General features: G+C 33.6%; 1 protein-coding gene across 7 annotated transcripts; it reads right to left on the reverse strand.

Moving 5' to 3' along the window:
* Positions 1-7161: 7161 nt before the first annotated feature.
* On the reverse strand, positions 7162-56694 carry LOC117341922 (serine/threonine-protein kinase 25-like). Of its 7 annotated transcripts, XM_033903782.1 has the most exons (18): positions 56402-56694; positions 44318-44557; positions 43461-43626; positions 42740-42897; positions 41125-41310; positions 39936-40081; positions 39316-39424; positions 38107-38232; positions 35026-35118; positions 31917-31997; positions 31429-31488; positions 28476-28571; positions 27638-27712; positions 23205-23372; positions 21274-21396; positions 15836-15934; positions 14629-14843; positions 7162-14210 (listed from the first exon to the last, which is right to left on the reverse strand). In XM_033903782.1, exons 1-17 carry the CDS (start codon positions 56408-56410, stop codon positions 14631-14633), a joined length of 2148 nt encoding a protein of 715 aa, XP_033759673.1. In that variant the 5' UTR covers positions 56411-56694; the 3' UTR covers positions 7162-14210; positions 14629-14630. The 7 variants fall into 7 exon arrangements, with proteins under 7 accessions (XP_033759673.1, XP_033759674.1, XP_033759676.1 ...); XM_033903783.1 differs by lacking the exons at positions 31429-31488; positions 31917-31997; positions 56402-56694 and adding an exon at positions 47365-47546; XM_033903785.1 differs by lacking the exons at positions 31429-31488; positions 31917-31997; positions 35026-35118; positions 56402-56694 and adding an exon at positions 47365-47545.
* Positions 56695-61691: the final 4997 nt, after the last annotated feature.

A 61691-nucleotide genomic window follows, 5' to 3' on the forward strand; every position in this document is an offset into this window, starting at 1 on the left:
CGGAAAACAGTCTAGTGTACGGGTTTCTTGCCACCATTGTAGTCAGAAGTGGCGGTGCGTCCTGCTTCCTCATCCGACCTGCAATCAATGCTGCGCCATATTCGTATGTCCCATAATGCAATTCTATCCTGCTCAACTGAAAAATGGCGTCAACATCCAATGGAGATTCAAGAGCCGTAAAAATAGCACCCCAAAGTGTGGAGCCCGTTTTTGGTGCTTTACAACATGCAAATCGAAGCTTTTTCGAATAGAAGAACGTTTTTGTGTGCGTATTATACTTTGCTATGTAGTGTTTTCCTATCTTGGACTTACACACTGCACGTATCCTTGACAACCGTTGCGGCATTGCTTTCTCCACTGCGACATCTGCTTCCGGTTGATGCACTTGTATATTTTTACCACCATACATCTTATATACGTTGTTAGAATCATATAGCTTCCGGGAATCACTGGAAATTTTTAGATCTGAAATAATTCGAAATAAATACACATATAGGAAATGCTATAATGAATTTCATCATACATATGGCATTACGTTTTTGTAGGAGAGCTCAAACTTAATCCAAAATAAACTATTTTCATCATTAGGCCAGTGAGCATTAATATTTAACAAATTATGTGCCTTTCAATATAACATAATATTAAACAAATCCGATATTAGATCAATGTGTTTTTCAACTTGATTAACTATATTTTACCAATCCATTTCATTAAACCAAATAAGTTTACAAACATATCCGAAAATAGCGACAAGAATGCATGAAAATGAATGCAGAAATAACAGAAGGAAACTTTATAAATCAGAAGATAAATAGATTATGGCACAACATTAACAGCCTATTGTTTACCACCATTTACTGAAAGAGGACGTGACTTGTAGTATAAGGTACTAAAGGGGGGACTAGTCATGGCGTGTAATAGTGATAACTTATAGGAAAATGAAAATAGACGTATTTATACACCTCATGTCTATGTCTACATTGTAAAGCGGTGGCTCTAGCTCGTATCCAAACAACAGGAAGTCGAGTTTATACAGCATCTTTATCCGCCCGATCGTGTACTCGTTCACCTGTCTGAAAGCGTTTACAAAAGGCATCTTCCCTTTGGAAGTTTCTCTGTCGTAAACTGACTGGCTTATTTTCAATTTCGCTGGTGATAATTGAAGTGATTTCGTTTTCAACGCTTTTAGATTTGCTTATGTCACGGAATTTTTGTATGGGATACTCCGACTCGTAATGAATGACGCCCTTGGAATTGCAGTGCTGTCCAGACTTTCTGCATCAATGATGATATCAGTGGACATTCGACCACGAACTTCTTTCGGTCTTTCAGTATTGCCTTTACCAGCTGTCGAAGTTCTAGTCGAGGATCCATGTGATGAATCAACGTCTTTATATCGTCAGTGCGACTGGCGTTTCTCTCCTTCTTTACTCGGTCCATTATGAATTCAGCATCTGAAGACATTGTCTCTTGCTTGATGACGTAATCAACATTCAGATTACATGGGTCACATAATCGTGTTACTGGAGCGTAATGGTCGTCAAAATGACCTTCGGAATAAGCTGCATTTAAGGAAAAATCAAGAAAGTCCTGAAATGTTACTGCAAATCCACATTTACCATCATCGACATTCTCAAGGCCTTTCTTCAACCGCCTACCAAACTTCTTGTTCAAGTCACTCAGAAGATATATTTTATCAATGTATGCTGAAAATAGTCTTGAATACGGGTTTCTGGATACGATGCCTATTTTAGATCCACGTTTTTTCGCTTCTTTTGAAAATACAAATCCAATTTCGTATTTCCCATCATGCACCTCATATCGATCCAGTAAAAATGCCTTATGAGGTGATATTTCTCCTTCCAATGCAATGAAGACTCGGGCCCAGAACGTACTCCCGACCTTCGGCACCTTACACACTACAAGTTTAGCCTCCGAGGAATAAAAGAAAGCCTTTGTTACAGGCCGATTCGCCGTCAAGTGGGATGATACTTGTGGGCTGTTACACTTCTCGTTCAACATTTTTTTCCTAGCTTTGAATAATTTCTCTTTGTTTCTGTCGGCGTCAAAATCGAACGACTTTGTCTTCAATCCAAGTGGATCCAGCACTGTAGCGTTACTAGAGGACACAATAGTTAATTCCTGGGGTGTCTTTATATCTGTCAATACAACAAAGAGAAATCCAGAAAAAGTCCCCATAATTCTCTAAACTCCTTTGCCCTGTAAAAGCTGTACGGTCCATATACTACCAAAACAAGCGTAATTCGACCTTCACCTTAGACTCTCAAGACATCTTTGCAACACAAATAAACATTTCGCCAAAAACGGGGCTCTTTAACTTCTTAAGTACTCTTATTAACTAATTTTAGTAAAAACAATCAAAAGGCTATTATGTAGTTAAAAAAAATAACCATTAGCCCATAGGGACTTGGCATAAGTTCCTACTCCACGGCCAAAAAATATAGATGGCCAATGTAACAGGAATTCGTGCCCAGTCCCCGTGCAGAACACTGTTATACATATTGATAACACACATTCAAACAGTTGTATGAAATGAAGTCAATCTCATGACAGCTACAGTGCTAGATAACATCAAAATGACATGTAATTAGTAAACGTTGTTGATTGTTAATCGATGATAGAGATCTAATATTTCCATATACAGTAAATGCAAGGTTAGAACATCATAGAATTTAAACAAAAGGGCAAAAAAATGATTCCACCACCAAATAAGACAAGCACAAGTAAGTTGTTTTTGTTTGTTTGTTTGTTGTTTTTTATTATTATTATTTTTTTTTTTTTATTATTTTCTTTTTTCTTTTTAATAATTCCAATTATTTTGATGTTGCCGGCCTTCACATGACAAGACTCCGGCTAAAACGACCAAACAAACATTACAAGTACAAAATTAATAAAATCTTGTGTGATGAAAAACTTTCCATAAAATGTGAATATCCTGAGGAAAATATGGAACCTACATAAGTTACGGTCGTGTTTCATTAATCATAAAGAACGGTCTTCTTTCATATCTGTGATTCTCATTTTGAAATCCATTACATATGTAGAATGTGACATCGTGATATATTATATATAAATGGTTTCCTTGTGAGTGCAACTCAATCAATATGTGACCAACTTGTACATTGTACATTCAAAGCATTACTGGAAATGTTGACAACAGAATATAGGCAGTGTTTACTGTCAAACAGAATATTTACAATTATAAGTATAACTTACCGTATGCTGTAGTGATATACCACATAAACACGATGGTTGTACAGGACAGGGAAATTAACAAACACGTCACAGTAACTCTAAACATTCTGACAGTTTTTCCTTGTCAGTCCGTCGGTGTATCTCCAGACATTAGAACAGGTACATGCTCTCACAGAACATAATATAATGCCAACTCGTCATTGTATGGCAAATCAGTAGGTCCAACGGTACATGTGTTTGTTTCTGTACTGTTGTAATTGATATCTCAAATCCATAGTGTTTTACACAATGATCACAATTAAAATCACAATTATTCTTTTTATTCTACTTGATTAAAAAAATCAACATTTTGAATGTGGATTAAGTTCTTTGAAATGCTTACAAAATACCTTGATTTTAAAATATAGCATAATTAAGCTGACGATGATATACGGTAATATATATAAAAAAAACTTGTTAAAGATCTGAATTTGCAAAAGTCTAGTTAGTTTTGCTGCCAAACATTATATAAATGAGATACACAATCATTGTAAGACCAGTCGCCCTAAAGCATCTAATATCGCTACGATAACAATGAGATACTTCATTGATAATACATTGATTATAAATGCATCAAAATTTGAGTAAAATTACAACTAGTGAAAGAACCGATACAGAACGTTCTCGGGTCTCAGAGTTCCGGAATTAGCTATCCCTGTAATTCAAGCTAAGGCTAAGCTTTTGTTCTCCCTAGGTTTAGCATATTGTGTTAGGACAATATCAACCGATACCAATCGAGGTCTTATAGAACAGCGCTGGTGCATTCGACTCCACCGCGACACAAAACAAAGACAGTCGATCGCCTTAAGCTTGTGCATAAATATTGTCCATCGAGTCCTCTGTAAGCCGCAAGTACTGCTGTGTAGGGGAAATGTGCATGATTGTACAAACTGTAATTGGTTCAATTAATTATATTTAACTTGCATTTCTTATTGTGTTCTTTTAACTTTCCAAGTAACATCACCTATTAATCTAAATGATAGCACTTAGTCAGCTTTTGAATAGGTGATACAATGTACTTTCACTTGGTCATTTAATTAGCATCACTTGTAGGCCATAAAGCGACATCACTAGATGGGAATAGATAGTAAAACGACGCAGCACAACCGGGGATGAGAATTGAGACATTGAAACTTGCTCCAAAAATACTTTTTGAATCCGAATATGTAGGTTAGCACATAGACTGTGCTTCTCTTCCTGTCGCTCAAGGATGTTGTTTAAGGAATTCAGGATTTACTTATCAACATGATTTAAGAATTGTACACTGGAATTAGAATGTTAAACAATCAAAACTTGGTATCAGCACCAAAATTCAGCGTCGATTTAGAAAAATCCAGGGGAGGACGTACAAGGATTCTATTAAATCAATTAACAGACGGCGTCCATCCTAACCCGGTTCTGTGTAGATACTGGGCGAGGATTTTAAGTTCAGCAGCCATGTAGCAGTCAATGTTAAACAAGTGCAATCAATGATTGCGAAAGCTCACCGGCGGCAGCAATCACACTATGCATTCATTTTTTATGTATGTATAAGCATGTCATTTTGAAATTGTACGTCACATAATATTGCTCCTAGACCTCTAATGGATGTATAAATCAAATAAGAAGGGTGTGGACTTACAAACTTTCCAAATCTTACCCCCAAAATCTTTAAAGAGGGTTTTTGTGCCACTAAATGGTAAAATGCCAAAAAAAAAATCACAATTTTTTTTTTCTGCATGATTTTGCCATAACATCACTCCTGGACCTCTAATGAATGCATAAACCAAATAAGAAGGGTGTGGGGTGCACACTTTTGGACTTGACCCCAAAACTTTAAAGTGAGTTTTGGTGCCAAAAATGTTAAGTCCACAAAATGGTAAAATGCGAAAAAATCACAATTTCTGTCTGCATGATTTTGCCATAACATTAGTCCTAGACCTCTAATGAATGTATAAACCAAATTAGAAGGCTGTGAGGTGTATACTTTTGAACTTAGAAGCATTCCAAAAACTGATCCCAAAATCTTTTAAGTGAGTTTTGGTGCTTAAAAAGGTTAAGTCCACAAAATGGTACAATGCGAAAAAATCACAAATTATGTCTGCATGATTTTGCCATAACATCACTACTAGACCTCTAATGAATGTATAAACCAAATTAGAAGGCTGTGAGGTGTATACTTTTGAACTTAGAAGCTTTCCAAAAACAGATCCCAAAAACTTTAGCTCACGGTTACTCGTAACCGGTGAGCTAAAAAGGGAACAGAATATTAGGTCTAATAAAGAGGTCATTTCTCCATATGGATGCACCTATGTTTACCACACTATACAAAGCCCTCGATAGACCACATTTGGAATGTACAAGAAATATGTTCGGGCTATCGAAAATGTACAAAGAAGAGCAACCAAACTTGTTGTAAATGTGAAAGATTTATCCCATACAGAAAGATTGATCACCCTTGGAATTCCATCATTACAATACAGCAGAAAGCGATACGATGTCATCCAAGTCTACAGGAAAAGAATCAGGAAAAGATATGTTTGAAGTCGTTGAAAACAACCGAACAAGGGGAAATAATTCAAAAATCAGGCAACAACACTCAGGCTGGACTGTAGGAGGCATTCATTTGGATTAGGAGTTATTAGAGACTGGAATGGCTTACCAAACGATGTTATCAGTGCACAAACTGTGAACACTTTCAGATCTAGGTTGAATTCTTATTGGAAGGGATTACAACTAAGGTCCAATACTAAAAAAGATGCGAATAGATGAATAGTGTGGACATGCTCAGAGGCGATGTAAATATAACGTACCAACGTCAACGTCATGCTCTTTAAACTATGAATGTGTTTTAAAAGAACTGTATTAAGTGAACTATGGATATTGTGGATATTCATGCGCAACCCACAACATAATCAAGTTTGAAGAATAAAGGTGGTCTAGAAGCAAATACTTATACAGACCGAAGATCAGGTAAAAAAGAATTCAAGAGAATAATACTGGAGCTTTTCTGTTTTTCGATTTGAACATTTTATTGTTATTTCTGTTCTCTGATTACAGTTCTTAATATGCTTTTTTTGCCAGTGAAATATAGAAATTTATCAAACTAACAAAACTTATATTTTCACTGTAGCGATGAGCAGTTAAAATATAAAATTTTGCAGTGAAAATAGAAGTTTTTCGTTTTTGACCAATCAGAGCGAATCTTTGTATTCACCTCATTCATAATTGGAAACGGATCCTATAAGGGCATAACGATGTGCCGATCCAGATGATTACGTTTAAAATGGTAGAGCATATTAATAGAAATGTTAAAGTTATAAAAATTTTCAATAAAGTGTTGCTAAATAACTATAAAGTAAAACCAACAAGTCGACGAAAATGGAACGAGATATTGCAAGTTAATATCACTGATGAAAAATGGCAAATTTACTACTCTTCAAGACTTCTTACTGATGATAATAAACTTCAGATTTTCCAGTTTAAAATATTCCATAATATTATATACACTAACTGAAACAGAAAGGTGTACGTTTTGTGAAGATGAATGAGACGATGCTACATTTACTTTGGGGACTGTCGTTATGTAAAGGTTTTTTGGTTTTCATTTTTAACCTTATACAAATAAAACATGGTACTGAACTAACATTTAACTCTCTTCTTTTGGGGGTTAATGATGTTAGATCAGAATATGATTTTATTATTATTATTATTTTTTTTGCTACTCTTAATTAAGGTTTTTCATTTCTATTGTAAGTAAAGGGAGACTATTCCTTCAATTTCCAAAGATGAAGTCTGGCACTTTCTGAGCTTGACCGTTCACTTTTACAACAAGGGATCTTGTTCACGCAATGATGCTTATGACAAAATATTACCCTTTTGAACAAATATTATTGTGATTGCAAAATAACAACACATGACAAAATATATTTTTCTTATATATGTTTTATAATTTCATATATCATAGTATATCACAAGTTAAACAAGTTGCTATGAAATTAATTCACACCTAGATTCCTGTATAAAAATAGTGAATTTGGAGCAACTGAATTTATCTTACATTCAAGTTTGCAATAATAACAACATATTCAGTGAAACTATACATAAAAAGTTTATCATAAGGTCATCCATCACTGTTAGTCATTCATACTAATATTGGTTTTCAAAGAAAAGAGTTCCATGTTAAGAAATCATGGCAAAGTAAACTATTTCCATGGTGATTCTAAGAAAATTTTAACAATTTTATAAACAGAATGAAGATCAATTTTTCAAATAAAAAAAATGTGCTAAAAGAGCACTGACTTCACCTTGAAAGACAATTCACACATTGGCCATTTATCTTAATTTGAAATTAAAGGGCAGTAACTCTTTTCTGAGAAGACCAGTGTTATGTATATAAATACATAGGAAATCCTGATATGCAGTATGCTCTGTATTGAGTCTTAGTGCAGAAAATGTCATACAGAAAAAAAAGACAATCTTCATTCCTCAGCTCACTAAACCTACAACAACGTTATCCACGGTATGGATTCTATAACTCACACCCTCTCACTACTTCTTCTCAAGATTTAACAGAAAATAAGCCTAGATCTGGACACACAATTACTCTGTACAAAATCAAGGTATATACATATATATAGATAAATGTAATGTATTATACATCTTGTACATCTCACACATCCATATATCTGTATATGGACAAATGAAATTGCATAATACCCCTGCTGTTATCTGAACACTTGTTGAAATCTAGTATATACATCTTAAACAAAGTAGTACAGTAAACAAAACAGAACTTAAAGTAGTTTTTCTTTTACTTCGGATAAGTTTTATAAGTTTATAAACCAGAGTTAGTTTAACCTTTACATTTTGTGCAATTCTAAGTTGTCTTATCAAAAATATTTGAACATCCACCCTTGTAATTTGGTGAGTGACTCCTCAGGGGAAATTGGAAAACATGCACAGACCACCCTAAATCCTAAATGCATCTACACATGCTACAGAGTCTGAACATCTTCAATACTTGTAGTAACTCGGTCAAGAAAAGACACCGAGTCTTCGTTTATTCCTCCAGCATGTTCTCAGCCAATGGCTATAATTTATTAAACATCTGCTTTCAAACAGCAGACTTTGTATGAAAAAATATCATGAACCAAATAAAATATTTACCTACCTGATTATTCCAAAATAATAATCGGAAATTCATTAAACACCAGGTAACATTTTGTGGCCAAGAGTTACCTCCCTTAAAATTGTTACAGATTTATCATAACTTTTTTTTCTCCATATGACAAGGGGTAAATGTAAACGAGGATATACAATTAAGATATGACATGTTAATTTTCATGATCTATAAATTAAAGCGGTCATCAAAATGATGCATTGTCAGGTCAACTCTTTGGATATTTTTATTGCAAATCATAGGTTTTTTTTAAAAAGGTGTTGTCATTATCAATACCAAATAAGGTTTTGTCATGATTTAACATGTTTAAAACAAATCAATCTTGAATGTTTTCACATCAGAAAGATTTGGTACTTTGGATTTAATACTGAGATTAATCAATGATTCTGATAAAAGAAAGAAAAAACTTACTGAATCAACATGAAATGAAGTGAAATAGTGATGTGGAAACCTTATCTTTTGTCAGAATCCGAATTTGTAGGAAGGCAATATTACAAAGACGTCTACAAATTATATCTCATCAATATAATTGACCAGACTTTAACCCTAATACTTCTCTACCACAAATGTTCCTGGTGTTTCGTCCACTCTCTAGGCTCTTTCTAACATTTTCTCTCCTTCAACATTTTTCACACTTGACATCATCACTTCTTACATTTTCAATCTTACCCTAATTTCATGTTTTCTTCTTTCATTTTGCCACCATATTTCACAATGGCCATCCTTCCTCAGATCATGCTATCATTTCATTCTTTTCCTTTCAATCTCTCTCTCCATCAATTATCTTACATTTCATAATTCCTTAAAACATTCCCACATTCTCTCAATCTTTTCTTATCTAACTTTCAATTTCAAACTTAACTCCACTCTCTCTTTCTCAAAGTTTCTCTATTAGTTGAACTTAAAGCACACAATCTTTTCTAATTCCCTCAATCAAGGTAATATATTTTGGGACAAAGGAATGCCAACTGTACATTGTACATATAGTAAACTCAACTGACAGTTGCTCGAGGTACTAGGACATGTAATCATTAACATGTAAGCCCTTTTGGTCTAGCTTCAATACACCGAGAATATGATCTGGCTAACAAGATGAGGAAGAAAAGATGCATTTCTAATCGAGGCCCAATATCTATCTGAATTGTATTGCGTGCTGGAGAGGATGATATTGTCCCCATTGAGACAAAGCCAAGAGGCCATCACTTGTTTTTATATACCAAGTTAGATAGAAGGCACATCTGCCACTAAAGAGATTTACTGGACATATAAGTGAGTGAAGTGTGACGTAGATGTCTAAGCATTAGGTAAGAGGGGTTACAAGTACTAATAATGATAGTAGTATACTCTTCCCTGCAATTCAAGACTGTACAAGTGCTGAAAGACATCAAATCTTGCGCCCATATGGAATGATTGTGTGAGTTTCGCTATGTACATAGTATTGAGGATTATTATATATACATCAACAGGTTTGTTGTAAATTCATTTAACATTTCTCTTTTACACAACAGGTAATGCCAAACACGGACAATTTCTCAAGATGAATGTAACACGGATTCTCATGATCGCCAGCAGTTCACAGTACAGAGACTAACCTCAATCGAACAGAGACTAACCTCAATCGTTCAGAGACTAACCTCAATCATACAACAAAGTCAGTAAGTATGCATATCTGAGGTCAGGAGTACCCAAGGCCATAGAAATGATCCTTTGACTAGGGGAATTATCCTTTGGTAAAAAGCATAATCCTAAGCAGGGGGTGATGATCTTAAAACCAAACCCATGATCATACACCTGGGAAAATAATCCAAAGACCTGGGTTATACAGATCACAGGCATGGGATAACTATCCTAGATCTTAGGCCAGGGATAAATACCCTAGATCTTAGGCCAGGGATAAATACCCTAGATCTTAGGCCAGGGATAAATACCCTAGATCTTAGGCCAGGATAAATACCCTAGATCTTAGGCCAGGGATAAATACCCTAGATCTTAGGCCAGGGATAAAGATCATTGATCTTAGGCCAGGGATAAATACCCTAGATCTTAGGCCAGGGATAAATACCCTAGATCTTAGGCCAGGGATAAAGATCATTGATCTTAGGACAGGGATAACTATCCTAGATCATAGGTCTGGGATAAAGATCCTAAATCTTGGGCCAGGGATAAATACCCTAGATCTTAGGCCAGGGATAAATACCCTAGATCTTAGGCCAGGTATAAATAAAGATCCTTGATCTTAGGCCAGGGATAAATACCCTAGATCTTAGGCCAGGGGTAAAGATCCTAGATCTTAGGCCAGGTATAAATAAAGATCCTAAATCTTGGGCCAGGGATAAATACCCTAGATCTTAGGCCAGGGATAACATTGTCAGATCATAGGTCTGGGATAACGATCATATAACTAAATGAAAGATATTTCAGTCAGGAAAATGACCTAGAAATCAAGAGAATGACCACAAGTCATGAATATTAACTTCAAGCCGAAAAAATGATACAAAGGGCAGGAGATTTTTCCTTAATGATAAGGAAACGATCTGAAGACCTGATTCCAAAAACAAACTTAAGTCTAAGTGAATGATCCTAAGCCAAAAAAATCTTTAAATAATGAAATTGGTAAATAATGTCTGTGGTACATACTTTTTCTATTCCTGTGGTCAAAGGGAGGTAAGTGGAGTGTTGTAAGGTAAGAAGAAGAAGAAAAAAAAGAAGATTTTCTGATGTATATTTATATAGAAACCGAGACTGATTCTCTAACTAAATTTATCTAGGTGAATAAGTTATGATAACCCCATGACCTCACTCATTCTACTAAAACTGCAGCAATATAATCCCATCAACACTCATTCTCAAAAAAACTATCAGGAAACTTTTGGCAATTATTGAACCTTTTGTGAAGTAAATATTTCAAATTCTGATTATAAATATAACACTAGAGACAGGGAATGTGAAATGATACAAGAACTATATATATATATATATATATATATGTATATAATATATATAACTGGGAGTCTGTATTGGTTTACTTTCTTATTTGAAAGTATTCATACTCAACCTGTGGTATGCAGAGTAACAAGGAACACAAAGACTACAAAAAATTAAGTATAGTCTGTTTCAGGAGATTAAATACGTAGCACTTGTATAATAGCATTAAAACTGATTCTGTTGGTATAATACAATTTAAAAACAATTCAAACCAATCTATTTTAAGTATAATATCACACATCAAATATTCATTCGTAACTCTTAATGAAGAAGAATAATCAAAAATGGTAAAATAGTTGATGCTCTGACACTGATCCATCATCTGAAACAGACTATACCCAACATCAGTTACAAATCTGAAACAGACTATAACAGAATTCATATAAATATTAAGAATTCTTGAACCTTGATGAAAATAAATACATGTTAAATATTGTACATCTATTCCTATAATGAAAACTGATAGAGGTTCACAGAAACCAGACATGGTGAAGGTTTGAAGGTACAGATACATGCATAACTGTTTTAATTAAACAACAATATTCACTGGAACATGAGAAATCAGAAACAACAATATTAAATGACCTCCTAATGTAAGTTCCATTGTGCATCACACCAAGTTTTATAACTTTGAAATTTCAGCCATATCATCACATGCCTTTATTTCACAGTGTAAGACTCACACTGGAAGAAAAAAAACTTTCATCTTTCCTAATTAATATACCAATTTACATGCTAATTATCAATTTTATTGTGTAAATATAATTCTATTGGTAATCTTTTCTTTTGTTTTTGTTTTTGTCACATCACATATTTCACGATGACAGTGCTAATTACAGTATCATTACAGAAAATCCCGCTCCAGATCACATGGTGATGTCAGAGTAAGGAACGGTAAACTCCGGTTTTCAAGAAGTCAGTCGGACAATGAAAACAACTTCGTAGAAACCGGACTTCGTGAAACACGACCAGTCCTCCCTGTCTAAAATTAGTCTCGATATATATACCGTTCACCAGCTGGCTAGCTAGGCCTAGCGTAAATGTGTAAACACTAACTGTATGATCAGTATTTAAAAACAACAATCACTGGACATTTTGTTAAACTTGTGTTACATTTTAATTATTATTTACCTCCGTTATGTTTTTTTTTTATTATTGAATTCCTTTGTCGACATCAATCAAAATTTGGTGTTTCGTTTGAAGATCCAATATATTTCTCTTTTTCAGAGTAGCCATTTTGACACCTTCCTTCGTGTATAAAGTGACAAACAAATGAACAGTGACTTGTTTTTACAGCGATTTATATCGGGTAGGGTTAATGAGTTGTTTTCACAGTTCATACATACAGGTAAATTATCCCGTGGGGACCCCCACACCATATCGCACAAAGCGATAGTTCGTACATAGCGACTTCGTGAATACAGGATTAATTTACAAAGGTTTATATAGAGGCTCAGTAGGGGATTTTTAAAGACTTCGTGAAATGCGGTATATCGTTAAATCAGACTTCGTGAAATGTGGAGTTTACTGTACATGTATTGTGGGTGTCCCTATTCATTAATGTGCCCACCTCCTAAAATTTAATGTTACACTACACAACTCTGATACAACAAATGGTATACATCCACAGTAATTAATGGAGTTTGGCCTTTTAGAACAACAAGAGAAAACTCTCCATATGGACAGATCTTATTGTTCATGACCTACTCTTCCACAGAGAAGCACACCATCTTACAATAGAACTATTCCATGAATCTCTTTAATTTTCTGATCTTCTCTTTTCATGCATGTAAAGATATTTCAAAGTTTGAAAAAATAATCTTTATGTTCGGATTTCAAATTAGAAAGGAAAGTATGAAAAACACATATATAGTGCCCTAAAACATATCTTGCCTGAGATAAAAAAAAAATACAAATTGAAAATCAGCAGCAAAATGTCTACTAGGAAAGTTTTGCAAAGTAAAACATTCGCCTTTCATCAACACCATTCTCAGTTCTTTTCAACCTGTACAACATGTATGTAGTATCTGCTGCATCATGCACTTGTCATTGCAGAATCAATCATTCTCCCTTGCAGGTCGAAAGCCTGAAAGTAAAATCAAAGCAAACACTTCCCCATACATAGTATTTTACTTAAGTTAAATGGTATTTAATTTTTTTTTATCCAAGACCTCGGATTCTTGAATTGATCTGATCCTTGAGATAAACATCCAACATTCAACATCAACATTATGCAACAGATCTGAAAACTGGGAAATTCATTTAAATGGCTGCCATTGATTGGCTAAATACAGGATGAGACACATGTAACAGCATCACTGATTGGTCGGGACACAGTACTGTTCCATAATCGAATGTCATAAAACTGTGATGCACTATGTATCCATCAGTAGGTCTCTAAAAGCACCCGGTCATCCTATCTTCAATATCCATTCATCCCTCATCCATACATCTATATTTAAGTATCACATAGAAATTTTGCACTTTGCTTGTCTGTCCATGGCTTATAAACCAACAACACATTTATTTATTTTTGGTAAAAAAAGTTTCCCATTCAAATGAAAAATGTCTCTATGTTTTTAGTATGTTTATACCACAAGTCTGATGACCTGTGCCACATGGCAGACAAAATGATAAGTCACATGGCCTATTGAGGCTGGGAGGCAGATGCGAGGTCACATGTTGCCGAACAGCAGATAACCTGGGAATGATCTCTAATGGCTGAACCAAGCGTTGTTGTACTACACTGGAAGCCACGCACAAGTTTGCAAAGATAGTTCAAGAAAAGCACTTCACTGGCATGGACGGTCTGCAAGATAAAAAGATCAGTGTTCAAAAGTGACTTAAATAAAGAGACATGGCAACTATCTATGGTCGTAAATAAGGATTAACATTTGCATGTTACCAGGGCTTTCACTTGACTTCTGTTTTGAGGGTCAAATGAAATCGCTACAGCAAAATTTTGCGTTTGGATAACTTGACAGTTTTCATATATACAATCAGCATTTTAGCATATCATTGATTTTCTCTTGCTCTGTTTTACAGCCAAACACAGGCTCCTTTCCCTAGTGAAAAAGTAGGTCTTTTCCCAAAATGAAGAAGAATATAAGAAAAATCTTCCCAATTTTCATAGAAAAACTTTGGAAGATATGCAAGCATAGGCTGCTGACTGGAGAATTAGGTAGAAAACCCTGTATGGGAGGTCGGAGAAAACCATCTATACTCACCCTTATCTTTTGACCTTATCAACTGCCCTTCTGATATCTTGTTCAGACATGTGTGACATGGCTAACCTTCCCATCAGTCCTGCCACTAAATCATCCGTGATGCCCGGACAAGATTTTTCCGCCAGCTCAAAGGCATTCCTGAGTTCATCCACTGCTTCGGTTCTCTGAATAGGCCGACCATTACGACGATATTCCTCCTTATAATCTTCCTTTAACTAAACAAAGACAGAATACTCTAAATTTAGCAATGAATTGTACGTGGAACGCCACAGGATAATGAAAATTTAGTAATGAATGGTGCGATATCGATGTTACACCAAAGGATAATGAAAACTCAGCAACAGGACAAATTTCTGTAACACAAGGAGAGAATATTGTAAACTCAACAGTGTCCACAATATCAAGAGTATGCTAGAGCAATAGACATATATGGCAGTAATTTTTTAAACTAATAACGCATTTTACAGTGTAGCGTATGTATCCATCCACTTTAGTCATTGTTGACTAAGATTCCCCACAATGCATGACAGTAACATTTTCAAACATTTATTAGGATAGGTTACTTAGCCAATTAGCAGCATGAAATCCCCCCTCATCCAAGTATCCCTTAGGCTATGATGGATGAGGGGCATTCTTTGAGCTTTAGCCTGAGACTAAGAGGGTATCATTAGATATTAGATATTAGAAGGCTTAGCGAAAAAGAATTTGGTAATTCATTTATCATACACCTTGCCTAGCTGAAATATAACGTACATTATCATAAGAATGTTTAATGCCATGTCTGTTAAAATCCTCACCAAAGACTCAAAGATCAAAATATAGGTTACTGTGACCTAATTCTGGTGCATGACAAAAATGTGCCCACACACAAATCTTGGCTGTTACTACATATATGCAAAATATTTTAGTGATGCTGCTTGAGAACAAAATCAGGGATGGAAGGAAACACAATATACAGAGGAATATCATCAAAACTAAACGCACTATTTGTTTAAACCTTGGGCATTACAAAACATATGGTGATTGATATTTTGCCTCATCACAAATACCAGTGCATTCTGTTTTGACTGTCTGTACTAACATGGCACGATATGAGACATGAGACCCAACAATGTTAAGGCAGATCAGGAAAGTGAAAATGAAGATTGACATTTCTCAAAATAAACTAAAGATATTGATCCACTGGACAGAACTTTGTCTTACATACCTTTGAAAGTAACGGAACAACTGTTGATGTGAGACTGGGTGACAGACGAGGGATATCGGGCATCGACACGGGCCGTGGAGGCTGAGGGGCCTGGGGTCTCTGAAACAAAGGGGAGGTCACTCTTGTTACTACATTTCATCTTACCCAGACGAAACACTGAACAAAACATCACATCTGTGCAGTAGCCCAGTCAAATTGTGATCTTGATCCGTAACTTGGAATCACCCTTATTGAAAATAGCATTCATTTTCTTTTTTTTAAGTATTTAAATTTGTACCAAAATGTCTGTTGTAATGCAACGTTATAATACATAATATGTTCCACATCACTTCAAAGACAGCATTATATAGTTGATATTGTAAAAATATATTTGATATAATTATCACTTTAAATTTCTTTCCAAACATTTAATTTGCTATAACCAATAAGATTCATATTATTTTAAAAAGCTTGATATGTATATATACACAATGATAAGTAAATGAAACAACAGCATCCTTTATACCTTTCATGCAACATGCGATCTATTGAGGATGTATTTACTTCGTAAACTCATACTTTGACATTATGGAGACCTCCATTTTGAATCTCCACAGAAGTTACAAAGCATACATCCAAGGTATACATATATACATTAACTACCAAATTACCTCAAGTCAAGTCCCCATATACCAAGTCATCAACTATGTTAATAAAACTGTGCTTCAATTATGTGACAGAGAAAAAATGGATTAAAAATCAGAAATGAAACTATTAAACAAGAATAAGATGACCTCAGAAAAAAAATCAACAGAAAAATTCCTGAAAAAGAAAAATAACTAGTCAACGTCTTTTCTTATTTGTCAATGCAAAACAAATATAGTAGATATCTTTTTTCAGTAACAATAGTGCTTATGCTTATTAAAGCCTGTTTGCTTTTGATAATTTGGTAAGTATTTAGTTTATTCATCAAAGAATAGGAAAATATATTTTGTTGAAAATATCACTCTCCAGCATAATCTTTAAAATCTATTGACAAGATTTGTACAAGGGGCTGTAAACAACTTGTCCGGATTGTAATCTATAAAATAAACATTGTAAATAAAGAAATTTGTTTATATGGATCCCTGCAATTCCATATGACACAATTATATACTTTTGATTACATCAAAATGTCTTCAGCTGTTCTAAAGAAGTAGTTGTTTAAAGGGAAAGTTGACAGATTAATGAGAGAAGGAGAATGCAACAGCATGGTATTACTTCTTATGGTTTTTTGTCAAATGATGAGTTTAACACTCTAAATATTTCATGAAAATTAACAACATATAATAAATTTATATGTCAAGATGTACAAATCTCACACAGATAGTAATAGATAAACCTAGCTATCTCAAAGTACTGCATGAGATCAAGTGAACAGAGGCAATAGCTGTAATCATTACGAACATACTCATAAAGTACTGAGACATTGAAACAGAAATCATAAACGTATATAACAAAATCCTTAAGATCCAAAATCAAATCCTGAATCAATCTTTACATGAAATAATATTTAAATACATCATAATAAAAATAGATGTAAAATAACAACAATTTAAGCACTGAATATCCAAAAATGAACAGTTGTCTTAACAAATATATTAGACAACATAAGATAATCCAATTCAGTGTGATTTGTCAGTTCAATAATAAGTTGCCTATAACTTTTTAAAAACAATGTAAAAACTGACATGAATTGTAAAAATAGCTAAAAATCTCACCTTCAAATACAAAACTGCACAAAAACCATTATATTACAAAATATCTGAAAACTTACAAGTTAAGATATTTGAGTTCAATCTTTTTACCTGTTTAAATTCATTTTTTAGAGAGCAGAAAATCAACAGTTAAAAAAAGAAAATATATTTCCTGTTAAATACTTCACAATTGCAATATTTTTAATATGATTGTGTTAAGATCATCGTCAAAATCAAACCATTGTTTTTGCCAGTGCAGATTTTAATGTTTATTTAAATCATACATTGTTAGACCTGATACCTCGTACCAGTATCAATATACAAAGATATTTGGGAACGAAAAAGTTTAATCACTGAATTTCGAGCTTTCATTTACAGGTTCAGGAAATCGAAAATGAATCAGGTTTGGGGAAAAGTCTGCTTAGAAGTTGCAATAAAACTCAAATAGGGAAGAATCAGGGGGCGAATGTCATCCTCTGAGAGGCCCTAGGTCATTTGTGTTACTTTGTCTGGGTTGATCTGAAATACCTACCAGCCAAATATCTTGACTCAAGGATTTCTGGTTATTGAGAAGAAGTTGTTTAAGAGTTTCAACAAATTTGACCTCTGTGACCTTAAATATGGATCAAGGTAATTTCTTTTGCAACCTTTGTTGGAGCTGATCCCAGAAACCTACCAGCCAAATATCTTGATATTTGAACTTTTTGATATTGAGAAGAAATTGTTTCCAAAAAAAAACAAACCAACCCAACAACAGACAGCCAATGGATGCTGTACCACAGCATAAGCTCACTTGGCCATTCAGTATAGCTGAGCTAAAAAAATCCACTGTAATACTTCCATGTTTGCTTTCATAATGTATGTGGACTTCAGTAATATTTTTGTAGATGTTCAACAAACCAGCACTTCAATTTCCAAACAGAAAATCAATATATGTGTACATGAGCAAAAACTTCTACGGAAATGCAGTTTTAGAATATAGTTTACATTCATTACATCATAGCCAGATAGCTTATAAAATATTGCTATTGAAGTTAATTGGAACATGCTGATGACAAGATCAGTAAAAATTGTGATAATCTTTTTTATGTAAATGCAGTTCTACATGCTTATAATATATAAATGCCAAATACTTGTGAAGAAGAATATCAGACAGTCTATATTATTTGCCAAGCAGGCTCCTCAAAGTACTACTTCAGACAAATACTGTTTCTGAGACATGCACATCAGGAAAAAAACCCCAAAAATTTGTCAAAAAATGTAAGAACAAAATCTCTGATTTCTTTATTTTTGTTTCTGATTTTGGAGTTTAAACATATCAGACAAGGGCTATAAAAAGTAAATTTAATGTACAAATCAAGCATTCTCTAGTAAAAGTTACAGATAAGATTATTCAAGACAATTTCATATCCTGGTAAATACATGTAAACTGCAAAGTGTGGGACACTCCAGTCTGTTAACATTTTACAAGTAGAAAATTGCTTCTATGATACTGATGCAGTATGACCAAAATATCACTTGCCGTTGTAATAGCTATTGAGGATTTGATTAATTCAGTTATGGTCTAAAGTGTAGATGTCTGATATTAGGTAAGCTATAAAAATTCTTAGATAATATTCAAAATGTTTTAAATTCAATTAAAATAGCTGAGTTTGTTATTATTTGGTGATGATATAGAAGAAAATGGAAAAAATGTTTTTTTTTTTTTTTTTTTATTAATTAAGCATTTTAAAGCTTGAATAACAAGACCGTATTAGGAAATGTTGGGATTAGCTATTTGCACAGGCTTATACTTATATAGCATGTGCTCACATAGTCACTCATATTGCCCCCATATAAATATGATTCTCTCTACAGTTTGTATCACAGTTTTAAGTTAACAAGATGATTCTGTCAAGGACATCCAAATATTAAGATAACAAGATGATTCTGTCACGGACATCCAAATATTAAGTTAACAAGATGATTCTGTCAAGGACATCCAAATATTAAGTTAACAAGATGATTCTGTCAAGGACATCCAAATATTAAGTTAACAAGATGATTCTGTCAAGGACATCCAAATATTAAGATAACTGATTGGAGACAACAGGATTACTATATTATGTACACTGTAGATTTTTTACAGTAACAAATTTCATGGGATAAGAAGAAACAATCCATAATATCAATTCAAAATTAATCAAAAGGCCTTAAAATAAGTAATTGAGCCAAATTTGTGAAGTTTAACTTGCTTCATATTAACAGAAATTTGTACTATGCCTATTTTGTCTCAAATTTTTGACTCTACATCGGAAATGTAGGGTTGAATCAAGCTTCCAACTGGGAGAAATTGATAATTCATAGATTTCTGTGTTTTATAAATAGACCCAAGTTAACAGGAATATCTTCATGCTGGAGAAGAAGAAAAATGGAAGAAAATTCATTAGTATATGTATTAAATATTTCAGTAAGAACGATGCTGGAAGAAGCCCTTCAACATGCAGCAACATGCAGATTCTCAAATGGCAGGCCCCTGTTGGACATAACCAATGTAACAGATGCTTTGATTGGTCAGTCAGAAAATGTTAGGACATAAGTCAGAGTCTAATTAGTTAATTCAAACTGAAGAAGAAAATTTGAGATCTGCTTGTCAAAAGAACATGTGCAAGATGAAGTTTTCATTATTCATCCAAACTGATGAGTAAAAAGTTGAATCCGAATATGTCAGAATACAAGCTTTATAATACTTAACTCATTAATGATTTACACTCGTTTTAGGTGGGCATGATACAATATATACTGGCTGACAGGACAATTATGTAAGAAATTTACAGTAACTAACATGACTTGTAAAACTTCTCAAACTGTTTAACTTCCATCTCATAGTGACAGACTAACATAAATCACACAGGACATAGATTAAATAATCAACAGATTTATAAAACAAGGTTTTAATATGTCTGGATTCTAAATGTTGATCAGATTTATAAAATAAGGTTTCAATATGTCTGGATTCTAAACGTTGATCAGATTTATAAAATAAGGTTTCAATATGTCTGGATTCTAAACGTTGATCAGATTTATAAAACAAGGTTTCAATATGTCTGGATTCTAAACGTTGATCAGATTTATAAAACAAGGTGTCAATATGTCTAGATTTTAAACGTTGATCAGAAGCTTAAGGGGACTGAAAATTACCACTGGGCTTAATATAATATCCTGATATAAAATAATTATTTCAACATTTAGTATCAAAGTCAATCTTAGTTGATTTGGCTGATGTATTCTGACATATTACAGATTTTTGTTTGCATTAATGTTATTTCTGAGAGGAATAGATTAGTGATCTCAAAGAGGAAATATTGTTTAAAACAAATGTTTCAATCAATTTCTACAAAGAATTTACATATCAAAATATCAAAAATTTCCAGAAATCCAATCATATTTGTTTTAATGTTCAATTGAAAGAATTTTGTATTCGACAAATTTAAATGATTTTTTTTTTTTTTTTTAGTTACAGCTTTTCATTAATGATACTCTTTCCAAAACTGGACCGGATTCCGTAACTTCAAGATTATTTTATATAAGCAGGGCATATGTCAATCAAAACATTGTATGACGTGTGTGGTGTTATGTTCCGACACGTCCTTGCATTCCTGATAGTACCACGTCCCAGGAATACTTATACACCGCTCCCCAGGGCCTGCCAAGATGAACCCCAAATCAGGGGAGGTAACTCACATAATATCCACCATAAGGTCCATGTGATAGATCCTTGACTTGAGAGAACCGGTCCATATGTTGGTCGGATTGGTGATTATTGCTACTAGGCATATCATACTGGGATTTGGGTCGAGATAATTGCTACAAAGTTGTTTACAAACAAATAAAACACATCAATGTTTTGCTAACCTTTAAAAGCACAACTCATAAACTGGTCACTAAAACAATAAGTACATGGGATTCAGATTACAAAGTGGAGTTCAAAGCAAATTCAACACAGCAAAATCCTTCATAATTGTATGAAGATAGCAATAAAAAATGTTTTAGTACGCCAATAATTTTATAAAAGCTGCAAACCTCAAACTGTCCAGTTTTCATAAATTAAATACAACACAATTATGAATTTTAAAGCAAAATTCACAGCATGACTCAAGGTTTTCATTTCACAGCTGGTTTAATGAAACTTAAATGTTAATATGCAAAAAAGAAGGACACAATCTGGAAGCACATTTAAAATATCTTCAGAATAGAATAAATTAATTGTTCAGTCATAAGGCCACACCATTAAGCATAAAATGCAAGTATTGAGTACCATCATAGATTTGTCCATATATTTTACACTCTATCATGTAATAAAGCTTGATCACCATTTAAGAGAAAAGACATGAGATCATTCTATACAGTAAAATATCATCTGTACAGACACTGACTGTAGCGTTTAACTGGAATTATGGACAAACTGTCCAGAAAGTTGGTGACATGTAAAATTATAAGAGATTAATCTACTGCCGAAATGAACTCCATCTATAAGTAATCTACTGCCGAAATGAACTCCATCTATAAGCAAAGACGTTATGTTTTCCAGCAGAAATTTCATCTACAGTCTTAAAATTACAAGCATTTCCGTGAAAAGAAAGCAGATTAAGAATATCAATGACAGAAAGTTTACATTATAGATATTCCTATTTGCATGAATAGCTGGTCATAAACCAGATTAATGTTGAAGAATATATAATATACCTCTCTTATGGAGAAGAGAAAGAAAGCATCTCATAGGCACATGCTGTGACAATGTTTACAATAACTATACTTCTGATGATCACACATAAGACATGTCAAATTGAAACAAGAGGTTCCTATCCTATTGTAATGAATTCAGAAATAGTTTTTATTTATCTTTAACGATACTTATACAGGATATGGTACTTACAGACTTTAATAATTTTATGAGAGTAATTGAACCATAGGATTCCTTCATTATCTAGATGATGTATTGAAAGGGGAATATATTTTAACTACATTTTTACTGGATAAAACCCCGTCTAAAAGTCACATAATTGAATGTACACCTGTACATGAACCTCTAGACAAAGGCATCTTTTTTATACTTGCTTAAATTTTAAGATTTTCTTTACATTATGAGACAACTAAGATTCCTTATTGACTAGGTGAAGCATTGAGAGGGGAATTTATTGAGAAAATTTACTGAATGAGGCACTTAAAGGGGAATTTTAATTAAATACATTATAAAGTAGCTGCCAAATTTCTTATTTACTAGATGAGGCATTTCAAGGGGAATTTTTATTATCAATAAATACTAACATTATAAAGTAACTGCCAGATTTCTTATTTACTAGATGAGGCACCTGAAATGAATTTTTAGCTGGATGAAGTAGATGCACATTATTTACTAGATGAGGTATTTGAGATAACAGTCAAATCATTAAACAAAACATCTTAAGGGAATTCTCAACTATGGCCAAGACAATGCACACAAAAATACACAATAAAGTGGAAATATTTGTTCACAGCAAAGAAACCTAAAGGGGAATTGGAATTATTGAAACAATGGACAAAAATATTAATGGAATTCAAAATTACTTGAAAATTGTACGATAAAAGAAAATCATGCATGTTAATGTGAAAAGGCGCATGTTAGAGACACTTACTCGTTGTTGTTCGCGTTGTTGCTGGTCACGGTATTGATGGTTGTTGGGGGCGTGGCCAGGAGATGAGGCGACGTTTGAGGAGGGATGCTGGGCATAGTAGTTAGGTTTGGAGGGGGACACTAATGGAGGCGTGATATCAGAGCTACTACGCAGGTGTACTACCCCCGTCTGAAATGGCAAGCAGAAACAACACTCGCTAAACGTGGTCACTACAATCTACAATCTACACAAGCAGCACACTGCATCAAGTCACAAAACATGCATCACTTGGTTTTGTCATTAGAAAATTAATTGTTTCCAGAAAATTACATAAAGTTGATAAATATACATAAATTTCTATTTTCTTTTATTTATCAATATCATTATTAAACCATTTGTGTTATCTTGATTTAACCATTTGTGTCTATAAAATTATACTAGACTATTTCCTTGACAAGTAAGTTTTAAAAGTTAAATCACTTAAAATTGTGATAAAATTTTTATTTTCATAATGGTTAAAAACTTGTTCATTTTCCCATCATATTGCATTGTTAAATATCTAAGTATAAATTAAAAAAAAAAGATTGCAAAAAAAAAATCAATTTTAATGATATTTCTTTCCAGTGATGCATGGTTTTTAAATGTGACATGAAAATTTCAACAGATATACATCACTATACACGTTTAATGTAACCAGTGGCATGTGCGCAAGAGAAGAAATCCTTGCAGTCAAAAAACTGGACACATACAATTTTCAATAATGCTCCCTCGTAAGCCCACCACAAAATTTGCATGGAAGCCATAAAATACACATACAATTTGAAGCAAGGCAACAAACAAAGGCTCCAAATAATGTCAGTCATTTTATCTTTGAATCTGTGATTTAACCATCTTATTCTCTAGGATCTCATTGTGTGGGGTAAAAATCAACAATGCTGATTCTTCATCTATTTATCTATTTGCCAAAATGTTCACTACTGCCTTTTCTATGTTCTTTATCAAATCTGTGAAATATATATTGAACTGTTTAAATTGAATTTTAGCGCATGTATGAACACATTTTCATATTTTTCACCCATTTTATTCCAAAATGAACAAGAAATGTCTAAAATCCTGTCTCATTCTGTATTTCTAACCTCATATATTACCATATCTATTTATGTGAATTTTACACAGATAACATTTCGGTGATTTTAATGTTAGATGATCCAGTTATAAATCAAACTGTCAAAACACATCCTGTGATAAGTCCTGGGACCAACACTTGGACTAAACTTCAAGCTGGCTTATTGCAAGAAAATTCAACATCATCTGGTATGGATGGGCTTATTACCAGACATTATAACTGATATAGGAAACAATTTCTTAAAATGATTCATTTTTACATGTAAAACTATGTTAAAGTCAAATTAATATTGTAAATTATCAAATATATACATCATACTTGAAAACATGGACATGTATATTTGAAATGTTATAGCTTGCATGAATGTTCATCTAACAAGAAAGCCTGTAAAAACAAGCATAATCTCAAACATACATACCACATCAGTCTTGTAAGTTTGAGTCTCAGAGATAGCATTATTCTAAATGGTGACTTCAAGTAGATTTGTAATTAATTCGAAATTCTAAACATCCTAAATGTCCAGATTCAAAATTTTCAAAAAGTTATTTTTTATTTCTGATATAAAGAAATACAAAATATATATACATAATATGCAGTTAGTTAAAACCCTATTTATTAATTTTTTCCTTTTTTTTTTTTTTTTTAAACTTCAAATAACAAATAATTAGTTCATAACATCATGTAAATTTGAGTAATCTTAAATTCTGAAGTTTTTTCATATTATGAGAGTACAAGATTTATAAATAATAGTCATCACACATTGCTAACAGGTAGAAAAAATTGCCACCATTTCAAGAGGTCATAACAAAGTTGTGAATTTGATAATTTCCTTTCACGATGGACCTCATAATGAAACAGCCAGGAAAACGTGTTTACTATCAATATAGAAATTGTAAAGATAGGCAGCTAAAAGATGAAAATGAAGTGAATACATTAATTACATTAAAGCAGAGTTAGATGAACATTCATGTTGTAGTTAGGTGCATTTTTTATAAGTGTTTATAATAAATATATAGTAATGGTGTTCAAAATATCTTAAATTAATAAATAAGTAACAATGTCAGTGTTTATTTTGTAAGTTTTTCATAATGAAACCAAAACTACTACTTAAAATTTTGAATAATTCAAAATTTTATTCTAAATTAAACTTCAAGGAGTTTAATGATATTCAATAGCATTTCGTTGTTGGTACATATGTACTTGCTATCATCTATTCTGAAATATTTTCAAATTATCAATGACATAATGAAAATGGAAGTTTCTATATTTCTTTTGACAATTTCATGATTTAAAGCGAAATGACAATCATAATGTAAAAAATATCTTATGGTTCACCATCTAAAAATAACACAGATAATTATAAGGTAAGATAACTTGTAATAAAATATCTTATGGTTCACCATCTAAAAATAACACAGATAATTATAAGGTAAGATAACTTGTAATCAGGTCGTTTTAGTAAGATGTGTGGTAGTCAAAGGCCAATGTATTAGTGCCTTCAACAGTCTGATAAGGGACAAGGGGCTACAAGGAAACAGAAAACCAAAGAATCAATTGAAGACAAAAAGGTGGAAATAAAAAAGACACTACTGAGATGGCAAGATAAAATATTTTAGACAATGAAATAGCTCAGAAGTTAATCTGGGCCTCAGATTCAAAACAATATATTATTCAGGGTTCATAATACAACCTTTGGTACGCAAGATGTTATAAACATTTGATATACGCCATATTGATTTTTATATATTTTGTACTTTGATATATGCCTGATCAATCAACCAGATGTTAAGCTGTATAAGTGTATTGATATCTATACAAACAAACCTAGGCTAATCTGACATGTGAACTATGTCGCATGGATTTCATAAAACACAAATTTTATTTTAAAGCTTTAAATAGGGGACAGTGATGTGTTGAATCGAGCAGGATGTTGGAATATTGAGAGATCAGATTGTAGATTTCACTTAAGATAAACTAACTCTGTAATACCCGATCATCTTTTGGAATTAACCAAAGATATGTTTAATACACATATTTAAGAACATTGGGGGATGGCAGTATCTTAATAAACTATAGAACATACTTAATGAATTAATGGTGTTAGTGTTTAGGGAAATATATCAATATTTGAAGATTGGCTACTAGACAAGTAAAAAGCATCTAATCAAAGGGTGACATGCATGCTGGGTGAACCTGTCCAAATCATGCAAAGCGTGGGGTTCTCAGATCCATTTCAACATGTGCAGGATCATCTCAGAATACGTAACGATTAATGGGCGACATGTTGCCACGGTTACTAGGTAAAAAACACTCAAGGCAGTATACATCTGATTCTAAGTTCTTTGCTACCATAGTATGCCTTCTCATACAGTATCTGCATTAAGAAACAAGACGGTATTTACTGGATTCTAAATTCTCATCCCATATGTTCTTTCTCATATCAGTATTACAGGCAAATATTTTTTTCATCAATTTTAGCTTTATTTCAAAATCTTTTCAAATATCTGTAGTATTCTCTAATAGGAAATCACAAATATCTGTAGTATTCTCTGATAGGAAATCACAAATATCTTTAGTATTACCCAATAGGAAATCATATATTATATACATAACTTTTCTTTCCAAATAATGTACAACACAAAACTATTACTTATTATAAAATAATAAATTCACTGCTTGATCTAAATAATTAAAGGAGACATAATGTGCAGATCACAATAATATCTTTTTTCTCCAGGTCATAAATTTTAAAGTTAATATTAATTTTCCACCAGAAAGCTCCTTTCTAATCTTAAACAACCATATTTCAAACACAGCAATAAGGAATGAATAGACTTAAAATTACATCTGTACTGAACACTAGTAGAAGCAGAGAATTTGGCCTTCTACCTCCATTTACTGTTTTCTTAACACTCCCCCCCCCCCCCCCCCCACCCCTCTATTCTTGCTATCAATTTAACAGAGTGCAGCAACATGTCAACCCTCTTCATCCTAACTCTCTTTTCAGACTGACTCAAATCAACCAAGTGTAGACAAAGTGTTATAAATGCATATATTCTTTCTTCCTCTTTTTCTTTTTAATTTAAAATTAGATTAAAGAATACCATTCAGGGATTGTCATAAATTTCCACTTTTCACGAGGCATTTTGCAACTACATGTGTTAAGCCTTTCAATTTTTGCAGAAAGGTCTCTGTTAAGAAATGAGGATTAAATGATTCATGAATGTGAACAATGTCTTCACTTAAGATTCTGAGTCAGTCTTGTGCGATTTGCTGGGATGGCGAGCTCGAACTCCATAAATACGAAAGAGCTGATCAATAAACTTACAGGTTCCCTCCGGTCAGTGTTTAGGGCCGGGGCTGACTCCGCCCGGCTATGTATGATGGGTCCCTTATGTACTGGCTAAACAAGACAGAGCAAGTCTGGGTATAAAATACCTGTCTATATGAGGTTTGTGTTAGGCACCTCGCGACACCAACAGTCCTTTTGATGTAGTTACATTCTATACGGTCATTAATAATTAATGAAAAATTTCTCAGTAAAAACATCAAGGTCCATTTTCCCGCAATTTATTGTTTTATTTGAGAAATTTCCCCCCAAAATCCTGTCAATTCTCTACAGTGACATGCACCAGAAATGGAACCACCGACTACCTAACAAACAGAACTAGGACATGTCAACAGGTACATTAATGATTCTAGAAACAAGGAGAAAAGGATATAGACAAGAGAAAACTAAATTCTATTTCGTGCAGCAAGCAATAACCATCATGATTTGTGGAACTACAGGGCAGTATCTACATTCTCGGTCATCACTCTGAACATGTAGGACACCGACACTGTTATAGCTACAGTGTATGAATATTTTTGTGAGATAAGTGGGTACGAATTGTACTAATAAGGACTCTTGGACCATGCATGTGCAAACAATATATAAATTCATTTGAATTAAAAAAAGTGTTCCATAAAGTATATATGTGATTTTTGTGTTGAAAAAGTTACTGTGACTGTGACTCTCAAGCTATTTTCTGGATAAAATATAAATTTATACAAAAAGGCAATAAAGAGAATGACTCCATTTAAATTTGAATGTGATTTCTTCCTCTTTGTAAGAAGAATATAAACATGGTTAGATAAAGGGTGGAAGGCAGATGGACCAAACTTACAGATGCGTGCATATGAGAAGAATTTGGGCGATCTCGAGTAAAATCTGGATCACTCCCCATATTTTTCCCTCGTAGATTTCCTGCGTGCATTACATTCTGAAAGAACAACACGATACATAGTCATGCAGAGAGATGAGGATGATTGTGCATATCAATGGTTCATAGCAACCAATCAGAGTAACCATAGCAACAAATTAAAGGATCATAGCAACCCAATGAAGGATCATAGCAACCCTTCTGTGTAAACATAGCAACACATCAAAGTAACATAGCAACACTTTAGCACAGTATAATGCAAGTTGTCAGATATAAATGATAGGTCACTGTATTGCTACAGATTAATCCACCAAATTGTTTCAAAAGAAAGTTTATAATATAACCATTAAACAATAGCCATAACAACAATGACGCTTTATCAATGTCCTCTTTCATTTTGAATTATATATCAAAATGAACAACATTGTAAGTCTTCCCTGTCTTTGTCAGAACGGTACATTTAATCAGCAATTCTCAAAATTCACTTAAGATTCTTTTACTGTTAAAAGAGTTGATCATTTATTGAAATTGAAAATCTATCATAAGATCTAATTTAAAATTCTCAAAATATGAAATTTTAATGCCAAAATATTCAAATTGTGGATCGAGATACCACAATGCAACAGTGTTCCAAATTGTTTGGAATGACACTGGTGTTTCCCGAGAAACTTCACTAAATGCAAATTTATTGAAAGTCTGGTTTCCCTAGTTTTATAGTCACTAGACCATAAATCTGCATGATGTTGTACAAATATGGCCTAACAACTACACACCAAGTCTTGTTTATGTGATTTTCATCACAGTTGAGACAAAAATTACCTCCGCACTTTTGAGATTTTGATTAGTGGAGTATTTTTCAATTAAAATTTCGATTTCATCTTAAAGTGATGTTTGCAGTAACCAGTGACCTATATTGAAGTTAATTAGCAAATGCACAGCAGAATACGGCAAAAGATTTCAATGCAAGAAAGACAACTCTAGCTATTAAAATGCATCAAGTACAGCAAATAGGATATAATAGGAAAGGCCTTATGATCAGTAATAGGGATACCCTTTTCTCCCTCCCCAATATTCTTTATCTGGAATACTCTATACACAATTACAAGGCTATTGGGTGCATGATTACATGTAGTAAAGTGAGAAAAGGAAGCAATTTTATTTTTACATATCACCTGAAAACACAAAGAACTGAAATAAAACATGCAACATAAATTTTTTTTCTTTGAAAAGAAAATTCCCTGATATTTTCTGAGGTCAAATCAGAAACAAGAAAAAATATTGCTCACACATTAAACAATATAAAGAGTCATGCAGATATTTCATAAAAACATGCAGATATTTCATAATAAGGTATACACAGGGTAAAAATATACTAATAGTAGCACACAAACATCCATTACAGAGTATCTTGTGTACAAGTATGTTAAAGTATGGTACAAAAACACGAGTACAGAAATAATACAGTACACAATAGTTTAATAAGAATCTTAACAATATTACAAATCACCAACACAGTAACAAGTCGAGGATGATCACCAACACAGTAACAAGTCGAGGATGATCACCAACACAGTAACAAGTCGAGGATGATCACCAACACAGTAACAAGTCGAGGATGATCACCAACACAGTAACAAGTCGAGGATGATCACCGACACAGTAACAAGTCGAGGATGATCACCGACACAGTAACAAGTCGAGGATGATCACCGACACAGTAACAAGTCGAGGATGAAACCAATGTCTCTTGATAGGGATTTCAAATCCACTTCACAACTACAGTAAGAACATTTTATTGGTATACCTGTACTACAGTATAACACAGGGATTTGGTATAATGATTTAACCTTTCCCCAAATTCCATTCCATAGTTATCAGTTAGATGTTTTATTGATTAATGCAATGGAATTCAATAGCTTAGCACAATACTATGTGAGGGAAACAGTTTAAGTTTTGAAAAACCATTCCTATACTAAATGTATATTTTCTTTCCAATATTACTAGAACTTTCATAACAGTATCATTGTCATTGTTTCTGTGATACAGATCATTTGTTTTACTTTCTTAACAGTGAATGAAGAGCCTGATGTCGGACAGTAACTACAAACTGTTCCAACTCACAGGAAACAAGAAACATCTTTTTAGGGAAGGCAATTATAATACAAAGAGAATTAGTTTTAGCAAAAACAGTAGGCATAAAAAATTACAACTACATAATTATCAAACATTTTGGACATAAATTCCTCCCGCAAAAAACCCCCCAGACATTAAATATGTTAATGACATAATTATTTAATCAAATTTCTTCTTTTTATATTTCTCCCACTCTTGCTATCAGTTCCACTGTTTAAGTACACCATGTTTGGTGACACTCTTACTATCAGTTCCACTGTTTAAGTACACCATGTTTGGTGAGTATATCTATTTTGCATCATCATCGTTTTTCTTTTCTCAATATAATGTGAATTACAGTGTGACATAAAAATGTCTTTATATGATAATCTGGCTAAATGAGAGAAACAAAATCTCAAACTTATGACGTTGGAAATAATTTATATCAAATCGACCGGTTTATTTGTAACCGACTTGATGAGATTTTATAAATTATATAACTTGTTGAATACATTTCTTCAGACCATGTTTTATAAAATAAACTCTAAATTTCAGATAGAAGACTGGACAATTTTAATATGCATACATCTAAAAGCAAAACTAAATTTGCTGGTCAAATGAAAGAAAGCAAACCATGTCACAAAATTAACTGATTAAACATCAATTGATGGCTTTGTTAGAATGCCTGAATACAAGCCATGTGATATATTAATGAAGTGGTGTCAGTGGAAAATGCATAAACAATTCTTATATTCACGTAACACTGGGTTATTTTCTGTATAAAGTCCACAGCAAAGCCACTTACAGATTCTTCAGTCCCTCTGCTGGCAGGGGCTGGGATTTTACTTCCATTGTTTACAATAACCTGTTGGAGATGTTGTAAAGTACAACTCAACAGCTCACAAGAATAGATCAAACTAAAAGGATATCAATTTAGCCCAATTTCTTATCTCACGAAATTTGAAGAGTAAAGATATATCAATTTATCACAAATTATTCTCTCACAATATTCAAATAGATTTATCACATTTTTTTCTCTCAAGGAGAATTTTTTTAGCATCAAAGATAATTTTTAGAACTGATTTCACAATTCTATTTGTTTTAGTAATGAAACATTTATGGTAAAATGTGAAAAAGTAAGCTTACATAAAAGCTATCTCTAATTCATTGGCAGATTGCTAAGTTACAACAGTAATAAGTAATCAAATACATTTTTTTTGTATCTGTGAAAATTCAAGCAAAACCATATCAGTGGTAAAAAAAACAACTTTGTTTCATTGGTTTGAAACTTACATCATCATGTGAGGCATTTACTGCGGTCCTGTTATCAGGAGGTGCAGGGGCAGGCCGTTTCTCATAGTTAGAATGCCGAGTCTACACAACAGGAACATACAGAAACACCATCAACTGATCAGGTGTCAAATTCACTGTCCAACCACAACCCATTTAAATAATGTCTTATCAAATTATTGATCATATTTATTTTATTCTAGAGACATGTTCTATTCTTTGTCTGCAGTTTGACACGTTATGAAAAGTAAAATTTGAAAAATTATCATTTGATGTTCTTGGTTATCATGTGACAAAGCATACCTGAATCAACTGAAAAATTAAATATTAAATGATGTTCAATTCAGATCTTCAAGTTATTATATAATCTCAATGATAACATATAAATGCTGCCCTCAGGACCAGCATTAAGACTTTCCTTCTTTTTTTTTTAAATATTTATTTCCAGCATCAATTGATTAAGACCTGGGTGAATCCCATCATTGTTTTTTGTACAACAAAGTGTGACATTGTTGTGAACAAAAGGAACAATTCTTTAAAACCACATAATATTAGGTGATCCATACCAAGATATTAATGAGAATACATAAGTGCTCTGGGTAAAATGAAAACATAACTTTCTTGAAAGTCCAATTTTACTTAAAATTTATTACATTTCATGTCAATTCTACAATTCTAAAAGACCTTGATGAAATATTTATTGTTTTAACAGGGCTTAAACTTAAATTATTTCTTAAGTGAATTGTCAAACTTTTACATATTTTGTTTAATTCTCAGAATTATTTAGTTTTTACAATGTCATTGCAGAAGCTACAATTTCATTAACATTAAAACTGGTAAATTTGTATCAACTGAATATCTTGGCTACATTAAACTAGCGTCATTTGATGTTCAGTCATACACTATCAACAAAGACAGCCAAATAGAGCGATGACGTACCTTCTGAAATTCATCTGTCAAAACCAAAATCCATAACAAATATGTGTAACGCTAAAAGATAAATGTGTTGTGTATTGTGCTGATATGTACAAGTTGTCGGTCGTGATTACGGAGAAAGCCGCTGGAGGTACCAAACAATTTGTTCCGCAAAGAAAACCAATACAGCTAATGCTATAATGTGAGGCATGCCTCCCATTAAAATGAACAGTTGGTATAAAACGGAAGGCCCAATAGTTCTTGGGCCATGTAGGGTCTAAACATCAGAACCAATCAAAGGGGCCATATTTGATGTCAGACAAAGAAAGGAACAATCAAAGCTAACAGTGGCCATCTTTGATGTCACACAATTATCAGAACCAATCAAAGGCAATAGTGGCCATCTTTGATGTCAAACAAAGAAGGGACCAATCAAAGCTAACAGTGGCCATCTTTGATGTCCCACAATTATCAGAACCAATCAAAGGCAACAGTGGCCATGTTTGATGTCCGACAAATATCAGGACCAATCAAAGGCTACAGTGGCCATCTTTGATGTCAGACAAAGAAAGGACCAATCAAAGCTAACAGTGGCCATCTTTGATGTCAGACAAAGAAAGGACCAATCAAAGCTAACAGTGGCCATCTTTGATGTCACACAATTATCAGAACCAATCAAAGGCAATAGTGGCCATCTTTGATGTCAAACAAAGAAGGGACCAATCAAAGCTAACAGTGGCCATCTTTGATGTCCCACAATTATCAGAACCAATCAAAGGCAACAGTGGCCATCTTTGATGTCCGACAAATATCAGGACCAATCAAAGGCTACAGTGGCCATCTTTGATGTCAGACAAAGAAAGGACCAATCAAAGCTAACAGTGGCCATCTTTGATGTCAGACAAAGAAAGGACCAATCAAAGCTAACAGTGGCCATCTTTGATGTCAGACAAAGAAAGGACCAATCAAAGGCCAGAGTGGCCATCTTTGATGTCAGACAAAGAAAGGACCAATCAAAGGCTACAGTGGCCATCTTTGATGTCAGACAAAGAAAGGACCAATCAAAGCTAACAGTGGCCATCTTTGATGTCAGACAAAGAAAGGACCAATCAAAGGCCAGAGTGGCCATCTTTGATGTCAGATAAAAAAAGGATAGCATATCTACACAAGCTCAACAATACCAATGTAAAATTTCATTATAATCAAGCTGTTAAAGGAAATTTCAAGCAGTAAAAACCAGCTAGTTGACTAACATCAGTTTTGGGAATTAATGAATGGACAAAAAATAGGATGAAAGTGAATAATAAAGTGTTTCTAAAAACAATGAAAGGAATAGACAGTTCCAATATTGGTATGCTAGAAAACATCTAGGGAGACAGAAAATCAGGATTACATTGATCTACAAAGTATTATATATACATGCCACACACAATTGTTTCTTGCTATGGAAAATCACACAAGACCAAATTATAAAGATGTGTCTCAGACAGCATTGCTAGTTTGAGGCCCAGCGTGGAAAAGGTATTTTTCATTACTCCTTCCTATTACAGTAATATAACTGATATGATAGTCTCTAAACAGGACTGGTATAATCACATAACGAAATGGGTCTGACAGTGGGAAATAGCACATTTCAATTTTTAGATTTGTTATTAAAGGATAACATGATCCGACACCTTGATAAAACTGAAGCAAAGTTACGTAGAATCGCTGTTTGTAATTCATCATGGAATTAAAGTTTTCTTGTCGTAAGAAGACCAAATATGAAGATAAAATTGCTTTATTCAATCAGGATTATTATTTTGGGCTATTACGCTGTTTACATCATCAAAACTCATATATTTTATAATATTTATCCAGCAATAACCCGAGGTAGACAACACTCAAAGTCAGGAGGTGAGCCTTTAGAGAATAATAGTACAGCATTCATTGGAAATTCTACTGAACAGCAGTGTATATGGATGGGCTTATTGCTAGGCATGGGCTTATCAATGGATAAATACGGTAAATTAATGAGGTTTTACTAATCAGCAAAACAATGTATGCATAAACAATACCTGAAACACATCAATCAACTTGGCCCTTTTTTGGTTAGAATTAAAACACAAAACACACGGATAAAAAAGTCTACGACTACATTACAACACCGTTCTACATATATATAGTGTTGGTACAACGTTACATCCACTCAACTTACGGAGTCGTCCTGCCCCCCACCGGGCGGGGCCGGAGGGGCGGGTCGCTTCCCTGATGTCACAGCTGACGATACTGGAGGGGGTTGTATCATGTTCTACGTAAGACAACATGCATTTAGCTGTTAAACCACATGCAGAGCCAGCCAGTTGGATTTCTAGTATACACTCAATGTTAAAACAGTTTTTACATTTTTAGCATTCAAGATTTCCAACTCTTTCCATCAGTTGTGTTACAAAAGTTTAATCATTCATACAAATTCATGCATAAGTTAATAGCGAAGATCATGATCTTTCTTCTAAAACCAACACATCATACAAGATACAAAAATGATTTTACTAAACATTCTAAGATGGGTACGGCTCGAAACATGTTAAAAACCAAATGCTGCCATACAGTTCTACATCATTTGAAGAAACTATGAATGACATCAGATGTTGAAATAGGCCCCTCATGTTACCATACTTAAAATAGCAAGAATCCTTAAAAGTAGTTAGATTATTAGTACATTTTTTTTGTATATTGTAACTGAAAACTGTAAAAGGAACACTTTTAAAATACCACCATTTTTCAAAATCAACTTTGTAAATTTACAGTTCCTCACATGTGAAACAGTCATACAATGCAGTTATCTGAATATAGCATTAATGGGAGATGTAAAATTTCACACACAGCAATACAATAAAATAACATATTTTGACACTAGGCATTGGCCAATAGCTTTGTGAAAATCTAAGTTGGGCAGTGTGTCCTAGCTTTGGAAAAAGTGTGACCGGTCGTTTTATACATTTGGAAAAGAATGAGAAAAATCCACTTATCACACATAGCAGCCATGTTTATTGAGGAAGACTGTTAGTCTTGTACGATAGAAACTCTTATTTGCACTTCTTTATTGAGGATATTAAAATGTTCAGAGGTGTCTCCCGCCCAAACTGATCCCCTAAATATTATCAATCTACTCTCTGGATCTAATGAATCTGGAAGCTTGATTCCAAGATTCTGTTAAGATGTTAAGAAATTTAACTTCTTATTCAGAAACAAGTTGTAAGAATTCTTTTCTGAATGAGGAAAAGCGTTTATTTGTTTCACCTTTCTTAAAATACTAGACTGGCACATGTTACTTCATAAACAATTTTTTACACATGAAATACCAGGGAAGTATACAAATCAATACTAATAACAAATAATCGTGAAATGTAGCATGTAAACATACAAACAACACATAGATTACTATCAGACAAAAACAAACCAATGTCATTGTGATGCTTTAGCAGAGATCTAAACATCCTAACAGATGATGAAATTTCAGCAAGTTACATACATATAAATTTTTGAGGCATTATTTTCATGCTTACAGCAGAAAGTGTTACATGTTCTATACTATATACTGCATAACAGTTGCTTTTGTGGGTTGTTATTTTCATGCCGAAAGCATAAAGTGTTAATGTAAACATATCTTATACTACATGTATATACACTGTACTGTGTAAAAGTTGATTTTGTGAAGTGTTATTTTTCATGCTCAAAGCAGAAAGTCTCATTCATGAATTGGTGATAAAACGATGAAGTGGGTTTTTTTTTTCTTCTGTTCGCAAATTATATAGAGTTTCTGACATATCTGGCATATAATTGGTGAAAATGTGAAGATACCTTTCCACAGCTTATACCCAAATATGTCATAAAGCCTGTGTCCGTGATATAAATCACTGTTTGATAAAGTACAAGTGTCATATGCTGTATAAAACAAAATGTGGAATTTAAGATATGATGGAATTGTATCTTAATTTCCATTTGCATTACAACTACCAATGTCATAATTAATACCAGTAAATAGATAGGTACAGTAACAAATAGACACAAATGTACTGTTAGTTAGTTTACTATTGTTAAAATGTTGCTGCTGCATAGTGAAAAAGCGGTAGCTCCTTTGTATGATAATTTTGTCTAGAAAAGATTTACAGATATTGCGCAAACTCAGTATTATCAAATCTTCAAAAAAAAAACAAGGTTTTATATCATGATAAATAGGTGATGGGGAAAAAAAGCTAAATCTGTGTGAAAGAAATTCGGCAAAATACAAATTTAACGGTATGTTTAGATTGATTGCTAGATTGAATTTCAAGACATAGTTTTAAATGTACATTACAAGCCAATACGGTAAAACACTTTACACAGGTAAGGTGAGCCCATCATCATGATAAAGATAGTACCCGACACAGTAACAGATAACCATGTTGTTGTAAACATTTGATCAGAGTCCTAACACCCAATGAGACTTCCTCATGTATCGGACCATTTCTGTACAGCCACGACTGACAAGACAGACGAGTATTTACAAGTGCAGGTCCTTAAACACACACAATACCTCAAAAATCCACCAAGTACAGTTGGGAACAAAATTAAAAATACCACAGTTTAAGGGATACAAAGAGAAATCTAAAAACCATGAAAATTTCAAAATAATGAAAAATATCTGTGAAAACCATGAACACTGAACAGAAAGTCTGGTATATGATCACAGGAAAGAGGGAACAAATTAGAGGTCAAGAGGTCACTTCAGGGTTTTACTGTTGAATATCTTACTTGTGTAAGTACCAATATATGATGTTATTATATGATATTACTTTAGTAACTTAATTCAGCAACTTAAATGTCAAGTTGCACAAAGAAATGTCTGACCACCATGATTTGTATTTTCCAACTTCACCATATATAACAGTCCCCTTTATCCTACCCTGAAATGCTGGGGGTGGGGATGTGGTTGGGGGTGGGGGAATGGATTAGTTGAACATAGAACAACTTGGTGTAAAGAGTTCATAAATACATGAAAGTATACTACTATATGCTCAATATAAACCCAAATAAGTAAGCACATGTGCATTAATATAAATATGTGCAATATGAATAATAAAAAAAAAAAATTATATCTATTATGAATACACACAAAAAGACAACGTCTCTTCACTACGACAGTACAAGCTTCCCACTCAAAAGCATGTCATGTATGGCCCATCGAATGATAAACCAGCAAACAGCACAAGACAGAGGCAGAGAGTTCAGCCAACCACAGCACGCCCAGACTTACATCGTCGTCAATGGGATAGTCTGCCGCCGCCTCCTCCACGGGGATGTCTAGGGGCGGCGTGGCGCTCCGTATCAGATCTTGGCCCACTTTAGTGAGGACCGATCCTGAGCTAGGGTACATTTTACCCTGGACAAAACAACATGCACAAAAATCTACAGCTCAGCTCACAGGTAATTAAAGCCATTTTTTCTAACATGCATAATGTTACAATTGGCATTTTGTTCTAAATTAATTCCATGAACAAAATTTTGAGAAAGAACTGTAAATGTCAAACCAAACATTTTTTAGAATCAAATCCAACTCTAGAAGGGAATACCAAAGTTGAATTTGATTAATTTTTGTTTTTAATATATAACTAAAACAAAGATTCAGAGTAAAAAGTTTCCCTGAAATAAAACTCAAGCTACAGCACAAACTTCCACTGTGTTGACAAGCATAACAGGCCTAAATATAACTTGTACTATAACGATACATTCCAGTTTTAGTAACCATACATGCTATATATGAAGTTTAAGATATTTTAAACATACTTTATTCGGTGAACTCAAATTTTAGTGCATTACCTAATTTTAACAGTTTAGCGTATTGATGAATTGGCACGCCAAAACTATTTTCATATAAAAACAGGATATAGAAAGTGCAATTAGCACAATAATAATTTAGCGTAATGTTTCCAGCGCATAAAGCGCTAAATTAAGATAACTGCTTAAATATAAACATTTACAGTATTCTGTACAGACATCATTTAATAACTATCATTTTCTGGGTTCTTTTTTTTACTTTAAAACTTTTTATTGTAGATTGCACAAAACAAATATTAATTCTTGTTATAGATCGCATTAAAATGAGAAGAAAACAAATTTCTATGAAAAAGACATTTAAGTTTAAATCATACACTATGTATATCCTTCTTTAAAAAATATGAGGAAAAATCCTTTTCTTCATATTCAGTAAAATATGCTATTATAAAATGAAATAAATTTTAAGAAATACTTTTATAAAATCTCATATTTTAAAACTATTTCCTATAAAATGTTCCATCTAGATAGTATTAATTTTTCTAACCACACTGAACCAGCTTAGCTATCATGGCTGTATCCCATCAACCCAGACATTATCCAATTAGCTTCCACAACCAATATATAATGGTCATGCAGTAATACACTCCCTACATTCATGCTGACCAGGTCATGGTGACCACTGTCTTACCTGTCCCTTATCTTGACCATTAATATTGGCCATCAGCTGCTGCTTGACCACATCAGCTTCCTTCATTGTCATGATCCAATCAACCTGCATATCATTCTCATCTATCTCTCTGTGAAAGTAAGACAAAAATCCATGTTATTAGGGGAGGTTACTCTAATCATTACTCTATTTCATGCACACAAACTGTTTGGGTTTGTCTATTTTTAAATCAAATATGTCAGGACATAAAAAATGTAGATGTGTTATTGTTTACATCAAAGTCACAAATAAAAACAACCCAGTACACTACACAATGAGAATCATTGCATGTATTGTTTTTATAGGACATCAGTTATTTGATATAAGCATAAATCTTTCATGTTCAAAGCCCTTTAAACTTTAATTATTATATATATATATATATATAGGTTTAGTTCTCAGACCTCTCATACAATATGAAAACTTCAACAATCAGATTATGTGACCCTGATAAATACTAGCTACAATATGCCGCTCTTCTAGAGAGATTTCTCTTTAGCTTGATCGGATGAGCGTAAGACTAGTGAGAGGTTCAAGGTCTAATCTCTAGGAAGGCAGTGAAATAAATATAATTCATAATGTTGTCTGTTACATATACAAACCCTTCACTATCGCTGTCGTCACTGTCGACATCGTTTCCTTTTTCCATCTTCCACCGTTTATATCGGTCAATAAGGTCTGTTAGATATGTCGTTTTTCTTGCTCGTCGGATAAATGGATGTCGTAATAATTCTTTTGCTTGTGGTCTCTGTGAATCATAATGACAGGTTTATAACACACATTATTTAACCATCCTTTGGTTTCGTAATATTGTTGCGTAATTTAAATGTAATAAAAAGAATGGATAACACTTTCATCTCTAAGTATTGTCCAATATCTTTCCGTTACAATGTTTATCAAGTTTTTTTAATACAATTATAATGCAATAAGTATCAAATTTTACATCTAGCATTCTAAGAAACAAAAAATATATCCTGGATACATTCAAACCCTTCATAAACTTATATTGTCATCAGTAATATACATTATTACATGTCTTTCTTACCACCACTATAAAATTTGATATCTTGGCCACTGCACATTTTTGATATTCATTAAATAAGAAGGGTGTGAGGCGTGTACTTTTGGATTTACAAGCTTTCCAAAAACTGATCCCAAAAATTTTAAAGTGGATTTTGGTGCTAAAAAAGTTAAGTCCACAAGATGGCAAAATGCAAATAAATCGCAAATTTTTCCTACATAATTTTGCCATAACATCACTCCTAGACCTCTAATGAATGTATATAATGTATATTATTTGATATAACATCACATCAAAACAATGCTTTTTTGTTTAAACACCATGCATACAAACATAAGAAACAAAGACTATTTACACTTCAATATAACTTGCATCAGGAATGAACAAAAAGAACATTTTTCCAACATGAAGCTATCTGCATTCTCACAATATTGGGATCTTTGTTCAACCTTACTGCACTATCAATATTGGGATCTTTGTTCACCGTTCAATATTACTTCACATTATTGAAATCGTTATATTCAACCTTACTGCACTCTTACATTATTGGGATCTTCATTCAACCTTACTGCACTATCTCAATATTGGGATCTTAATTCAACCTCACTGCACTATCTCAATATTGGGATCTTAATTCAACCTCACTGCACTATCTCAATATTGGGATCTTAATTCAACCTCACTGCACTATCTCAATATTGGGATCTTAATTCAACCTTACTGCACTATCTCAATATTGGGATCTTAATTCAACCTCGCTGCATACTCACATTATTGGGATCTTTATTCAGACACTGTTCTACAAATTCTTTGCAACTTTTACTGTAGTTTCCCGTCAGTTGAGGGGGATTATTTTTAGGTATAAGGAATAGCACTCTCATCGGGTGAAGCTCCGAGTTGGGGGGTTCGCCCTTGGCTAATTCAATGGCAGTTATGCCCAAGCTCCATATATCAGCCTGTCGAAAGAAAAAATCAGGTTTACAAGGCATGAAACAGTTATTGTGATACTACCAAAATTAATAAGAATTTTGCTTTCATATCTAACATTTTTTTATCACATATGGCACCCACGCCTAGCAATAAGCCCACACATGATAATTTCCACCCAGTAAAAAACAACAAGGAATTTAATGCTATTGGTCTGGTATTAGCTTTCACTCAACCTCCACTTTTGATTCAGAGGTTATGAGTTATTTTTATGGAATACTCAAATATCTAAATAACATATATCACTGTTTAATATAGTTAAAATGCACGGATATTATACTAAGTCACAAAAAAAAACATTTAAAAGATACAGTAAAACCCAACTAACTAGAACCCACATTCTTCGAATACCTCCTATTTGTCGAACCATTTTCTTGGTCTCAACCGCTGCCTTATATATTCTTTGAAAATGAACCTGGGATAACTCAAACCACTATTTGTCGAATACCCTGCATTCCTCAAACTATTTTTCATCCCCCTTCCTTCATATTCATAGTATTAATCTTTCCTATTCGTCGCACAGGTACCTACCCGACAATTTTTACCAATGTCACACACACGATATGGCTGTGGAGGACCTCAAGGTACCACGACCAATCACACATGTTTATACAGGTGTCGGGTCAAGACAGCAGATAATTACCAGATAAATGGTCCCTTGATGACATACCTATGCTGCCTAGTTTGAGATATGTTTATTAAATTGCCAATTATAATTGTTAATTTATGGCCAAATTTCTAATACGTCTGTATTGTCTGTTGACATGAAACAAACAGAAGTAACAGTAACTTAGGTGTAAAACCAAATTACAAAATGGCAATATTAAGCGAAGGTAAAACAGGATTATGCTCTTCATGCAAGTGTATGGTTAAATTTAATACTGATGGGGCTTATAATAGTGCTTACAACATTGATCACTTTAATTTCTATTTTACAGTATGTCAGAAAACATTTCGCACATTTTTTTTTAAATTCCATAAATTTGAGTTCAATTTCAATGAATGTACCTGCATGGCGGATATTTAGAAAGGTAAGCCATTGCATTTTCGGACATATGTCCTTTTTTGCAAATAAAGGATACAGCTTAAATTTAAGTAGGATAATTAAATCTTTCAAACTTCTGTATGTCTTCCTTTTCAATACTACAGTATTTCAATCATTTTTAATCATGACTATCTGCGAGGTTTACCAGTACTACTAGATACACTGTATATTGTACAAACAGTCATTTTACATTAAGATTACGTGTATCATTTCAGTACCTTATGATCTAAATTAACCTTTCATAATTGAAAAACCTCTTATTCCTCGAGCTATTGATATGGTCCCCTGGAGTTCAAATTAGCAGGGTTTTACTGTCATACAATTTTTTTTTTTTTCAAATAAAATAAAATAACCTTTGTATCATACGCTGACTGTTTTATCACTTCTGGAGCCATCCAGAACGGCGTGCCTACAAATGTGTTACGTTTGCCCATGGTATCGGTCAGCTGTCCTGCCACACCAAAGTCTGCTAATTTTACATCTCCATTCTCTGATAACAGCACATTGGCAGCTGAAAAATACAATCAGTTATTGTAAAATTCATCAATGTTCAATCTTATAAACTCTCCAGGAATATCTGTTCAGATATAAAATAGTTCAGGTAAGGCCTCTAAAATATGTATTGTTCCTTACATTATTCCTTAACGTGGAAAGCCTTACAGAATTAAAGTAAGGTTCATAAACTAATATTTTTTTACTGAAATTCTGTAATGCTTTCCTTTAGAAAATTTTAAATTTAGAAATTTTTCTTTGGTTAAGGAATTGTGTAAGAACTCTCATGATTGTTCTTCCAATTAAATATGAAGATCTGATTTTGAAACAAACATATTGGAACAAGTCTTGTATCAGAATTTAAAAAAAAAATAATTGATATATTTTATATCATTTACCAAAAACAATTTACAGTAAACCTCTGGTGAGTTTGAATTAGTGGTTAGTTTAACCACAAGAATTTTTCAATATGTCTGAAATTTTTCAGCAAACTCCATTGAAAGTTCAGACTCAAAAAAATGCTCAGACTTTGATCAACTATACAGTGTTGGTGTTTTTTTCACAGCTAAAACTGGTCCTTACCTTTGATATCTCTGTGTAATTTCCTCTCGGAATGTAGATACTCTAGTCCTTTGAGGATTTCTCTTAATATAATGGCGATGTCTGACTCTGAGAATGGTCCAGCCTTCATCAGGTCCAATGCTGAGCCCCCACCCAAGTACTCCATAATGATCCATAACTTACTCCCCTGTAATGGGAAAAAATAGTACAAATTTTTTTATGATTTTGAATGCATAAATTATTACACCTATTTAAAATCACAGCATGAAGCTATGTAAGTTCCTGAGTTTTTACTGACTTCAAGGTTTTTTTAATTAATTTACAGAATGCAAGTTACTTGGTAAAATTAAGAAATGCTACCTTGAAAATATATTTGATCTGTGAGTACCAATAGATTTTTCTTCCCTTTTTCTTCATAAATTCACAACTTTCAAGTCGGAAGTTGTTGATCATGAGTGTCACAATAAATCTTTACATGTTTGTCAAGTATTTTTATGATGGTGATTGTAGGTACATGTACATATGGAAGTTGTCTGGGTTATACTTATGCCTATGATAATGTACAGTACGACTGTATATAAATTCTGAAGAATATGATGTGAAGAAAAACACCTTTTAAATCTCAAACGAAAATGTCAAATCAAAGTTCATATATCTATATTGGAAACCATATAGAATTTCTAACAAGAGAGAGTACCAGTACATAGTGACAGTATATAGTGATAAACAGATCAACAAACCTTGAGATAGGACCCGTAGTATTTTGTGACAAACATATTAACAAATCTTGAGATAGGACCCGTAGTATTTTGTGACAAACACATTAACAAACCTTGAGATAGGACAAGTTGTATTTTGTGACAAACATATTAACAAACCTTGAGATAGGACCCGTAGTATTTTGTGACAAAGGGGCTATCACATTGTGATAAGACCATAATTTCTTGTTGGATATCCTCTATTTCATCTTCAGCTTCTTCTAAGTCTATAATCTTGATGGCAACCACTTGCTGCGACTTATTATCAATTCCTTTGAACACTTCTCCGAATGAACCTTTTCCTATTTTGTCCAACTTGGTAAAGCGCGTTTCCGGGTCGATAGACATCCCGGAACTTCTCTGTGAACAAAAAAAAAAAAACAATTAATAATATTACCAAACTCTTACAGGTTATTTCTTATCAAACACCAATTACACCAATTAAACACAAATGAGTTAGTTATACATGTAATTACATATATAAAGTTATAAGTTCTCCATCCATAGTCCTGTATGCTTTATGCTATGTTGTCCTGAATTCTTACAAAACAAATTAATTATCAAAAAGGAACAGAAAAAAGTCCCATTGATCACCACCTTCAATCTGAAAGATACATTTCTACAGAAAAAAAAAATGATCAAAAGTTGTTTTTTTACCTAAGAGAAAGCCTCCTAAGAATGAAACTCTATGACTTGTTTCATATAGCTAGTTGAATTGTTATAAACCTTATACTGGCTTATAGTAGACAGACAACAGAGCAACAGGCAGAGTATTAAATGTAAGACAGCATTAACATTAGACCCAAGATTTTCTACATGTTTGTCAACCAGAGTCAGTATCCCCTCGGTGACAGCTACTAAGGAATAGTATCTTCATATAATGGCCGATCATGGTATGGTGATACACAGCAATTCAAAACTCCAAATAAGCCTTTCAAGGATAGGGCCTTTGTTTTCAACCAAATATTTTTCGTTTTAAAAATCGACAGAATTCTAATAAGATATCTTGATTTTAAACCGAAGTCATACCTGTCTGAATACAACTACCATATTCATCCTCAATAAGCCCCCTGCCCCTGTAACAAGTTTAGTACTTATCCTCAATAAGCCCCCTGCCCCTGTAACAAGTTTAGTATTTATCCTCAAATAAGCCCCCTGCCCCTGTAACAAGTTTACTATTTATCCTCAATAAGCCCCCTGCCCCTGTAACAAGTTTAGTATTTATCCTCAAATAAGCCCCCTGCCCCTGTAACAAGTTTACTATTTATCCTCAATAAGCCCCCTGCCCCTGTAACAAGTTTAGTATTTATCCTCAAATAAGCCCCCTGCCCCTGTAACAAGTTTACTATTTATCCTCAATAAGCCCCCTGCCCCAGTGAACAAGTTTATCATTTATTCTCAAATCACATTAAGCTTTTAATACTAATATAAATTAATTATTCTATAGATATGAAGAAGGTGGCTTATTTGTAGACACAGACTTTTGATAAATACAGTATACTACATAATGACCTTAAGTCAGATTTCATTCTTTGTATTGAAGAATACTGCTGCAAATTGTCTCAAATGACATTTTAGGATTAAAGATTGCAAGTGTGTTAACTTAAAACAATTATATAATTAGGAGACAATAAATTTTATAGTATCTATTGTAACATGTTATGCTGTGGCCAGCATGGGTTACCCTATATTCATGTAATTTGTTTATTAAACATACATGTAGTCTAAATTTGGCACTAATTCATTAAATGATACCTGTCGATTGTTAACAATCTAAAAAACAACTTAAATAAAAAAAAAAAAAAAAAACAACTTGATATCCTTGGCTCTTTATCCCTGAAATCAACCTTAACTTGATATGTGGATTTAAGCAAGACATTTTTTACAAACAAGATGGTAGACTGGTAGTTCATGTGGTTTATTTTACTTAAAACAAATATCTCAGCCTACAAAAGCTACATCTCTGATAAGAGCCACGTTTAATCAAATACAGTGCGTTACAAAACTGTGAAACCTCCTGGGGAGTTTTTAAATCTACAGTATGTGTCAAGCAAACTTTAAAATCAATAGCCTTTCAATATCCTGGAAATCCAGCACTAGTCACTCCTATGTAATGCTATGGCATGTAAGATTTTCCTCTTAAACCTAATAAGAAGTTGTGCTGAAGCCTTGTATGTTTATTAAAGATGAACATTTGGATATTGGTATGATTCAGTGTACGTGCCCATAGAGCATTTACTGATTTAGTCATGTGAAGATGAGAACTTTACTTTTAAAAGCCCAGAACTGGATTTACTTTTGAATGTCTAAGTCCCGGTCTAATCAATATTCCTTAACTGAAATTTTAATATAGAAAAGCATGCATTACAGAATTGATGGAAAGTTCCTCTACCAAGAGTTTTTCCTTAAATCCATTGATGTCAAAAATATGAAGTAAGTTTATTACTGACTCATGATCAAAACCCAGCCTATCTTCATTTTTATTTTTTCCTCACAAAGCTGACTTTACAATTGATCAACTAAAGTATTGGTACTGATAATTATATAATGAAAGGCACCAACTCCAACCCGCTACTTCAAGTGGACTTATCATTGTCTCCGGACATTTTGTGGTCAATGCCATGGTAACACATGAAATCAAAACATCAGGTTCAAACCTTAACATGATGTAGATGTTGAGTTTGGCTAATCTACATAAACTATCATTCTAATAAAAAAATAACATCTGTCATATATATATGACTTATATATTATACTATAGTATACTGTGGACTGACATAAACGTTTACATGAAGTAGATGTTGAGTTTGGCTAATATATATACACTATCTCTCACATCAAACAAATACTATCATGACTTACATTGTACAATATAATACACTGAAGTCTATATATAGCCTATATAAGCTATTTCTCATATTTTTTATGTATAAATCCTGTCAGTATTTTTCATAATTCTTCCCTATTGAATAAAATGTACTAATTAAAACCAAATTTGATTGGTATATATAATATTAAATGTGATAAAATAAACTTGAAAAATTCATCTATAAAGTGACCAGATACAGCTGTCTAAATTACTTATACATTACATAAAAGATTATTTAAAGGTTGAATGTATATCTCCACACTGTTTAGTGTTTACATACGACCTCCAGTTTACTTACAGAGGGAGGAGATATGTCCAGTATCATTCCCACTAAACTGATCAAAACATCACAAATAACAATATCCACATAGTTTCTGGGAAACTAACACCTAATAATGTGAACCAGCACGATGTTGTTATCCAGTTTCGTTAAATGACAAAAGTGAACGTCACACAACACGCTCCACCTAACAATTCTTACATCCTTTCAACAATTCAGGTTTGTCCTATATTCGTGACTGAGGAAGCCCCCTGGTGTCAAGTCACCTGTGACCAGAACAAAGTGAGATGTGTATTTATAACCATACACACGCCCCACATGTAAACATCGCCTGTGCATGCTATGTAAACAGCCACTTACTTTGTAATAGCTATGTTATTGGGTAAATCATGACTTGCACCATACAATAAGAACAAGAGGTGAAAAACCTAGTCGGAAGTTTTTTACCCAAATGACTAGTAGAGATAGTCTGAAGGGTCTGGGTTGTTATTTATATACAGCTGTGGGGCGAGCTGTACAGGTAGGATTAGAGGAGAAGGAGTTCAAGATTGTAAAATGTAATGCTTCATAAACAGGTAGTCAGAAAACTCATATTATAAGGTGTCTGTAAGGTCCATTATTGGGCCTCATTCCCAATATAAAAAATGCCCTGTATTTTCTAGATTTTTACCCTAATTTTCCCAATCGGTAGTAGTTAATATAATATAAACATGATCTTTTTGAAGATAATATTTGCATTTATAATTAAATTTGGCCAAAGGTTTTTAGTCTTCTATAAGATTATGTTTTGTGTATGTTAAATAAAACATTAATTATTTCTTGGGTTTTATTAAATTTTCATATTGATTGTGGAGACTGTCAAATTACTGATATTATTTGCCCATTTTTTTCCAAAAGTTCAGACAGGACAAATCCTTGGTGCATGTCAACTGTTACAATGTAAGGTAACATCTTTTATTGTAGTCACACAATTTTTTTTGTACATTTGTAAAACCTTTTGACAATTTTAATCATTCTATAAGCATATCAAGCTCCCTCTTATAAATTATCTTAAGAGGGCAGGCTCCCACATAAACCTAATATACCCTCCCCTGATCCCAAACCATGCCAAACCCCAATACAACAATTTAACATCATCAAGAAATAACACTAAAATGACAACCTGAAGTTAAAAAAAAGTTTTTTTCTTCTAGTGTTGAAAATTTTAAAATGAGTAACACAAGCACCCACTGTATATAAAGTATACAGGCTATATATATAACATGTTTCCCAGTAGGCCTATGTATCTGATGCAGCCTGGTGACTCCTGATGTATCCGGCCTGTATTGAGGCGATATCACTCGACATGTACAGCTATTAATTACTGTAGTACCATTGATAACTTTGTTATCCTATTTAAACCTTATTGTGCAGTAAACATGATCCACATTTCTGTGTTGTGGAGTCTGAACAGTGAATACAATACATCTTTTTTGATATAATGTTTGTTGTGCAGTAAATTAAATTAATCACATGTCCTAGATTCTGTGTATAGTGCATTGTATTTACTTATGTCTGTCTTGTGTTGTGTAGTGACCGCAAGTTAATTAAAGGTGTGTGCTTTTGAACCCATCAAGGTGGTTCATGTTTTTCAGGCTGCCGAGATCAGACTATCCTGTGCTGTTAATGCATGGTTGTGTCCTTGAACAATATATTCAACACCAACTGCTCTGACTACTGAGAATAGTACATGATGGACATCCCATTTGTTTTCAGCGAGGTAGCCACCACCTACTACAAGGAGGTCCTGTCTCAAAATCACTCTAAGATAGTCGATAGAGTGATAAACCCAGCAAACAGCCAATGCATAGGTGCAAGGGTTGGGGGTGAAGTGGCAAGTATGTGTTGTGGATTATGCAACTTATCAACACCGTGCAACATAAGAATGTGCAGTGGTAGCCATGTCATAGTAGGGGAATGGGGAGGAGGGAGGTGGGGTGTTACAGATTTTGATACAGCCATTGTCATAGTGAGGGGGATGGGGAGGTGGGCTAAGGTTTGGGAATGTATTGGTAGACAATTAATGTGCACAGTGGATACAGTCATGTCATAGTAGGGGGGGTGGGGAGGGGGGTTACGGTTTGATACAGCCACGTCATAGTAGGGGGGTGGGGAGGGGGGTTACGGTTTGATACAGCCACGTCATAGTAGGGGGGGGGGGGAGGGTGGTGTTACAGTTTGATACAGCCACATCATAGTAGGGGGGTGGGGAGGGGGGTTACGGTTTGATACAGCCACGTCATAGTAGGGGGGGGGAGGGTGGTGTTACAGTTTGATACAGCCACGTCATAGTAGGGGGGTGGGGAGGGGGGTTACAGTTTGATACAGCCACGTCATAGTAGGAGGAGCGGGAGGGGGGTTACGGTTTGATACAGCCACGTCATAGTAGGGGGTCGGGGGTGGGGGTGGGTTACAGTTTGGGAATGTATTGGCAGACAATGTGCAGTGGATACAGTAATGTCATGCATGGTATTAATTGGGAAGGGCTGGGAGAGAAAACTATGCCATTCTCTAAACCATATGCAGTAACTACAGTACTGTGACTTTATGATTCAGCGTGCTATAACTATAATAAGCTATCAATCTCATCAATAAGTCAGCAATTACTGAGTTATATTTACATGGTAATTTGGATCTGACATGCCTAGATTTTATTCCATCAACACCAGTATTACACGCTCAAACATATATTAATGTTCAATACTATAGTAGCTATATTAGACTCTAATAGACCAGGTACATACCCATCAGTAGGTTTATTTCATTGGTCCTAAACAGGAGCTCCCAGCTGCCTTACATATAGTTAAATACGGTATATATACGAGAGTACTGTTCCCTTAGTATTGTGATTAACACTAGGCTTTGTCTATAGAGTGATTTGATTTCCTTGAACAGTGTTTTAAGAAGATGATAGCTTTAAAATGTTATCTCTAGGAATATCCTATTATTATTGTACCAAATTATTTCAACAAAAATAAACTCCAATTTCCATAACAAAAGTGTTTATAATGCCATATATTACCTCCTACCCCTGTTAATTATTATTAGACTGATCCTTATACTAGACTAGAAGCATTAATAATGAGAAAGTCTAGATCTTCCATTTCAGCTTGTTAGGGGTAAACAGGTTGAAATCTGACAACAGGTACAGCCGTCAGTTAAAAATTTTGCAACAGATTATTCAATGTTTTGACATTACCCTAACTGTGTCTATCTAATGTATGTAAAACACAGATGTTACAGGCAAATATCTTAGAGATAAAATACAGCATGAAGTCATTGACAGTTCTTGCTCTTATCATTCATAAGCATAAGTTTAACAGGACACACCCTTCTAAGTAAACACGAGATATCACTCACAATAAATTCAATATTCTGCCAAGTACTTCTAGTGACAGATCGGTCTACTTAAACATTATACAATACACATGTATAGAAATTCAATAAAAAATTTAAAATGCACATATTATTGTTTGAAATTGATATGAATTAAATATACTACAAAATGATAATTGAAAATGATTTATTTTTTATATTTTTTCACGATATGAAATTTTTCTTTTCAATTGTGTTAAACTGACAGTGTTTTCTCTTTTTTTTTGTACAACTAATTATATATAACTTCAATTTAAAATTTATTCAAGCCCAGTGCAAAACAACCTTTGGCTCAAGGATTAAATACAAATGCAATGCGTCATTTATATGTACACATATGTGTCCACTTCCTCATACCATTGTTTGCTGGGTGCATACCTGGCTAACCCTAGAACAGTGCAATAAGCTTTACACAAACATCATGTATTTTTTTAAACAACACTGACCACGTTAGCCTGATAAGGATCAATATTTAGCACAAAAAGGAAGTCGCAGGACAAAGTTGCATCACAAGCTTCACTAGATACATAAAATCTAAATTGATTCAGAAATACCTTGTAAAGTTCCGTCAAGCACAAATGCATTGGACAGTAGTTCTAAAGCAAGGCTTAAGCTGTTTTTTTAAATATACATACACAATACCAGTATATGATTTCAATACCGTATTTATCCCCAAATAAGTAAACCCCCTGCCAACAAAAAAACATGTCTTCATGTCTGCACAATCAACAGTTTTAAAATAGTAAGCTAAAAAGTGGTTCACAAATAAGCCTTTTCCAAACTAAAAAACTAAAATTTTACACAAGTGGATCATTGAGCTTATTTGAAGACAAATACAGTAATTTCATCTTGCCTCCAGTTTTTAAGCAAGGCTTTAATAGCTTCTTTTTTTTCACATATACCATACATACTACAACCAGTACTACATAATTTCAAATTCCCTCTAATTTTTTCTTGCCTTATTTGTTTCGCTTCCAAACAGAAACGACCGTATAGTAAAAAAAACTGAAAGAGTGGTCTTGGGGACCTCCCCCAGTGGGGTTATAAGGGGCAGAAGTGAACATCAAAATTTTCATAAAGCGGAATTCCACTTTAAAGCAGAAAATAATCATGTCTGAGGAATCAAGTCCACATTGGCCTTGAGTAAACTGACTTAAAAATCAGGACTAAACTCGACCAGAAATGAATGGTACAGGCCTGTCAGCTATCTCATACCACTCATCAATACAACAGGAACCTTTTTTAATTCCACAATATAATAGCAGTGACCTTGACCTTTGACCTGTTAACCCAAATACTTTGAAGAGTTCTATGCTCTCTATGACATAATGTCTCATAAGAGGTACTGACCACATAAACACATTTGATTCTAAAACAAATACAAATGATCCTAATAAGGCCTTGACAACAAGATCAGTCCAGAATTGAGTTGCACTACGACTCAAATCACCTTGACCTTTGGCCCATTCTCCTTATACATTTGTTGATAGTTGGAAAATTCATGACCTATGTATTAAAATAATATTTCCCATTAAAAGGACTGCATGATGTGTTTTCCAAAAATCAGCAATGAATTCTAAATCTGTGATTTTATTCTGACACTCCTAAGTTGAATAATGAGAAAAAACATTTCCCCAGTAATGTTCAATTGTTATTTCCTAAATAATCAGAACTTAAAATTACCATGTTACGAAGAAAATAACATTACATGTAGTTTGTTTTAAATGACAAACTAGATTCGGAATAATCTTTAACTTTCAGGGTTGGTCAGGTGATTTTAGAGTACCCTAGGATTGGCTGTACACCATACACATGTTTTGTAACAGTAAATACAGGTATGTCTACACTGTAAGCCTGTAATAGACAGCTATGTCACATTTACAACACACTGGTGAATGTACATTTACCCCTAGAAACCAGGAAGTGGGCTTGTACAGTGAATCATGCATACTACTGTCACACGTATAGCTTGTAGCTGAATATTTCATATCCGCTCAGATTTTAAAACTTTATCTATAAAGGGTGTAGTTTCATTATCCAAATCTAAAAATACAATCTTCATTATATTTCTGTTGTGCACAACAAGCACAGCTAGTTAGATGATTTCTTTCCTCCACATGGCCGGCACACATTCCTCCAAATTCATTGGACAAAGAGACTATTATCATTATTTTACTTGAATAGCATTTACTTCAGGATTAAAAAATCTGGTAACTGGATAATTATCTATACTTGATTTTGACACCAATTATTGATCCTTGATTTAACCTAATATATAATCTACATACTTTTTATGTGATTTCCTTAAGTTAAAAGCAATATAGCACATGGTAGTAAAATCTTATCCAATGTATTTATATATACACTGATTTTTGTTCAACTGCCAATCATATTATACAATTACACAAGTACAATTACAACTGAAATATATGTATAATCCATATTCACATTTTCCAGCATCCTCAAGATCACTATTGTTATCACTTGCCAAATAGTACAAGATTTCAAACAGCATACCTTGCATAGTACATACGGAACATAAGTTTGTTAATTCATATCCCAGTTCTTTCAGGCTTTTAGTGTTAAATAACAGATTTATTTTGTAAATAACTGTCTTAATGATATTTTTATTGAAAATAATATCCTGTTCATACATAGATTACATAATACATGTCAAAGTTATTGAAATTTTTAAAATAACCTTTATTAGCGACAAAATTAGAACTAATTGATTTAGCAATTTTGCAGAAATGCAATATTTTAAAAGTTTATATTTTTTAGTTATTTCATATTTTGTGTTATCCAGTACACTTCAAAAGCCACTAATTTCTGATATTTACTTTTTATCTAAATTGGGGGAATCTTATAAGTAAATTGAGTCCTTCCATACAGTTTGAATTTGGAACCCAGGAAATTACCAGTTCTCCATTTCTATACTTCAAAATTATCTGGGAGCTACTTTAATATACATATACCATTCCAATCATCAAAGTTCATTCCGACTTACAATACACTACAATTATATGTGTACCATGATATATGTCAGCACACGTTAAACTGCATGAAATAAATAAATCTATTTTCTTCTTTTTAATTGCACACCATTATCATGTCTACAACTTATCAGCTGATATAACATAACCCATCTTGTAACCTATGAAGGAGCGTAGCTAATATCGCACACAATTGGAACTGAATAATTTTATATGGGCTTTCAAATCAAACAGCTTTGTAAGTGAATTCCTTAAAAACATATCTAGACAGCATAGACAAAACTGATCTATAAGCACATGTTTGATTTCTATAAGCTTGCTCTTAGTTAAGGCAGGGCCAGCTAGGTGTGTACTATAGTACAGACTACAGATCTGTACAGTGATCATGACGTGGTTGTGCCTCTAAGCTTTTCCCTCAAGTTTTAAAAGCAATAGATGCTTCTGATGTCTAGACCTAGTTTAGGCTCCAGCTGCAGTCATCTGGCATCAGAAAGTTTTCATACTCACCAGATTATCAAACTTTGGTTAAAAAAAATCAATTACAAAGTATAATAATTGGCCAGTGGGGTACAGTACTTACACATGCTAATGATCTTATATAATACACCGCATATACCAGTATAAGTAAATATTCCACCAACGTTAGAGTTGATTTGACACTTTATGTCAAATGCATGTCAAATGCATCATTTACTTAAGCTTCATATAAATTCATATATGGGATTTGAACTTGAGATTTTTTAATGGGGGTCTACTTTTAAGATTAAAATTAGGGACTTATGGTCCTCCTGTTTGAATGTGGTCTATGAAAATAACTGGGATTTTAAAAAAATCTATGCTTCAAAAAGATATATAGACAACTTAAAATTAAAAAAAAGAATTGTGTCATTGTGAATTGTGAAGACATCTTACATACAGATGTTAATATTATATAAATCAACAAAAATTTACGTCAGTACATGAGTAGATGAAATATTCAATATTCATTTTACAACCAACTGTATTGTAATGTACACAGTGATAGCACTATGCCCCTCGTCATCTGACGCCAATAAAATCATAATCAATATTAGAGCTGCTGAGAATTGTACATGTGTCTCTAGAATGTTTCAGAACTTTTTTTATAACTACCTTAATTTTAATCTTGGGTAACACGATTTCATACTTCACACATAAACTGTTTTCAAAGAATCCAACATACATTTGTAAATCCATTCCAACCAAAATGGTCAATGAAATTTGAGGAAGCTTATTAGCACAACAACAAGAGTCTACTTTTGAAAGTTTTTCTCTGGGACAGATCTATATTGCTTCAAAAATTTCAGAAAAGTATGTTTATAAACCTTTTTATCAAACTATAACTAAAAACAACTAATTTTGATATGCTCTTTCTGTTCAACAAATTAGATTTCTGAAATTACAAAAATTGAAGAAGCAAAACATGTCTATTTTAGACTATTTATGCATCATTTCAGAGAAAATCTAAATGTAAACCTTTCACTGGATGTAATATGATACTGGATCTAACTTGGTACTCTCAATGAGATGGTTCCGATAATCAACTAATTATAACTGGGCTATATAGTTATTATGATTGAATGTTATGAAGCTATTCTATTTTACTGGAATAACAGTTTTATACAAGTCGTTTTAAACATTTCACAAAATGGAACATTACCGGAAAAAGCAGGAATGCATATGTGTAGACACGATATTGAGATATAGCACCGCATGAATCCAAATCAACACTACCACATATTTGACACAAAAATTGGAGACTCATGAAAATTTCTGAATACATGAAACAAAATCAAGTTTATCTGATTCAAAGAAAGATAGCGGATTCTTCAGATTGTTATTGTGCAGTATTATATTTTTGCCTTCTGCAAAAACAGGGATCCAAACAGGTTAATTTCTAGAACTAGATTCAGTTTTGTTTTGATAATAAAAACAAAATGAAATAATAACCACTGTTTATTCAGTGTCTGGTAAGCAATGACTACACCCCAGACCATCAAGAACTACATTTACAAATCCTTATAAGAATTTACAACTGCCCCTTGTAGCATGAATGTTAGTCTGGTTGACTGGGATCTTATATGTATGGGTGTCATGCTGTTTATTAAAAACACCAATGTACATTTTTCTATCGGCAGATTGAAGGATCATAGCAGGGAGGCTGTATAAATCAGGATAAGTCTTGGCCATGTGTTCAGAGAAGATGTGTGTTTTCTGACCAGATGCTGTCAGATGGCCATTGACCCTACAAATTTGTAGCTCTGCATGTGTACCCATGGGCCAAAACCAATAGCATAACCTGTTCAGCGGTTCTAATCAATATACACATTTTAATTGAGAATTAGATTGGGAATTGAGTATGAAGATTTCATTTCTATATAATATATCGTAGATTATCTCGAAAACCTTCTTTGTGTCTCAAACGAAAATACACAGAGCACAGAGTACACGTTTGAATCGTTTACTTTTTTATGAAAGGAGGGGGGGGGGGGGGCAAATTGTTTACAATGTGATCGGCCTACGTCACCGATACATGACATCAACATAAAGCAGGGATCGAGTGCGTCACACCCTTTTGAAGATTTCAGACCAATATTTTGCATCTCTTACCCACTCCAAAACATGCTTACCTGTGCCATTTTAAATTCCAAATAGGTCTATGCAAGTTTGAGAAGTGTTCCAAATTCTCCCTTACTCCTGTATGACGAAGTTTGCGGTTTCTTATAATGTTTGCATAAGTTTTTACTCATGCAAAGTATTGTTAAATAAATCAGTTCTTTTGGAATTTATGGAAAGTCCTTTCAATCCTGTTTATATTTCCAAACTCAATCCATTTTGCCATCGTTACTAGATTCCTGACTTGGACAGCCATAAAAATTCCGCCATCTTGTTTCAAGGGTGTGTCCTTCTTTCATATTGTGTAAATGAGCAGTTAAATATAGTTCTCATATCACCTTCATTCGTTTCAGTAAGTGGTGTAAATGCGTCTGTAATATCAACATGATAAACACATAGTGTTATATAACGTATCAAGCAGGTGTTAACTTTAATATTGATACGAAAATAAATTATGAAACTGCATCCTTGCGCAAAATAGCAATGTTGACCTTTCACCCTCAGGTAAAAATCCTGTAGTAGGGGAGGTAACTCTTGCGACCGGGCACCGACTCGCAAACGAGGAAGAAGACCTGCTATTTTTTCCGCACTAAGTCGTACATTGTTGGTCCTTTACGATATTCTTAGATGTTCTCAGCTTTAAATTGTTTACTATTTAAAGTATCACACCGACATTAACTAAGTAACTGAGTAACAGTTAACTTTCTTTTGTTTTTATCTTTATTTTTTTATGTTAAATGGAAATGGATATTGCAGGACTAATCTGCAATTTAATTATGCTTAATTACAAATTGTCTGCCTTAATTAACTTCCAGGAGTTTCTCATGTTTAGAATTGAAAATAATGATACGGGCGAGGTACCGGAAACATGTCCAAAATAGAAGAAAAACGTGATCAATGTTATAAAAAGACATAATGACGTCTTGATTCACCAGTAAGCGTGACACAGGTCTAAATAAGGGCGCTCCCAAAATGAGGCCACGAGTCGCAGTACTAGATCTACTCGTAGTTATCTGGTGAATCATGTATTTTTTAAGAAATGGGATTTTCATTCCGAGGAACTTCGTTACAAAACACCCATTGTGTCTCTTTCGAGGATATAAAATCAGATCATACAATGAATTGCAGATTTTGACCAGAAACGCATTTTCTTATTATCCTAGCTGAAACGGGCATTTAACTTTATTTTTAGAAATTGAAGGCTCCGACTGTACATATTTATTATACACAATAGACTACAAACTCTCGAAAAAAAAATCTTAATATATATGCGATGAAAGAATACAGAAAATTCAACAAAACGAACAAAATGTAAAATAAACTGCATGAGCAGTAAATGTTTACGATTTAAACAGATATATGTCTGACATTGTAACAATAAAAGAAAAGCTAGTATACGTATACATTTCTAATGCATGTACAAAAACAAAAACAAAAAGCAACAACAAACAAAAATATGAATAAATAGATAAAAATAAAACACAAGACTACAGCAATGCATAAAGCAAGGATATAAGTAAACATTAAAATGCCAAAAATATGTAAGTGGAACACAGGAAGAAAAAATTCTGTAAATTTTGCCATCAAGGGTACCGATAATAGTTCGGACAACAAGAGCACACACAAGGTTAAAAGAGAAAATAGAAAAGATGAGAAAACTAGCTATCAAATTCTGTATTGAAGCCGCTAGGAAGGGATTTATACATTATTACAGATATGTCTCCGGTACAGAGAAACCTATTATACATATAATACACACACGAAGAAACATTAGAAATAGCAGTGTGTTTTTGTACAGCGAACAGTTTAATCTTCTGCTATCGGAATCGGAATTGTTTGTTTGTTTAGTAAATAATTAAACTAAATTTATCAATAGAATATTTGAATAAATTCGAATCATAATACCTCTCTCTCTCTCTCTCTCTCTCTCTCTCTCTCTCTCTCTCTCTCTCTCTCTCTCTCTCTCTCTCTCTCTCTCGAAATATAATTGTTAATGTTTCAAATGTCATGTCATCTTGTATAAAAATTGTAAAAAATCATGATAATTGGGAAAGGGCTTCATATAAGTTTGAAAACTTGTGCCCAATCCTCTTGTATATATTTATACAAATAAAATATGTTTAAATCGAATCAAAAACACACACACGAATCTATAGTAGTAGTTAAATTGAGTGTAACATCGTCATCACAGCATATTACATAAATAACATTTATAACAAAGTATATTTCACAAAATAAGAGAGAGAAAAGTTTAACAGAAATGTTGATGCCCCCGCCGACGGAAAAGTACTGTCTCGTTACGTGATTCCGTCGCACATGAGACAAAAATGACCCTTAGACATAGCAGTAAACTAAGCTTTTTACTTCTCTTCTGAATAAGCGTTTATTGGTGTGGAGTGAAAGTGAAAATGTCATTTCTGACGCCCAGTTTGGGTTTCGGCCTAAATGTGGGACCAGAGACGCAATTTTTGTTTTGAATACCTTAATTACCAAGACTTTACAAAATAATAAAAGACTGTATTACGTGTTTGTTGATAGTATATCTCATAAAATGTTGTGGCTCAAATTATGGAAAGCAGGGGTCAGAGGGCGTTTGTTAGATATTATTAGATCGATATACGGTAACGTTAAATCTTGTGTTAAGCTAAATGGTAAGTTATCGGCATTTTTTGACTTACATGTCGGATTATTACAAGGGGAATCGTTGTCCCCGATTTTGTTTTCTTTATTCATTAATGATATACATGATGTCTGTCCCTTCAGGGCTACCATACTACAGGTTTATCTGTCAATTCAAAACCACAATACTACAGACCTGTGTGTTGCATCAGGGCCACCAAACTACACAGACCTGTCAAACACTGTACCATCAAATAAGTATAAACATCCATGATTTCTTATTTTGTATGGTATGTAGAATCAAAGTTAATTAATTCTAATTGTCAAAGTTATCAGTTGCAGTTGATTAACCTGTTCATTTTAATGTACGTTGACGATACCGTCCTGTTTTCAGAAGACATACATGACCTTCAAAACATGCTAGACTTTTTGCATTCGTATTCTTCACGATGGGATTTAGAGGTAAACATGGAAAAAAATAAAATTGTTGTGTTCAGGAAAAGTAAAAGGATTTATCATATTGAACGTTGGGCATACAATGATATGCCAATTGAGATGGTAGATCAATTTTGGTACCTTGGTCTAATTTTTAATTATAATGGTAAATTTACTGTTGATTTGAATAACTTTGCGATGCAAGGCAGAAAAGCTTACTTCTTGTTAAACAGGAAAATGAAAAGATTCATGTTAAATTGTGAAACTAAATTGTCATTATTTGTTACATATATTTCATGTTTACTGAACTATGGATGTGAAGTATTCTCGTTCCGACGCATGCAACTCTGTTTCCTCCCAAAACCACGCCATTTCCGCGATTTAGAAAAAAATCCGACCCATGGTGGCACGGTTAATATGCATGCGTATAATATGTATGAACACCGGGTGTCATTTTTACCGAATTTTAATCTTTTGGAGTTCGGAGCGCATTGAGGCGATGGCTCCAGGCTTTGTAATCCTCTGTATGGAAGTTGTTTTAATCAAGAATTAACCAATCCATATCGTTTTATATTTTTGATGGAGAAACGAAAGCCACTTATTTTTTCAAAGCATTTGACTTGCACAAGGTTTTTATGCAGTGCTCCAGCTGTCACGGTTAAATCTTGTGTTTGGACTTGTCACAAGATGTTCATACTTCAGTTAAACGGCTCGTTGTGGAATATCGCTGTTAAAATTCTTTTCAGCACCAAATTACAAATTACAACATTCAAAAACCTGTGGCCTAACCGTTTGGTTTGCAGCAAGTTTGGTTCATCAGAGTTTAAATTTTCTCTTAAATTTGTATTCTTCAGTTCAGGTTCAAGTTTTGAATTGGAGAATTAAATTTGATAGACAGTCGCTTATTAATAATATAATCAGCTCCTTAAGCACTCGCGAGTTTTAGATAACCGAACATTAATGTTCGTTTAAAAATTGTGATGTTTGGAAGACGATCCTGGTGGGTCTAACACTGAATTATCAAATCCATCCGCGGTACGGTCTACCTGAAGCAAGTTATCGTGAAAATTTTGCCAATTTTTTATCTATTCATTGCCGGCTGTTGTGATGTATTTCTCTTGTCCGATATCTTTGTTCTAGTTTTGGCCTTGAACTTGACCTATTTCCAGCATTTTTGAACCATGTGTTCCGGAAGAGTAGCCATACCATACATCATGTAAATATAGACAGGAATTAATATAATCTGTAAGCTTGTTTTCCCTCCCATGCTAATATATGTGCATGTGCAACATGGTTGAAAACCGAACAAGATATTGTTTCAACTAAGTATAGGTCATATTAACAAATGCAAGGCTCTCATAATGAAAACTAGAGTGGCGACAACGAAACCGCCATATATACTATCAACCCTCGCGTATGCCAATCTTCATGTCGCACATCCCCAGTATCAAGATGGCGATGGTCAGGGATGCAATAACTCAAAAGTGAGCCTACCCTATTCGCTCTGGAGGGCATGAGACGGGCCTCCCATATGTTTTCAGTGAAATAGTCACCAACTACTACAAGGAGACTCCGCCTTAAAATGACCCTGGCTGTTCACTGGGCGATAAACCAAACAAACAAACGTGTTGTGATGGGATAGCAGATCAATTTTGGTTGTTCCCAAGTTCTTTTGATATAAATATTTATCAATATTCTACTGTACGGACTGCAGATTCTCCAACTAACGCTAATTCGGGAAAAAACGTATCCAACACAAATCAGGTATTTAACCCCAGCAGAAATTAGAGGCAAGCTATGCACAGACTATTAATTAGTGTAGGAATGTATTCTACATAGTGGATGATCAGACGTTTTCAATACTTGATACTTGAAGTTCCATTGTAACCACACCAACTCTCATTTTGAGAATGCGCCTTAACCTAGATTTGTATGACGGGTGTCGTCGTGACCTAGATTTGTATGACGGGTGTTGCCGTGACCTAGATTTGTATGACGGGTATCGTTGACCTAGATTTGTATGACGGGTGTCGACGTGACCTAGATTTGTATCACGGGTGTTGTCGTGACCTAGATTTGTATGACGGGGATCGTCGTGACCTAGATTTGTATGACGGGGATCGTCGTGACCTAGATTTGTATGACGGGTATCGTCGTGACCTAGATTTGTATGACGGGTGTCGTCGATTTAACCTAGATTGGTATGACGGGGGTTGTCGATATATCCTAGATTTGTATGACGGATGATGT

The sequence above is a fragment of the Pecten maximus genome, chromosome 14, assembly GCF_902652985.1.
Source record: "Pecten maximus chromosome 14, xPecMax1.1, whole genome shotgun sequence".
Taxonomy (NCBI): domain Eukaryota; kingdom Metazoa; phylum Mollusca; class Bivalvia; order Pectinida; family Pectinidae; genus Pecten; species Pecten maximus.

What these genes read in the sequence shown, in the direction of transcription:
- LOC117341922 (XM_033903782.1), bottom strand. An exon ending in ACTACGGGTCCTATCTCAAG is followed by an intron (nt 43,627 to 44,317) that starts GTTTGTTAATAT and finishes TTCCCATTACAG; the next exon opens with GGGAGTAAGTTATGGATCAT. An exon ending in ATGGTCAAGATAAGGGACAG is followed by an intron (nt 38,233 to 39,315) that starts GTAAGACAGTGG and finishes TGTTTTGTCCAG; the next exon opens with GGTAAAATGTACCCTAGCTC.